Consider the following 72,089-nt stretch of genomic DNA (forward strand, 5'->3'; position numbering starts at 1 on the left):
CCCACATTTGCATGTGGATAAACCAGGAGGAACAACTGGGGAGCAAGACAGACCATGCAACCCAGGGTTCCAGTGTAAGGAAATAAAGCCTCGAAACCTCTGACTGAGAAAATCTGTGGGGTTTGCAGCAGTGGGAGAAGCTCCCAGCCTCACAGGAGAGTTCATTGGAGAGACCCACAGAACAGGAGGGTCCTAGAACATACACAAACCCACATACCCAGAAATCAGCACCAGAAGGGTTCAGTTCACTTGTGGGTAGCCAGGGAAGTGACTGAAAGCTGGCCAAGAGCTAGGCAAGCAGCACTGTTCCCTCTTGGACCCCTCCCCCACATACAGTGCCACAATGCAGCAATGCAGATTGCCCTACTCTAGCGAATACCTATGGCTCCACCCCTTACTACGTAACAGGTGCACTGAACAAAAACATATGGCCCAAATGAAAGAACATATCAAAGCTCCAGAAAAAATACAACTAAGTGATGAAGAGATAGCCAACCTATCACATGCAGAGTTCAAAACACTGGTAATCAGGATGCTCACAGAAATGATTCAGTATGGTCACAAAATGGAGGAAGAAGTGAAGGCTATGAAAAGTGAAATAAGGGAAAATGTAGGGGACCCAACAGTGACAGGAAGGAAACTGGGGCTCATATCAATGGTTTGGAGCAGAAGGAAGAGACAAACATTCAACCAGAACAGAGTGAAGAATTAAGAATTCAAAAAATTTAGGAGAGGCTTAGGAATCTCTAGGACAACTTTATATATTCCAACATCCAAATCACAGGGTGCTAGAAGGAGAAGAGGAACAGCAAGACATTGAAAAGTTATTTGAAAAAATAATAAAGGAGAACTTTCCTAATCTGGCAAAGGAAATAGACTTCCAGGAAGTCTAGGAAGCTCAGAGAATCCCAAAGAAGTTGGACTCAAGGAAGCACACACCAAGACACATCAGAATTACATTACCCAAGATTAAAGGTAAGGAGAGAATTTTAAAAAACAACAAGAGAAAAGGAGACAATTACCTACAAAGGATTTCCCAAAAGACTAGCAGCTGATTTCTCAGAAGAAATCTTATAAGCAAGAAGGGTCTGGAAAGTATTTGAAGTCATAAAAGGCAAGGACCTACATCCAAGATTACCCTATCTAGCAAAGCTTTCCTTTGGAATGGAAGGGCAGATATAATGCTTCCCAGATAAGGTCAAATTCAAGGAGTTCATCATCACCCAGCGCTTATTATATGAAATGTTAAAGGGACTTATCTAAGAAAAAGAAGATAAAAAATACGAACAGTAAAATGACAACAAATTCAATACTGTCAACAACCAAACCTAAAACAAAAACAAACTAATCGAACAACTAGAACAGGAACAGAATCACGGAAATTGAGATCACATGGAGGGTTATCAGAGGGGAGGGGGATGGGAGAAAGTGGGGGTAAAGGGAAAAGGTACAGGGAATAAGAAGCATAATTGGTAGGTACAAAATACACAGGGGGAGGTTAAGAATAGTATGGGGAAAGGAGAAGCCAAAGAACTTATAGGTATGACCCATGGACATGAACTAAGGTAGTGGAATGCTAGTGGGAGGTGGGTACAGGGTGGATGGGAATAAAGGGGAGAAAAAATGGGATAACTGTGATAGCATAATCAATAAAATATATTTAAAAAATAAAGAAAAAACAAAGGTGATTTTAGTTTTTGGGAAAAACCAGAAGTTGCAGGGCACCAAATCTGGGCTGTATGGGGGATTGAGTCACCTGGTTGATCTGATGTTTCACCAAAAATTTTTGTACAAGATGTGAAGCATGAACAGGCACAATTGTCATGATGAAGCTGCTGATTCCAGTTGCCCATAAGTGTGGCCGATTTTTGTCATATTATATCTTTCAACTGACGAAGAACATCGAGGTAGTACTCCTTATTAACTGTTTGGCCTGGAGGGGTGTGCTCATGATGGACAACCCCTTCCCAGTCAAACACAGTTAACATGGTCTTGATCTTGCTATGACTTTGCGGTACCTTCTTTGGGTGTGGAGAACCAGGTGACTTTCACTGGGGTGACTGGGCCTTCATTTCCAGATCATAGCCATGGACCCAGCATTCATCTCCAGTTATGACCTTCTTGAGGAAATCTGGTTCATTGGTAGCAGTTTGAATCAAGTCATTAGCAACTGCTCCATAATGTTCCTTCTGCTCTGGTAGCAGAAGCTGCAGAATGAATTTTGCCACAACACATTTCATGCCAAGATCCTGCATCAAAATCTCAGACATAGTAGTTTTTTGAATCCCCAGATTAGCTTCTAGTTCTCGCACTGTCAGTCACCCATCTTTGTGGATTGCAGTCTGTACATGTTCAATATTCTCAGGTGTTCTGCTTGTTTGCAGATCTTCCAGACCATGAATCACTTTCAACAGATTCTTGAAAAGAATGGTTGTGGCACAACCATCTTTGAAGTGTTTGTGCCACACTTTCATTTGCACTGCACTCTTATCATCCTGAAAGCCTTCTGAATCATCAGAATAGTTTCTGTAGAAAAATGTTCAAGCTTAATGCAAAATTCGATGCAAATTTTTTGCTCTACTTGCTCAGTCATTTTGAATGCAACAGCCACAGAGTACACATGCTTGTCTACCACCCTCACTAACTAGTACAGTGAAGTTGTCATTGTTCACACGTGCTCATTCCAGTCCTCTCTAATTTGACTGCCAGGTTACATTGATGTTGCATGAACCATTTTCATTATGTTAACAATGACCTGACTATTTCCGAACAGACCTCGTTGTATACAGGTACCACAAATTTAGTACTTGCAAGACCAGATTTTTGGCACATGGGGTCTGGGGTGTGAGTGGGGGGTCTATCATACACCACTCTGACATCTAACTTCATTTTGTGGTCACAGAGTGTGAGAGCTGGAAGAGATCATTTTGTCCAATCCCACAATTTAGATGAAGCAACTATATAATTCAGAGATTAAGTGGTTTGCTCATGGGTTTAGAAAAACAAAAGCAATTTGAGCAATTTACTCATTGACTATCCCTCTCCTGTTGATTCTATGTTACTCATATCCCCCTCCATGGTATCCTAGTATCAAATTCCAGTTACTTCACTTCTACTTCTCTTTCATCTCAAAGGTAAATTACCTGGGATCCTACATCCTTCCTGGGTCTTATCTTTACCAGTTCATTTAGGAATTTGTGGTGTTACAGAATCTTGTCTTTGATGTAAGAGAATTTTGCCATTTTCATGGCTATCGAGAAGCCTGACAAGTAATAGAGGAAACACACAGTTTTCAGAAGTAGTGGTTCAGATAAAACAGCCTCACAGAAAAATCAGTGCCATCAGTCAGGACTTTATTAATTTAAACCAAATGGTTATGTTTAGCTTACTAGGTTTTTGTTAAAGGCTTCACCATAGTTGTAGTACTAAGATCTGAAATTATTTAATACTTAAGATACATTATCCACAACATTAAAAATATTCTACAACTTTTATACTGGGTATTCATATAAGGAAAAAAATGAAGAAGAGCATTATTGTAGCACATTAACAATGAATCTATTCTAATTAATATACAGTCATTCAATTAGCCTGGAGTTTTCATTAAATTTTTGCATATAATCAAGTGAATAATTTCATACAATATCCACATTTTATATACTTTACCTATTTTTGAAACATAATAGCACAAGGTAGACAATCAAAATCACTTAGATGGGGAGTGAACACTTCATTTACAAATAAGGGTGCTGAAACGCAGCTTGAAGGACATTAGCCAAGTCACAGAGCTCACTAGCTTTTGTCTGCAGCTGGCACCAGCCCTAAGTCAGAGCTGGCTATTGTTTGTTGATCATGATTCCTCCCTAATTACCTCTGTAATACTAACCAGCTGTCTTAAGTGCCTGGGAGAACAATGTGCTATTCTAGAAAGAGCACAGGATTTGGGATTTGACAGAGGGGTTCGTGTCTTAGCCCCACTTCTTGAGAGCCCAGGGGTTGAGATGCTACTTACTCGCTCCCTCTGGAGCCAGTTTCCTAATTTGTGGAGTTAGGGCAAGTACCTGACATGTGGAGTTGTCGTAGAGAAAGTGCGACGTGCGTGAGATGCACAGCATCTAGGTGGTCTAGGTGGATCACCTGTGATCCATCCCCCTGCCAGGCTGAGACTGTGAAGCACAGGCTGCAATAGTGAGAGTAATGGGTTCAGGCCTTGACAGCTAAATTAGAAAAATGAGGGAGTATAGAAGGGGAATGATATTTATGTATTCAATTACAATGATGGGACCAGTTTTCTGTGTAAAAAGAAGAGATAGCATTACAGATCTTCAGAACAGATATCCAGATTTTAAGGAAGAGAGCGGCCATTTTCTCTTTATCTATATAGTTGTCTTTGGGAAGTTTTTTTTATAATGGAGGAGGAATTAGAATAATTTTCCCCCACAAGGCTGTCATGTTTTAGTATGAGTGATCAACTCTTTAGAAAAAGTAATTAAATCTACACTTACAGCAATTGTTCAGATTATACAATAATCACTATTTTAAAAAGACGTGTTTCAACATGGAAAGATAGTCATGAAATTCACTTGTAATTAAGTCAATATGTCCCATTCCCTGGTGGAATGGGGAGGCTGACAAAACCAAAATGAATGCTGGTACAATCCTTTTTGTTTTAACTGAAGTTTCTAAGTTAATCTAGCTTCTAGATTTGTACTCTCCAAAATGGCAGCTACTAGCCACATGTAGCTTCTGAGCACTGGAAATGTGGCTAATCCAAACTGAAATGTGACTTAAGGGTAAAATATACACACACTGGATTTTGAAGATTTAGTACAGAAAAAAATCTGTAATTAATATCATTAAATATCCTGAAAATTGATTATATGTTCATATAGTGTTTTTATATATGGGGTTTAATAAAATAAGTCATTGATAATTTGGGAGTTTAATAAAATAGATTATATGGCATTGTTTTCATCTGATATTTTCTTTGTATTTTAATTACTAGAACATTAAAATTACACAAGGACTTGCACTGGATTTCTGTTGGATACTGCTATTCTAGATACAACTACTGACACACAGGAAATACAGATGGCAGAGGATCATGTCAAAAGCTGTCAAAGTAACCTGTGATGTCAGTGAGAAACTCTGTAGAACAAACTTGGTTTCTTCCATAAACTGTGCACAGAAAGAAAAAAGAGAAAGACAGAAGAAAATGTAGATTAAATGAGACTTAAGAGAATTCTACTTCTGGAATGGCAGTATGAGTTCTGTGGGCATGTTCCTCATAACAACCATAATTAGTAAAACAATTTTTTTAAACAACCAACCATTTTAAGTCTCCAGAAATTGTTTTAAGGGTATATACACGACAAATGAAGAAACATGTAATAAAAAAATCAGATAAATTTCAGCAAGAACAATGAGAATCCGTAGCACTCAAGCCACAAGTTGTCCTCTTCTCTCTACCCAGCATGAGAGACGCTCCACTCTGAGCAGCTTTGGCCAACAAGATAGGCCTACCCCTCCCCTGCCCCTCAGCTCATGGAATAGGGAGTGTCAGCATTTCTCACCGCCCTGGCTCCGTGCTGAAGAGGTTAAATGCCAGGTGAGTGTAGCTGAGAGGCTGGGGTCTCTCTTCCTCCAAGCCCACATAGAATGAAGCCTCTTCTACTTCATGTTCAGTAGGCTGTGAATACTGGAATCTTGGTCACCCTTGCCTCATAGAGTAGAGGTTCTAGGCCAGGTGAAACAAGCAAAAGACCAGAGGCTATTGTCTCTGCCCAGTTTCTAAAGGGTGTCACTCCGTGAGAAGTGCCTGCCTCCAGAACTGCAGGCGGTTCTGCAGTGGCTGAGAGATTTTGCTCAGGGGCAACAGACAGTCCATAAGAATAGAGAGCTCTGGCGTTACCTGAAATAGACTGCAGTTCAAGCCTACAGATATTCTTGAAAACAATGGAGAGTTTGGTGGTAAAGTTAGTAGCTCCCTTGGAGCAATAAGCTAAACTACAAACCAGCTAGTTCACCAGAAAGAACCAGGAAAATAGACAGCTGAGAATCCTTCCTTAGTCAGCATAAATCTTAAAGACTGGCCTCAAAAACTAACTCTGTAAAGGTACTTACATTTAATAGATCAGACCATGGAATAATTTATGCCCCATATAATGAAAATACTGTGAAATTGCACAGCTGATTTGTAAAAGTCTTGTGGTACTTCAAAAGGTTAAACACAGAGTTACTTACCAAGTGACTCAGTGATCCTACTGGTAGGTAGAAAAGAAAACAATACTCAAGAGAAAAGGAAACAATAAAGTGGTTACATGCTACAGCATGGCCACTAAGTGAAGGGAACTAGTAGACAAAAGACCACGTACTGAATGATTCCGTTTACATGAAATGTCCAGGATAAGCACATCTATAGACAGATATTAGTGGCTGCCTGTGCCATGAGGTTGGGTAGGTTGGGAGAGATGGAGGGTGACTGTTGAGCTTTGGGATGATGAAAATGTTCTCAAGTTTGATTGTGGTGATGATGTACATACAACACTGCAAATATTCTTTTAAAATAACTATGGTATTGTACATTTTAAACAGGTGACTTGCATAGTTTTGAGTTACATCTCAATTTAGCTGTAAAGGCCTTACTTGGATGCTGACACAAAACACACTAAAAAGCCATTTGCAGCAATATTAGAACATTCATTGAGATGTGTTCTTGTGATTGGTATAACTTAGTTTTTATATTAACTTTTAAAAAATTAATTTTAAACTTAAAAATTGTATTTGGCATACAATGTCACATTACTGGTAGTATCCTGGTAGTATCAGGTATACAAAGTGTGTTAAGACGTTTACATACCTTACAATACCTTACAAAGTGATCATGGTAAGTCTAGACACCCATCTGGCATCACACTGTTAGTCCAATACGATTGACTATATTCCCTATGCTGTATTTTACATCCCCATGACTACATTTATAACGGACAGTTTTTACTTCTTAATTCCCTTCACCTTTTTTACCCATCCCCCTACCTCCCTTCCATGTGGCAATCATCAGTTTATTCTCTATTATCTATGAGTTTGTTTCAATTTTATTTTGTTTGTTCACTTATTTTAGATTCCACATATAAGTGACATCATATGGTATTTGTCCTTCTCTGACTTATTTCACTTAACATAGTACACTTTAGGTCCATTCAATGTTGCCATAAATGACAAGATTTTACTCCTTTTTATGGTTGAGCAATATCCCATTGTGTTATCCATTCATTATGGATGGACATCAAGGTTGCTTCCATAAGTTGGCTATTGTAAATAATGCTGCAAGAGTGTAGAAGTGTATATATCTTTTTGAATTAGTGTTTTTAATGTATTTGGATAAATATCTAGGAGTGCTGGGTCACATGGTAGTTTTATTTTTATTTTTTTTGAGGAATCTTCATACTATTTTCCATAGTGGTTGCACTAATTTACAATCACACCAACAATGCATGAGGATTCCTTTTTCTTCAGATTCTTGCCAGAACTTATTTTGTTGTTTTTTGGTAACATCTATTTTGACAGGTATGAGCTGATATTTCTTTGTGGCTTTGATTTGCATTTTCCCGATGATGTTAGTGATGTTGAGTGTCTTTTCCCAACTGGTAATTTATGTGTTCTCTTTGGAGAAATGTCTGTTGAAGTCCACTGCCCATTTTTTAATTGGAGGGTTTTTTTTTTTATGTTGTGTGAACTTTTTATATATTTTAGATGTTAACCCCTTATTAGATATATCATTTGAAAATATCTTCTCCCATTGAGTAGTTTGCCTTTTTGTTTTATTGATGGTTTCCTTTGAGATGCAAAAGGTTTTTAGTTTGATGTAGGCCCATTTGCCTATTTTTGCTTTTGAAGTCTTTGACCTAGGAAATATATCCAAAAAAATATTACTGAGACTGATGTCAAGAATTTATTGCCTACTTTTTCTTTTTGGAATTTTATGGTTTGGGGTCTTACATTTAAGTCTTTAATACATTTTGAGTTTATTTTTGTACATGGTACATAAAAGTGGTCTACTTTCACTTTTGGCATGTATCTTTCTTGTTTTCCAAGACCATTTATTGAAAAGACTGTCTTTACCTCAGCATATATTCTTGTATTCTTTGCCATAGATTAATTGATCATATAAACATGGGTTTTTTTTCTGGGCTCTTTATTCTGTTCCATTGATATATGTGGTTTTTGTGGTAGTACCATACTGTTTTGATTACTACAGCCTTGTGGTTTAGTTTGAAATCAGGTCATTTGTTCTCAGCATTGCTTCAGCTAAATGGGGTATTTTGTAGGATTTCTTGTTCTAGTTCTGTGAATAATGCCATTGGCATATTTTGATTGGATTGCATTGAATCTATATATTGCTTTGAGTAAAATAGACATTTTAACATGATTATGTCTTCTAATTCATGAGCATGGCATTTCTCTCAATTTTTGTCTTAAGTTTTTTTTTCATCGATGTCTCATAGTTTTCAGAGTACAGTTCTTATACCTCTTTGGTTAAATCTATTCCTAGGTATTTTATTCTTTTGATGCACTTGCAGATGGGATTTTCTTAATTTCTCTGATAGTTCATTATAAGAATACAACCAATTTCTGAATATTTGTGTCCTGCCATTTTAGTGAATTTATTTACTAGTTCTGATAAGTTTTGTGATTTAAATGCCTTTTCTTTTTAAAAGATTTTATTTATTTTTAGAGGGGAAGGGAGGAAAAGAGGGAGAGAAACATTAATGTGTGGTTGATCCTCACATGCCCCTTACTGGGGACCTGGCCTGCAACCCAGGCATGTGCCCTAGACTGGGAATCGAACTGGTGACCCTTCGATTTGCAGGCTGGCACTCAATCCACTGAGCCACACTAGCCAGGGGCCTTTTACTTCTTATTCTTGTCTGATTGCTGTGGCTATTCTTTCCAGTACTATGTTGAATAAAAATGGTGAGACTGGGCCTTCTTATTCCTGATCTTAGAGAAATATATAGCTTTCCATCACTATGATGTTAGTTGTTTGTCATATATAGCCTTTATTATGTTGAGGTATGTTCCCTCTATCCCCACTTTGCTGAGTTTAAAAAAATCATAAATTAATATTGAATTTTGTCAAACACTTTTTCTGTATTTGATAAAATCATATACCATATTTTGCTGTGTATAATGTGCACCCTATACATGGGATTATTATACCCATGGTATGTAATCATTATATCCACGTATAATTTGCATTCTTACATTTCCCTAAAAAATTTGGGCAAAGAAGTATGCATTATACACAGCAAATATAGTAATTTTCATCTTTCATTTTGTTAATGTGGCATATCATGTTGATTTGTGGATATTGAACCAAACTTGCATCCCTGGAATGAACCCCTCTTGTTCAGGCAGGTGTATGATCTTTTCAAGCTGTTGCTGAATAATTTGGTTTGCTAATATTTTGTTGAGGAACTTTACATTTATGTTCATCAGGGATATTAGTATGTGTGTGTGTATATATACACCCACACACATGTATTTTGCAGTGTCTTTGTCTGGTTTTGATTATCAGAAAAATTACAGCCTCATAGGATGAGTTTGGGAGATTTCTTTCTTCAATATTTTGGAATAGTTTGAGAAGTATAGGTATTAATTCTTTGTTAGAATTCACCTGTGAAGTTGTCTGGTTCAGAACTTTTGTTGCAAAGTTTTGTGGATTATTTATTTTATTTTGTTATTAGTAATCTGTTTTTTTCTGAATCAGTTTTGGAGAAATGTGTTTCTGTGTATTTATCCAGTTCTTCCAGGTTGTCCAAATCATTTGCAGTTATCTTCTTAAAATCCTTTATATTTCTGTGGTGGTGTTACTTTGCTTTCATTTCCAATTTTATTAATTTTACTTGATTCTGGAAATAGGTTTATTAATTTTATCTTTTCAAAGAACCAGGTATTAGTTTCATTGTTCTTTTCTATTTTTTGTCTTTATTTACTTCCATTCTGATCTTTATTTCATCCCTTCTGCTCAATTTGGGCTTTTTTTCTAGCTCCTTAGATGTACGGTTAGATTGTAAGCCTGTATTGCTATGAATTTCCTTCTTAGAACTGCTTTTGCTGTGTCCTGTAGATTTTGGTCATTGTGTTGTTTTCATTGTTATCTTTTGATTTCATTAACTCATTGATTACCACTATGTTGTTTAGCCTCCATGTGTTGGTATTTTTTAGTTTTGTTCTTGCAATTGATTTCTAGTTTCTGTCATGATTGAAGAAGATGCTTGGTATGATTTCATTCTAAAAAATATTGAGACTTATTTTGTGGCTAATGCACTGAGCTGTTGTACAGGTGGGGGAGGGTGACCCTATGGAATGAGTGGTTCGAAACAGGGCTCTGGTGCCAGCCAATGCTGCCTGTTGGGTGTATCAATTGTGGAACTGTGCGGGTAGTGCTCTGGTGTGGCCTGAGGCTGGTTTTTCGGGTTTGGGGCCGCTTGGTAGGAGCTGCAATGCAGTGAGAGAGATTGCAGTTTGTGCTGGGTTTGGGGCTGCTTGGCAGGAGATAAATTTCAAGCCAAGATGGGATGACACTTGTACCAGGCTTAGCGCCACTTGGTGGGAGCTACAGTGCAAGCTCATTCTGGCTGCTTGTGCTGGTTGCTCTTGGGGCTGCTTGGCAGGAGCCACAGGTTGGCCTTCACTGTGAGGTTATGGAAAGACTGCAGTGCACTCTGAGGCTGGATGACACTTGTGTGTAGGATCTGGAGGCAGTACAAGAGGCTCTGGCCAGGTGAGGCAGGACAAGCAGTTAGACAGGTTAATAAAGAACAGACTTTATGCTTGCCTGTATCAGGCCAGCTAGGTGGGAGGAGAGCTCAACAAAAGAATAGTGATGCTTGCCAGTGCTTCTGTCCTGAGAGCTTCCCTGTTCCCTACCCCTTGTCTTCACCCTCGAGTTAGTCGATTTAATTCTTCCGTGTATGACCCAGGTGCTTTTGGAGCTGTTGCCCGTGAGCTGGATCAAGTGAGTTTATCTAAGAATCTCCCTTTGTTTTTCTTGAATGTAATCACTGCTGGTTTTCAAGACCGGATGTTATGAGGAATTTTTTTCCAGACATAGGTGCCCCAGGCTGGGACCCCTAACACTTTCCAGGGGTAGTTCGGCAGCCAAGCTATCCCTCCTGTTTATTAATCACCACACTGTGGGTGTGGGACCTGCCTGGAGCATGTCTCCTCTGCTCCTCCTACCTGTCTCAATGCGACTTCTTTACACCCTTAATTACAGGAATTATGTGCAGCTAGTCATTCAGGTGGTTCTCAGTGATGGCTGTTCTATAATTTAGTTGTAATGCTGATGTGTTTATGGGAGGTGAGTTCAGAATTTACCCACTACACTTGTATATGTTAACCTTTTACTGTAATTTTTATAGAAGTGTTATCAGGGAACTGAAAAACTCCAAATGCTAAGGGTTAAAATGTAGCAATTTTAACACTTTTACATAATGTAGAGATGGAGTCTTTTCTATTAGCAATGGGATTTTGGTTAAATAGTAGTTGTTCTTGACTCAGTACAAGATAACTTGTTTTATTGTGCTTCACAGATACTGTGTTTTCTACAAATTGAAAGCAAAACCTTCCACCAGCAAAAAGATTACTACCTGCTTTACTGCAATACTCATTTTACTGTGGTGGTGGAACTGAACCGCAGTGTCTACGAAGGTATGCCTGTATTCACAGATGTAACGCTGACAGAGTAATACCACGAATTCTTACCTTTCAAGTTTGTCACGAAATTTGTTTTTAAAAGTATGGTGAATAATACCTTATCTGAAAGGCTTAAGGCCAGATGATTTGAATTCAGACTTTTTCAGATTTTAGACAACCCATATTACTATACAATTCCCTCAGTGGGGCCTGTGCAATGCCATATAATGAAATCACTTCTCTGAATCTCTCTAAAAAAATGAAAACACTAAGGGAGATGGATCAGCACTATAAAAACATCCTGTCAGTTTGGATCATACTGGGCCCACGCTTCATAAAACATCAACAAGAACAACAACAAAAGGAGATGTCTGCACTAATGAAGCCAGCAACTAGAAAGCATGATGCAAATACTACTTCATATCACCAGTTATTTAAAAAGTAAGGCCTGTCAACATTTATTTTAAAAACAGAAATAACATTAAAATAGATGTTTCTGGAGTATTAACATATAAAAAAAAGTGCAAGAACCCTCCCTCATTTCCAAGGTTTAAAGAGCAGTTATCCAGCTGTAATCTATTTTCCTGAATTTTCTCAGTTCCTTCTCTTCTGATTTTGACAACTGCTGTACAATGTCTTCTCCCAAATCTGCGTTATTTATATCCTCGACCTTTTCAGTGAAATCATTTTCTTCACCGGAACTGTGACTTTCTTTTTCTTCTTCCATATCTATATCATCAGGAATTTCTTCAGCACTTTAACAGAAACAATAAAATATAAACTTAATATTAAATATGTATTTCTAAATATAACTTTCTAATTTAAGATCTATGTAGAAATATAATCATATAGACAAAGTAAATGAATAATCTTATTAGAGTATGCACTTTAAAAATTATGGGGCTATTAATAAGAGCAGGTGGATTTACAAAAAATGTAACTTTGAATTAAATACCAAATCCTTAAAATCTACAGACAGAGGATCTCTTTTCTAACACTTATTTTCAATATATTTTATTTACTTGACTTAATAACCCTATGTCTTTTAACTACAGGTTAAGTCTAAAACAAAGAGAAATACAGTGGAAGAATATTCTAAAAAAGGGTAACAAAAGCCATCCTGTTTCCCAAAACAGGATGAACATATTTTAAGAACTACATTACCTCTTAGTCTCCTTGGAGAGCAGCAGCGAGCTCACAAACATGGAGCACAGGAAAGAGGCAGATGGCAGCACGTGGGCTGGAGTGTGAAGAAGCTGGAGTAGAAACAGAAAAACAGGGTTTTATCTAAAAGGATTAAATGCCAAAAGCCAAACACAATAAGCTTTCCCCACAGAAAAACCAAACCAAGAAAAATCTATTCCTACCTTTTCTACATTTATATAAACAACTTCCTCACCTAAAGTTTAATCTGAAATCCCCAAGTTTATGCTGTTTGGTTTGGGTATTAAGTTATACGGCATACAAATCATTCTTCAAAAGTTACTTGTTACAGATTGTATAAAAAGTCTAATTTATGGTACTTTAGTGCACTTAACCTGTTTCACATTGTTTGCGTTAGTAATTACTCACCTCACTAATGGCAGGTATGTTTTCTGTTAAGGGTAGCTGTACCAGCTCATTCTCCAAAGTTTCATTTGATTTTTCATCCTGCTGTTGCCTGTGCTTTCCCAGTATAAAATAAAATGGGGTTGTTGGAAGACTTTCTTCTGCTAGTAGCTGTAAGGATGTAAAACAAAGGGAGAGCGCTTCAATAAAGAGGAGGAACTGCCTTGACTCAGTAAGAAGTACTACAGAGTCATAACAGGTCAGGGAGGGAAGAACTTTAGAACTTTCTGGTATGTCTTCCATTTTATAGGTAAGCCCAATTTACTGTGAGAAACGCTAACAGTGGACACTTGGATAACAGAACAGAACACCCACTGATCACTGCTTTCCCCCCAGAGTTTACAAAGATGATAGCAAAGGGCTTTTCAAAAGGGCCCTGAGTCAGCGTGAATGGGTGAAATCTAACATATTGGAAGCAGGAAAGCAGGTTGAAGGGTGGTCGGTAATGTAAGAGACCTGTGAAAGGAGGACTCTACGCTGGCTGCGGGGTAAACCAAGTACCCCGATATATGGGGCAGAACCCTGTAGATGCTCAGGAAGCAATGCTGAGATATACAGCGTATCTGTAAAGGGATGAAAAACTCAGGTAGCCTGGCTGGAAGTCTACCGAGGGAGCACTCAGAATCAGGACTGGAGCATCTCTGAAGACTGAAACAAAGGTGTGTCTTTAGACTGTACCGCACGGTGGGCGTGCGGGCAGTGCATTCCCAGTTGAAGGCAGCTGTACTTCACAGGGGGTGCTTCCCAGAACACTGGCGGCCAGGCTGACTGCCATCCTTCAGGGAGGAATTTACAAGAATTTTATCTGGGCAATGTGACCAGCTTAAAGCAGAAGTGCTAAAAATAATGACATTGAAGATTCTCTCAAAATACCTCAGTAGAGGCCAGAGAATGTTTCACCTAAGGCAGAACTTCCAAAGGGCTGTTTTCCGCATGCTCACTTTCAAGTAAGAGCAGGCAGCTAAAGCTAGAGATCATGAGATTCTGAGAAAACCTCCCAAAACATAATCCAAAATAGACTGGGGACAAGTGAGAGAACAAACATCCAATGGAATGGACTATGTAAGAAAGAAAGAGGGGAAAAAAAAAACCCCATTAGGTTATAAAAATGAGAAAATCTCCCAGTAAACAGAAAAATAAGAATATATGAGCACCCAGTTTAGAGTCTGGTCCAACACTAAATAATATCATTCTGGAAAAAGAACAGAAAATGATGGCAAAGAAGTAATTCCTTTTTTCTTAGTTCTCTGATTAGAACCCTTGAAGAGACCACATTTCCTGGAAAAAAAAAAAAGCCAAACTCTTTTCATTAAGACTGACTTTCACCCCCTATTTAAAATGGCAAGCAGCACCCTATTTGTCCTACTTCTATTCCTCCCCTCTTAATTCTTACCACTTAAATACGACATGCTAACTGATTTTATCCTTTGTATTTACTGTCTATACCTCTTGTTAAACTGTAAACACCACGGGTCTACAGACCTGCTCACTGAAGTATCTCTAACATCTGGACATAGTGGATGCTCAACAAAAAGATGCTGAATGAATTCAATGAGCGAAGGATCAAGAATAAGAATGGTACTGGGCTTCTAGTAACACTGGAAACTTTAGCACAAGAAGAAAACACTTTCAAAGTTCTAAGAGAAAATGGTTTTCAACCTAGGACTCTGTACTCAACCAACCGATCAAGTGGGAGAAAATGAAAACATTTCCAAACATGGAAGGTCTCTACCTCCCTCGTCTCAAGAACATGTGCTTCACCAAGGCAAGGGAGTGACTGAAGAAAGAGGAAAACTATGGGTCCTATTACAGTAGAGGTGGAATGAAGCTCCTGAATGAGGATGAATGTAGATCTCAAGATGATTTCTGTGCATCAGATGCATAGAGCAATCAGTCCAGAAGACTCTTTTTAAAAATACTTCTTCAAGACTTAAAAGAGTACCTAATGTGTCTGAAAACACTAAGAAAAGTTGCACAACTAGAATAGTGTGGGGTGAATTAGGTGAGAAAAAATAGAAAACTAAGTAAACAAAGGAAGAATTCTAACTCCAGAGGAAAAAAACTGGTCAAAAGGAAAAAAAAAACCCAAACACCTATTACTATATAGCTTGCCTATCAATTGTATTTACTTGGTTAAAATGATGAATATTGACCTGACCAATTTTAAGATTTATCTACATTGCGGAACTGGGAGAAAGGAAGGGTGGGTGTGTATGTGCATGATATGTGTGGCGAGTGGTCATGTGAAAAAGAGCTGTAACTTCAACTTCAACAGATCAGAGCCAAAAGATAATACCTAAGTCTGAAAAATCCAGAATTAGCAATATATAGATGTTTCTCATATACATGGAGCTAATGTGGGTAACAGAAGCAGGAAAGCAGCTTAATGTTGAAAAGGTTTTTCTTGAAAAGTGTTGTATAACCACTTGACTCTTTAAATCACAAGCATATAATACTGATATTACAAACCAGAACTGTACTTTACAAAAACAATGTAACTTTAAGAGAGGCAAATAGTTTAAAAGTATGGCTTTTAATTCCATTTTAGGGCCAGGTAAAATACTTTTTCTCCTGAGTTCCAAAAGATAACCTCACCACCTCTGCAGGAAGGCAATGCACTCTGTGCCATGAGTGGCTAAACATACCTGTTTGCTTGTTGGTGTGAGTTTCTCTTCTGGAGACTTTGTGCTGAATGTCAATAAACTCTGAAAAAAGAGATCGATTAATGATGCAAAAGATAAGCTGTAGAGTATGAACTTCAGATGTTAAAGTTAGAAAATGAGGTCAGCTTTTTGTTTTGCTCTATAAACACCTACTTAAAGAGCCTTAAAGGTGTGGGTAATTAAAGCGGTGCTCAGACACACACACACTGGCTTGTATGCCAGTGCTGCTGCTGGCATGGAGCATGTCAGACAATTTCTTCTGAGAAGTGACCCCTCAATAAAACTACTGCAGCTTCCATAGGCTATTACTCTCAAATATCAAGGCAACGGACACTTATACATACAATACAAAGTGATGGCCTTATTTGAGGAAGGACAGTAAGTTACCTGTGATTTTGTTAGGAAGTAAAACTGTGATCTGTTCAGCCACTGGTAAGCTTCTGAGGTGAATGATTCAGGGACATCTCGTGGAACAAACACTCCCCACTGGACTTCCTCTCTACAGATATTCTTTTGAATATACAAAGGCCTTGGCTCACTAGGTTTAAATACAAACACTACAGGGAAAAACAAATAGACAATAACATTTTGCATGCAAAGGTTAGTTCTAACTTCAGATTAGCAAATCACACTAACACTGGGACTTACTCCATTGAGTAAATAACCCAGGTCATGATTATTTTAAGCTTTGATTCACCAAGTATCTACTGGGCACCTACTATGTGCCAAGCAGGTTAGGAACAAGGGCCATGAAGATAAAAAGAGAAAGGAATCCTAGCTCTAGAGACCAGAGCATAAAGCAGAAGACAGACACCAAAATATCAAAGCAATATTTTGTCTTACACACTAGAACAGAAATATGCAGCAAGCACTTCAAGAACACAGAGGAGGAATGATTAAAGCTTTATAGAGAAATGTGAAATACTTCAAAGAAGTTAAACTCTTGGATTTTGATGACTAAGCAGGAACTGGCATGTTGTAAAATGAGGAATGTACTGAAACTCTCCTAGAACTAAAAGCATGAATGCCTAAACAACAAAGTGCTGGATTAAGAACTCAAGAAAAAAGGGCAGTGCCTCAGGCGAAATGGCTTTAAACATCTGATTTGAAGGTAAATTTTTTTTTAAAGATTTTATTTATCTACCTTCAGAGAGGGAAGGGATGGAAAAAGAGATAGAGAGAGGGAAACATCAATGTGCAGTTGCTGGGGGCCATGGCCTGCAACCCAGGCATGTACCCTGACTGGGAATCAAACCTGTGACACTTTGGTTCACAGCCTGCGCTCAATCCACTGGGCTACGCCAGCCAGGGCTTGAAGGTAAATTTGACTCAAATTATATAACGTATTAAAAAAGAAAATTTAGGTAACAGATCTCTTACTATCCAAATATGATCTGTACTTACAGTCTGAACCCACTGAAGACTTGGAGACCGCAGCAACATTCTCTGAGTTGGGATCAGGTTCCATTACTCTAATATTTAATTTTGCACTCCACTCCACTGGGGAAGAAAGAAACAATGATTCACTTCTAAGAGGTTTACCAAAAGCTTTTCAAAGCTTGTTATTTAAAGTAGGTAATCTTAATCTTCATTGGAACAATGAGTACTATTGTCCTTAGGAAAAGGGATTTTACACTTCCAAATACACATGCAGACACTGAAATTATCTATGGAAGGCTGCAGTAGAGAGGACAGGAAGCAGAAGAACAATGTACTCCTACACACTATGAAATGGTTATCATTTCATGCAATTACTGTCAGGTGCTTTCCTGCTACTAAACATGGGCAACATATTGGCAACTGTCACTGTAAAGAACATAAAGAAATGTTATCACACACATTCATTACTAAGCAACCACTATGCCTCCCAAACACACATTCGAATGAGTAAAATGACACGAAGTCCACATCTATTAGGGGGGTTGTGGTGGGCTGTGTTTAAATTTAAAGCTGTCAGGGATACTGCAGGTTGATGTGCATTATGAATTAGCAGACACGGCCCTCAAATTGTTAGGAGGATGGAGAATATGGAGGACAGTAGAAAGTCGTACACACTGAAGACACTGGAAAAAGGTGAGATAATGAATTCTATTTACTGACCTAAGACCGCTTGTAAATAATGCAAGTCTACTACAGGCCTAGCACTGCAAATTTTAGTGGTATACCATTTAAAAAATCATATATTCTCTGGGTAAAAACATGAAGATATAATCCAGAAGTCCTAAAATGCCAAACTTTAATTCCAACTTGCTTTGCCAAGTCACTTTATGGTAAAAAACATCTTACATGCACAACTGAGCAGATTCCAACAGCAAAGAATTCCATTTTCAGTAGCACCAAGAAGATACTTTGAACAAGTCAGTCTCCCAAAGCAAAGGTGCCTAGATGAAAACACCACAGGGTAGTTAACGGCCAGTTCTATCACATTTCCTGCACAGTACTGACTTCATGCAAAGTAGATTTTTAGACAGGCACATGTGTTTTTGTTCATAGTTATCTTGCAGAAAAAGTAACTAAGTAGTATAAAAGAAAAGGCTTATTTAGATATATTGTTTCTTTAGAAAAACAGGTTTGATGACAAGTTCTTTTCCTAATAAGCTGTGTGGTATAATAGTTAAGACAAAAGTGTATGTAAAATGTACAGTCATTTAACAAAAAACCCCTTTTTATGCTCATGTACCTAAAGAGGACAGTTTGCAGTATGCATTCTGAAGGAAGTTTTACAAAGTAAATTCAGACTCAGACATGCTGGGAATTAGGAACACTTCTGTTAGCCGTTTGCCCTTCTGCCCTCAAATGCTGTCAAGTGAAGTAAAATGGAAGATACTGCTGAGATAAGCACTGTTTGGATCCCCAGAGGCTTACATACATACAGCTTCTGTTATTATGCAGCACAACCATGAAAAGTATTAGTACAAAGAAAAGGAATCTGTAGGCCAGGGATTAAATGTTAATCCTGATTTCAGAAATGGATAAATTTTGCACATGGTTCATACGTAAAAATTTTTTAGCTTTCCACACTTCAGTTAGCTGCTGGCCTGACTGACCCAAGGCTAACTTTGGAGAAAGCATAAATTATTACTAAAGTTTATATAGAAACACTTGTTTAAATTAAAAAAATAGTATTCCCCAAATTATTGACCTACCTTATATTCCCAGCTCGTTGACAAAATGTACATTTAAGTTCCCATGTCTCTGAATCCCATATTGTAACAATTTCCTCAAAACTAACTGCCAGTAAAGAGCCATCTTCAGAGAAACAACAGTTAGTTGCTTGGTATTTGTGATAACTACCCACAAAGTCACAGGTCCAGCCAACAGCTTTTTCTGTGGAAATGCAGAGCATAGAATTCAGAAATGGTATAAATGCTAGATAACATTTTAGGGAAGTTATAAGCAATAAAAAGAGAGAAACAAACACAACAGAAAGCCTGCTCCCGAAAACTGTAGTTAGAAGTGCTACAAAGCATTGACTGATTTGGAAATTATGCCCCTTCCTGGAGACCTTGAGCTCCCTCTAGTGGAACAGTGAAAAACTAAATGCAAAAGACACTTTTACTGTATCCTTACAAACTGGAATAGAATCATCAGTACATGAATAATTATGTCATAAAAAGTATAGATCTGGAGAAAAGGCATGTAATAAAATAATAACTTGCATTTTTTAAAATTAGGCAGTATCTTATAGAACTAAGCAAGGTAGAAAATGCCCTCCCGGTATGAATACAAATTCATGGGAGATAAATATATCACTTCTTAAAATTGTGTGCACTTTAGGCATACTATATTTAACTTACTGTATATATCAGAATCATCTGTTAATATCCACACTTTGAAGTGACCATCTCTACTAGCTGTAACCAAGGTGGGGTTTTCAGAATTTTCTGCATTGCAGAAACAGAGAGCTGTGATGTGGTCTTCATGTGGCATGTTAACCTTTGTATTAAGAATAAACCTAGTAGGAAGGAAACCACCAATTTACTCTTACACCAGGACAACATGATATACTGTCGTATAACAACTTGCATATTGTACCTTTTACAACAGCGTCTTTAAGAATAGACAACAGATACATTATCACCTATGACAAACAATTGAGTGCTCTCTCAACAGCTACATGTAGACCGCAGTCCTAACATATTATCTGTCTTTGTGTAACTTACACAACAGAGATGATTATGTACAATGTCAACTTAATGGTACAAAATGAGTATAAAATACAGGTCATCAAAAAATAATACTTAAAAGTCTACTGTACTGAACTCTACAGGAACACAGATGCCTCACTAGCTACTTTTGAAAATAAGTACAGCATAGAATGACTATGAAAGACCCCACTTGTGGCAAGAAAATACAGAAAGCAAACTACCTAATCAAACTTCCCTGGTCAATATTTAATGTTTATAATCACCCCAACTACTTTTCAAAGCTTGTTTCCGGCCATGGCTGTGAATGAAAGATAAAACTATGCTAGCACTGTGTTCTTTGAAGAACATCAGGGCAAAATAATGTGGTTTTTAAAAGTTCAGGTTACAAGAGGGGTGACTACAATCACTTCATCCCTCTGGGCCTGTTTCCTTACCTGTGAACACATGGACAACAGATTTATCTTACAGTGTTCTTGTGAAGATTAGTAACACAGTAGGTACAAAGGGCCCAAGCCTAGTTCTTGGCACAAAGCAAGGACTTGATAAATAGCTATTACAGCCATGGTATGAGATACTGGTGGGCTCGTGATCTGATCAAAACATACACACTACACTATATCCCGCTCGTCTACCACTGCCACTTTTCCAAAGAAGGGGGCATAATTTTTGGAGGGGAGTATGTTAAGAACTAAGACATTTAGATTCTAATCCTAAACCTGCCTGAAGTTAGGTATTATGTCCTTGGGGGTCCCACTTTCCCTTGTTTCCTCATTTATGCAACATTGTAACTTGGAGGACACCTGTGCTTTCTCAGAGTCAAAAGCTTAAAGGCTTTGGAATACCCCCTTTGTTTAATCTAAATCTAAAACTTATCACAATAAAACATCTAAAGATTAAGATCTCAAACCATGAAACAGAAAGGGAAATATTTTCTATTTTGAAATGATATAGCCATATAAGTAGCATTACCCTTGTGTTTTCTTACTATATGTCCACAGTTTCATTTGCAATTCAAGTTCAGTTTTCTTTTCTTGACGTTGTTCCACTGTTGCAAGCCAGTTACCATGACAGCCAAATGCAGCCTTTGTTAGCTCAATTTGGATCAGTCCATAATCATTGATATATTCTTGCTGCACAATATCTAACTGATGGGTTAAAAAATCCAAAATGCTTATTAATATAAATACATAAATGTTAAAGCATTCAAGAAATGGTAGTTAACTACCTGATACATAACTTCTAGAACCTATAATAACTGACTTTTAGATAAACAGAGAAATAAAGTAATAGTTAGTTATAGTCATCAAATTTGTCAATAAAAATAGAGTGCACTATACAGTACCAATTCAGTGGTGACAATTCTTCAATGTCCTCAAATATTAGTGATGACCCACTTATATGATACAACAGAACCTTTAGCTTATAATAAGTTTTTACTTGTTTCTAAGAACAGATAGCTTTACATAAAATCTCAAGGCTAGATTTCATATTACTGGAAACATGAGCAAAAATTAAATTGGTAATTGTTAAGAAAAGAAAAAAAGAAATAATGTAAGTAGGCCAGCATTTTATTTATGCTTGTTTCTTTTATTGCATCTTCTCGCCTATTCACTAAACGTGTTAAATGCCTACCACTTCCAGGCGCTGCAGTACAAATGTACAAAGATCAGGAAGTTTCCTTTCTCTGAGGGGTTTAAAGGTGGGGAGGAGGATGAGATCAAGTGTTACAGCTCCTATGACAGGAACCCGTACAGGAACCCGTCCTATGACAGGAACCGGGTACAGAGGGGGCAAAGGAAAAAGCATGAAGTCTGGGTTGCATTTATCAGATTAAAGGAAGCTATCCTCTTTAATTACATTGAAAATGTTATCTTCGGTATGCACATGACACTGTTTCACCGCAAAGCAGAGGCATATTTGATTGTCAAGCTACATACTCTCATGTCCTGCCTTTGTGACTCAAAGGCACAGATATGTGTGATGGTTAATTAGAGTGTAGTCTGAAACAAAATAAAATAGACGGAGAGGCTGCATGAGATTGTCAGCCGGCTCACATGTAGGCACTGTTGGCAACCGTGATAAAGCAAACAACTGGCTGGATTGACTGTACTGAAGTAAACACAGGCACAGGACATGCATTAACAGCTACTAAATAAGTTATAGGCCTTGGTGGTGCTGTAAAAGGTTTTCATTGGTTTTAAGGCTAGCTAATAGATTAAAATCTTACATTGTATAACTGCTTATCACTCTGGAGAGAATAAAACTGCAAGTGGCCAGGCTTTCCATTCAACACTAAAGCTTTAGTTCTTGGATCAATCATCAAACCAGTCAAGATACTGCTGTCTGTAAAAAAGTAACAAACAACAGTTGAAATCAGACAAATAATCACTTTTAAAATGTGCACAATCCCAAATCCACTGCGTTCAATACCTTTCACTAGGCCCTGAATTACTGCGGATGCCTCGAGGTTTCGGTGAATGACAATGATCTCTGTGGGTTAAAAAAATACCTCTTTAGAAAATTAATAATTAGAAAAAATTAATTTCTATTATTCTTCAATATATCAGAATACAAAACGATTGTGTTCAATTTAGTTAGTGTTACTAGAAAAATCAGGAATATACTTTGTGACTGACTTAGCTGGTGGGCAGCTTCATTAGAGACTCAGTTTTCTCGGTTGTGCCTATGGATACCTTTTAAGTGTTAATTCAGAAACTTAAATATCCTGAAAGAGACTAGTAATTTACTTTGAAATGAGTCACTGCACTAATGGATTGCTCACAGTTATGTTCTGTTTCAAGGAAAGGAGGCAATAAGCTAGGGGATCTACATGCAGGCTGAAGAGTAACAGGACAAGCAAAAGTTCTGGAGGATTACAAGACGGCCTCATTTCGGTCAGAATCTACAGAACTCCTACACCGATACAATGGCTATTTCAAAGGAGAATCTCAGTGTTCTTTCGAAAATGCCACTGTATCTATGAAAGCACAAACGCCTACTTCAAAACCCTTCTCTTATTCAACATCATTCCACATGAAAACGTTCTGAAATATAAGTGGTAAGACAAAACTCAAATACCCTTGGCCCTACACTTTCATAACAGTTCTGAAAATACTACATTCTGGTGGCATCTTGGGGCAGAAAGGGGCAATGCTAAGAGGAGGAATAGAAGAAAAAATGCTTATTAAATCCGAAGCTACTTTGAATTTGAGGTCTTTTATTTTCCATTTCTTATAGATGCTAAGTAACTGAGGCATTACACCAATTGTATTTCCTCCCAGTAACAAATCAGGCTCACTGTTATCGGAGTGAGAAGTACAGAATAAATCGCCGGCTGGGGAGACTGAGATGTGTTCGATAGTGGCCCCTAAACGGGGAAGGAACTCCTTGTTCTTCTCGGCTGCGTCTCGCCACTCCACGAGCACAGACTCACGGCCACCACTCAGCAGGCTGGTGCCTTCTCATCCAGCCGCAGAAAGGAGTGTTTCAGGAGAAGAAAAAAAAAAAAAGAAAAATAATCAGCATTTAAAATTTTCTGACCATGTTAGACAAATGAACTATTTTTAAAAATATGCAAAGAAGTATGTTCATATCTTTTAAGCTTCTCCAGACAAAAGACTTAAAAACATGATCACTTTACTCAAAGATTTTCCTTTCCAATAATAGCTGAATAGTTTGCTGGTAATCAACTCTTCCTCTGATAACAAGGAAAACCCAATGAGACAAACATCCTCTAGGCCCATATGGCTTTGCTGCTGAGTTTTCCCAAATATTTAAGGAACAAATAAACCCACTTTTATTCTTCCAGTTAAGAAAAGGGAATACTTCCCAATTTGTTTTATAAGGCCAGCATATCCTACAGCGAAACAGGTACATCATAAAAAAAATTCCAAGCCCATTTCATGACAGATGAAAATTCCCCAACAGTACAATTAGCAAGCTGAATCCAACTATATAATGTGAGGAATGTGAAATTGTATTAATATCTGATGGGACTTTTGTATTTTCATTAAGGATACACATCATTTTAAAGGATAAAATACTAAAAACTTCCCCCCAGTGGTTGGGAACACTATTACCACTTTAGTCAACATTATCTGAGGTCCTAAGAAAGGCTTAAGGATTAGAAAAAAGCAACAATCACTTAAGTGTTCACACATAGCATGACTGGGTTCAAAGCATAGTCGAGACAGTTTATACTGTTTCTATCTGCCTTACCTTAAAAGGTTCTCAAAACAACCATAATTTATAGTCTTTTTATACAGAGAGCTAATTTCTTTCTTCTTCTATTAACTCTCTTATACCTATAGGTCAATACTGACATCTCACTGACAACCATGTACTATATGCAACCACTACTTCTCATTTATAAATACTCACACAACTTAAATTATAAACCAAAGAATTCAACGGTCTAACAGCCAAGATTATCTGTAGCAGCTCCTATACCAAAGCCTTGGCTTAGGGTAGAAGCATTTTGTATTCATTCTTTTCCTTTCTTTAAGTGCCAAATAATCTGTTTATTTCTTCTTCTCTAATGCCACCTAAAAAGGCCAGTCCTGAATGTCTCAGGGCAGACCGCCACAGAAAGCTGTGACTGCCAACTGGTATGAGAGGAGATGGAGAAGAGTAACCTATGCAGGCCATGCACACACTCGCATGTACTTCTGGAGCGGCGGCAGGAGGGTGGGGAAGGTAAGAGCAGCCCTCATCTTTAATTGTACAGTTAATATCCTTTCCATTCTCCTTTTGTTCTAAGTTCTCACACATCACAACTGTACTCCTAATGTACTATTCTAGGTGTTAGGTTGGGCCCTGCCTCCATAGCAGTCACTGCTCCCCAAAGCAAAAGCACAGATAGGCTGAAGATACCTCCCTACTTCCTGAAGGTCCAGAGTTAAACCCAAGTAACCCTCTAAGAATCTAGGGCACATGGAGAAGACTTGTCCTGGTATTATTTAGGAAGACTTGCAGAAAGAAAAATCACTTTGTCTAGATATATAATCTACTGTAGCATCTAGCTCTCTTTTTATTCTATTTTATTTTTTATTGTTGTTCTATTACAGTTCTTTTTAGAGGACCAGTAAAAAAAATGCTGACCTAACTTTCACCACATAGACCCAAGGATGCTAAAAGTAACCAAAGACACAGCACACTTCTCCAAACTTCTGTTGAATTTCATCCTATTTTCAAGGAGGTCTTTTTACTGCTCTCATGCAGCTTAAATGGACAAACGTTTGAATTAATTTAAAATAGTGAATGTGAATGAGTCAATCTAACAGTTTAAACAAGCCCTTGAATTAGACCTACGTCCAAATCCAACTACTAGCCACGTGACCTTAGGCAAGTTAGTTCTCAAGTACAAATTTTTCCTTTCATTTGTGAAATGAGGATGATGATAACCTGTTTCATAGGGTCAAGGATGAGACTTTACCACAGCTGTACACTCTGATACTCCGAAGGGCTTTGAAAGTTGAAGTATATGGTATTGTGTCATACAATTCCCAAAACACAGGGGTGACATACAGATATTTACGAGTCATTTGGCTCATGCAATTCTAGACATTTCAAATTAAAAATAAGCTGAGTTAAGATACTTGCTTCAAAAGTCCATTTTAATTATTAAACTTATACTTACCCGTCACTGAAAAAGCCAGATCCATAACCATATCATGGTGCCAATGTAGACATGTGTATGTGTATTTCTTATCATCATCAAAATTTCTCCTGTTAGAGCAAACCAAAAATTTTAATTTCATCAAAGGCAGCAGTCAGAAAAATAATGGCATGCCAAGTATAATGAATATCTGAGGGGGGTTCCTCCCTGAAAACTGGGATTATCTTTTGGAGGGCGGACCCCTTGTAGTCCAGTGTTCCTCTGCTAGGTGAGTGTTCTAGGAACCCATCTTGTTTCAGTGTATCAGCTGGTGTGAGAGGCTGCATTCGGTTTCAGTGAATTGTTTTTTGAAGACAGTTTCAACGCGTTTGCCCATTTCATGAAGACTGATTTATGAGCGTACCTGCCTGAGCCACACAGAGTGTTCAGCAGTTTTTGACCTTTTAAAAATGGCATGACCTCTGTGCCCACCCTCCCAATTCACCTAATCTCACTCTAAGCAACTTTTTTTTTACCCCCTGGGTGAAAAAGTCCTCAAAGGGAAACATTTTGCCGTTGTGGAAGAAGTGAAACAGAAAATGGCAGGAGCACTAAAAGGCATCAAAACCAACAAGTTCAAAAATTGTGTTGAACAGTGGAAAATAACATCTCAGTAGGTGTATTTCATCAAATGGTGAGTTCTTTGAAGGTGACTGATGTTTAAACATGTTAAGAATACATACATAATTTTGTATAAACAAATTCCAGTTTTTTGGATCTGCCCTCATATATACCCCAAATAATAAATCGTAATAGCAAGCTTATGGGTCTTAATATGCAAAGACTACATTTTCTATTTCTAACTGAAGTCACTTCTATTGGGTTGGCCAAAAAGTCCAGTTAGTTTTTTCTGTAAAATAAGACACGTTTTTCATTTTCACTGATAACTTTATTGATTTGGATATTTTGAGTATGTTGGCTATCTCCCATGTAGTACACCGCTGATTATTCTCAATTAATGTCTTGATTTGATCGTTTTCTATTTCAACTGGTCTACCTGACCATGGAGCACTGTCCAGTGAGAAATCTTCACCATGAAACTTCACAAACTACTTTTGACACATTTGATCAATCACAGCACCTCCTCCATATATTGCATAAATCTTTTTTTTTTGGCATTTTAATTGCATTTTTCCCTTTCTTGAATTAATAAAGCATTATATGCCAAAAATGCTGCATAGGTTCTTCCATCTTCAGTATTAAGATAGTGATGCAAAAACTCACCCATTTCGATAATTTTTTTTAATGACATTGATATGACAGCTGTCACAATACAATCTAATGAAACTGTTTCAAATGAAGTAAAGACAACTAAGTGCTACTATAGCCATCTCACCGAAAAAAAAAAAAAACAAATGAACTTTTTGGCCAACCTGATATAAACAACAGGCCACCTTTGTGTCCTGTTATGTAGATATTCCCTATTGTTACTCTTTCCTTTTTTACTTAAATGCTGACAAGAAAAGTTCTCGTTAATAAAACAACTATAGGCAAAATAGAAATTTCTACTACCCCTGAAATAGTAAGCCTATGCAATGAAGAACACTGTAATACAAGAAAGGGAGGATGTTAGTAAGGCCTAATCTCTATCGCCAGCAGTGGCTTTTCAGTGCCATCCTTCATCCTGGACCCAGAGACAGCTCCCTGTTCTGCAGCGCTAATATAACACAGTACAGAAAGCACCATGCTCCTCCTGAGTTAACTGACCAAAGACGGATCTTGCCATCCTCGTGACCGGTTGCTATGCAATCTTCCTTTGGGTGACATGCCACACATGTGAAATTGTTCTTCGCATGTTTCCTATTTCTTGATGATGACAAGGTAAACCTAAAAGAAAATTAAATTTTCTTGACTATTAAAGACTTGGTAAGTGGTGACGTAGTTAAGTAAAAGGAATTTCTTACCCTTAATGAAAACAGGAGACCTCTCGGACTTCACTGAATATAAATGCATAATTTGGAAAATTGTGATCAAGAATAAGTTTTGTTTTGTAAACATTTATTAATACACAGTGTATACTTCATGTGACTAACGCTGTACCATTATAACTTATATAGAGAGGCCACTGACATTGAACTAAAGAAAAGATGGTCCTTTTAGTGGCTTTTTGCCTGGACAAAGTTTGTTCAATTTCTTGAAGTTTTAGCATCAGATATGCACAGGCCTAAGAAATTATACCTGAGGTAAGTGGCTAATATGTCTAAAGAGGTCAGGATCCTCATTATACTGCAAAGAAAGCCAAATGCTAATACTGACATGGTAAAAGGGAAGAGGGTACAGTGTCATCTGAAGGGTGACTCATGCTTAGCATTAGTCTGTTAAAGTATGTTGTCTCATTTGTCTTTACAATTCTATTAAGATATTATCCCTACTTAAAATGTTAATTTGAGGTACAGTGAAATTCATATGGATAATTTTGACTCACTTTAAACCCAGGTATCCCAAAGCTGCTATTCATTCCTATATCTATAATATGGCAGTGAGGACTGTCTGCAGAAGCCTTTTCAAACCAAATCCAATTCTGATACAAATACACACACCAGACTCTTGGCATACAAGGATTTTTGGCTAGAAAAGCTCCCAAGGTTTTTGAGACTAATGATCTCTCAATCCCATCTACCGTGGGTTAAAAACTGGAATCCAAAAAACAATATAAATGAACAAACAAAACAAAAACAAACTTATATAGAGAAACAACCTGATGGTTTCCAGGTGGATGGGTGGGGGTGAGAAGGCTGGGTGACAGAGCTGAAGGGATCAGAAGGAACAACTGGTGGCTATAAAACAGTCACGGGGACGTGAATACAACACAGAGACTAGTTGATGATACTGTAGTAACTACGCACGGCATCAGGTGGGTACTAGACTTTGTAAGTTACATAAATGTCTAACCACTTTACTGAACACCTGACACTAATGTATGTCAACTGTAATTGAAAAATAAAATTTAAAAAGAAGTGGCAAACTAGTAACATCTGTCTTATGGGGCCATGTGACAGATTAAATAAAAAAATGTATGTCAAGGCCTACCATAACCCATAAAGTTAAATATAAAATATAGTATTGTAATTAATAGTTGTATTTATTAAATATTACTAGGTATCAGGCCCCAAAACCAAACCAAACCAAAACTCCCCCACAAAACCAACCCAACACCCCCCCCAGAATTCTCCACACCCTAAAAAGTACCTCTATATCTTATGATTTCACAATCATTTGTAACATGAAACTTGTAACAGCTTTGGATCATAGGTGTGAGAATGATATAAAGAAACTCTCAGGTAAACAAAGCTTTCAAAAAGGAATTCTTACCTTGAGGTTTTTTTCTTTTTGAAAAAATACACAGACAAGTAAAAGTCCCGTACTGCAGCTACATATTCTCCCTGGTATTTCAAAATAGATAACATCCACAAAAACAGTCAACCCTCTTTAAGAAGAAATATTCCTGCCACAAAAGTTAATACAGTAAAAATAGTATTTTGTAGATTATGTTAATATAAAACAATGTATTATAGTTTAGCTATGGATAGAATAATTGAACTTTAAAAATAATCACAGAAAATTAAAAGAACAACTTAGGTCCTAAATCCTAAAACTAGGCTGTCTAGCTTCAGATGTAAAAGACAAGTACCATGATTTCACTTATACATGAAATCTAATGAAAATAAAGAAACTAGAAACAGACTCATAGATACAAAGAACAGACTGACAGCTGTCAGAGGGGATGGGGTTGGGAGTTGAATGAAAAAGGTGAAGGGATTGAGCAAAGAAAACCCCTCAGAGACAAAGACAACAGTATGATGGGTGGGTGGGGGGGGTAAGAGAGAGTAATGAGGGGATACATGGTGAAGGCAGGAGACTTGACTTGGGGTGGTGAACATACTATATACAAATGATATAGATATGCAAGACCTGACACCTGAAACCTATATACTTTCATTAACCAATGTCACCCCAGTAAATTCAATAAAAATCAAAACAGATGATTTAGTTTTTTCCCATTAAGGTATAATTTACATACAATAAAATGCAATTTTTCACATATGGCTATATCCATGATCCAATCAAGATTTAGAAGTTTCTTCACCTCTGGAATGTTCCCTGTTCCTCTTTCCAGTTACTGCTCAGTGACCCGACCCTTGCCAGCAACCAGAGATTTCTACAACCATTCACTTCTCTGCCTGTTCTAGAACGCCACACAAACAGAATGGTATAATAGTTTGTCTGAGCTCTTTAACTCAATAGCACTTTTCTGAGATTCACCCATAGCCTTATGTGTGTCATTAGTTCCTTTTTATTGTGAAGCAGCATTCCACGGAGTGGATATATTGTATGTATTCTCTTCTTGATGAACATTTGGTTATTTCCCTTTTGGGGCTATTAATACTAATCATTGTTACACATGCCATTTTGTGGCCCTGTTGTCATTTCTCTACCAAGGAGGGGAACTGCTGGGTCACTGTCAAGATGTCTGTTTATCTTTGCTCCATATCTTGTCAACACTCAGTGGTGTCATTATTTTAATTTTATCTATTCTAATGAACACAAAATGGTATCTCACTGTGATTTTAACTTGTACTTTATAATGTTAAAGTCTTCTCTACTCTAAGAAATGAACTCTTTTCAGAACAAAGCCAAAATAATGCTATAAAATGTAAGACTAAAGAAACATGCCATTGCAATAACATCACTAGGGCCTTTTGGTGGTACCTGATTTTAATAAAGTGATTATTTACAGGTGACAGATAAATAAATCATAGTATGAACACCACACAGTCATCATTTCTGGTGAACATTTAAGCACCACTAATGCTGCAATGTTAAGTAAAAAAAAAAAAAAAAAAAAGATAGATACTAATTCCATTTGGGAAAAGTTGTATGTATGTTTAGGCAAAAGTTCAGAAAAAGACGTGTCGTATATTATCACTGGTGAGATTTAATTTCATTATATTTTCCAAATTTTCCCCAATGGGCATATTATTGTCAGGGAGCTCATATTTTCTAAAGACTCATAGTCTAAAATGAAAGATTCAAGTGGCTTTTATGTGGGATACACTAAGAAATCAATGCAAGTGCCAAAAACACTGATTGTATTTTGGAGAGAGTTCACAAGAGCAGTAAAACAGACTATACAAAATTAGGATAGTCTTAAAAATCATTACCATGAACACATGCTAAAGCAAAGAAACAAACCTTTCAGTTACTAACAAAAATACTGTAACTCAAGGGAATATTAAACCTCTGTAACAAAAAATGTTCAGAGGAAAGACTGCAGGAAAGAGATTTTATGTACAAAACACAAAACCAACAAAATTAATTTTACCTCATTTCCAAAGGCAATGCACTTGGGTGACTGGTTTATGTAATCCAAAACAAGGGAGAGCTCCTCAGCTTCTATTTCCTGGCTTGTTGATTTGGGCAGTTTCACTGAAACCAGCTGAAATGCATCTAGCCAAAGGAAGCTATATTAATGTAAAGTTCTTTGGATAAAGTGAAGATGTGCATTCATTTCATATGAAATCAGTACTTTAGAATCCATTTGATGCCAAGATAATAATTCTACGCCACCTTGAACTAAATGTACCTTAAAGCTAGGCTCTTCCTTTGAATATACAAATTTTAAATGAAAGTCTAGTTCCACAACTCATATGCATACAGGCTCCATATATGTAGAAATAGAAAATAATTTGTTCTACTGGTACATTCTATGTTCCAAAGTACTAAGATGAACTCTAAAGTGGAGGTGGAATGCTATGTGATTGGTGAACTTAACAGCCACAAGCAACACACCATCTGAGTTTTTAGAAATGCTGTGGGCTTGTCAAACATTCATAGAATAAACCTCCTTTTCTGTAATGTTGACATGCTCCTTTTTACATCCCCTTTAAAAAAATTTCTCCCTGCTGGGCAACAGCTGTATCCTCCTATACTTCATAATGAACGTGAAATTCGGCAATACACTGATATACCACTTTCCTGTTCCCCAGCCTTATTCTATGCTCTGAACTCTGATTCTTCTAGCCTTCTCAAACTTGACACACCCCAACCGTGAACTCTTGATTTCTCCTTTCTAAAATTCATCTTTCCTTAACAGTGCCCACTGCAGAAAACCATTTACCTAGTTGCTTAGACTAACTAAACCCTGAATCATCTTTGACTTCTCTCATACCCCACATTAAACCCTGTTTGGTTGTATCTTCAAAAGATACCCAGAATACAATCGTATCTCACCACCTCTGCCACTATTGCCTAACCTAAAGCCATGATCATGTTTCACATTTTAAGTGTTTGAAGAAATGACAGTTCTCCCTACTTCTATTTTTTGTTCTCCTTTAGTATTCTCAATGCAGAAGTCAATGACTTTATTACTGCTAGGTCAGAGCATGTCCTTCTGCTCAAAACCCTTTAATGGCTTTCTGTCTGCTCAGAGTAAAAGCCAGTCCTTCCAGTGGCCTACAAGGCTCTATATTACTCCTTCTCCCTTGGCTCACTCCAATCCAGCCTCCCTGCTATTCCTCAAACGTGCCAGGAATACCCTTTCAATTGAGAATCGTGGGCTGAGTATGAAGAGTGGTTACCAAATAGGAGTGATAAGCAGAATCACCTGGGGAGATACTAAATCTCAGACCTAGTGCATCAATTAACTCACAGAGACTAGGAATCTGAATTTTTAGTAAGTATGTGGATAGACATTAAGAATCCATGTATTTATATACAAAATAGAACCTAAATATTGAAGAGTGTTATTTTTAAAGTAGCCATTTGGGAAGGCAACTTAATTATTTAGAATGCTGCCATTTCCAGAACATTTTTTGGAAAATCCTTTATAGATGGTTTAAAGGCTACATAAGAAAAACTGAACTTACTATTTAATTGTTCCTTAATGTGAAATTTTGATAAAGTACACGATATATAACTATTTGTGAATTTGTTCTAGCCACTCCCTGTCACCAAAAACACCCCAAACAAGCCAGCCGCCCCCCACTATACATACAGAATCATGGAAAGAACTCACTTAGCTAATGAGCTGTGAGCCAACCTAGCTGCTGGCCCAGCAACCGTGTCAAAGCTGCTTTGTACTTTGAATTCTGAGTACAGCATTACTTCATGAAGGACAACACGGGGTGCAGTGGCGTTCTGGAATGTGAGAAACTATAAAATGTAAACAGCCACTCAATGCTATACAAAACAAAATAAATTAATTACACTATACCTGGTTTTTCTTTTTTTATTATAACAAAGACAGAATCCTCAGCATGGGCATGAGCAAAGAAGGCATGAAGTTTATGTCCAACTATGAAAGTCTGAAAGATGAAAAGCACCAAATTGTTAATGGTCTGTCTTCCTCATATACCTACCCCCTTATCTCAAAACATAAGTTCCATAAAGGGCAGGATTTTTTATCCATTTGCTCACTGGTATACCCCTAGTTATCAGAAGGGTACCTAGCATATGGAAGATACTCACTATGTATTTGTTAAGTTAAATAACCTTTTAAGTTAATACATATAGACCCAGCTGTTTCTTTTTAATAGCTGTACAGTATTCTATTGAATAAATATCACATTTTAACTGATATCGAAGTTATAATCAATTTTTTTTCACACCATAAATAATGCTTTAAGAACTATACCTATAGACATTATTTCATCAAGAGCTTAAAGGCGAGACTTCTTAAAAGCACTTATCCTTGCTCTCCTTGGAGCAAGGGCATTCACCTGCAGTTTTATTCTCACTGATTGTGTTCAAAAGTATGTTTCTCCATCAGTAGATTTTTTTTCAATTTGCAATAAAAAAATGCTGGGTCATCTATTTTAATTTACATTTCTTTAGTTATTGATTAATGAGGTTAAGTATCGCCTCATGTTTATTGGTAAAGTTTCTTCCAGTTTTATTGCTCATTTTTTGTTACAGGTTTAAAATCTTTAAATTTGTCTTTTATGGTATGTGAATTTCCTAACTGGTTTAGGAGTGCTCTCAGGATTAGGCTGTATAGAAAGGAGCAATATTATCTGTCATTAAAAAAAAATATGTTGCCATTCCTTTTCACATACTAAAAACGGAAGATTAAGCCACGTACCTTTATCAAAATGCCATCAATATAGTCCCACAGTTTAATCGTGCCATCAAAGGAACAAGAATACAGCTGCAAGGGTAAAAATAGTACAAAACTGATTAAAAAATAGAACTTACTACGATATCAAATGAATTAAGTGCTGATACAGAAGGTATTTTGTTCACTAATTCATTATTCGCCTTAGTGAGATTGAGTCATTTATTTATATTATTTTTGCAAAATTTGTATTGTTTATGACAATCTTATCACAGTTCCTTGGAGAAAGCAGATCCACTGATTTAGAGTTTAAATGAAAGTCCTGGCCTGGTAGCTTGGTTGGTTGGAGCATCATCCCAATATGCCAAGGTTGAGGATTCAATCCCTAGTCAGGGCACATAACTGATGTTTCTCTCTCCCTCTTTCCTTTCTTTTCTCTAAAAATCAGTAAATTAAAAAGAATTAAAGATTAAAATGAGGGGGGAAAAAGCCAACCCTCTGTCTTCAAGATGGAGATGGTAAGGTATTCATATAAAAAGCACTAAGAGTTTGTTGCTATTTTCCTTTTTTATGAGGCAGAACTGCTTTTACCTTACATGGGCATTAAAGGAGTGCTTCTCAAATGGTCTCAAAATGTCTGGTTCTATTCTTTTTTTTTTTTAAATTTCCAACCCATCAAGGGCCAATACTTTTGTAAAATACAATAGAAGTTATTATGTACTTGGATGCTCTAAAGTTTTGGGACACTCAATTTCGCTACTCGTCCCATTACAGACTGGTCAAGAGCCATCTGTGGCACTGGTCTGTGAACTATACTTTGGTAGCACCAGAAGGCCTTAGTAGCACATTTTTATCCCAGTGGGCACTGCTTATTTTTGTTACTGGTATCGTGAAAACACTTTGCTTATGTTTATAAAGAATTTTAATTTTTTTTTGAATGAAAGTGACAATTAAGGTTTCTACCAATGAGGACAGGAAATTATAGAAATAAAAAATGGAGAAAATATTATGTATTCAAGTAAATGATTTATACTGAGTTAAAAACATATCATAATTCATACATATAACCAGTAAAATATAAGGCAAATACATAATCACTGTCAAAACAAATACTGTGACACCAAAGTCCACAAAATCTCTGGTACCCACCCCCTCATCTCAAACAAACCCGTTGTTAAGCTGTCCTCTAATTTTATTAAATTTTCAGTTCCATGAAATAGATCTTTTATGCAATGTGTATATAGTTTTTCATTTTGCTATGAAGATTAGTTATATATACTTCACAAATTCCAATTTTAATGAAAGGGTATTCCTGCTACAAAAACAAACAAACATTCAAATGGTATATATAACCATAAACTGTTTTCTTAGACTCTCAGAGGACAGAAAGGATAAAATGTGCTTGAACCCTGCAGAAAAGCTACTTAACCAATCTTCAAGATGAAAGAGTAGCTCATTTAGTTTTGAAAAGAACGTTACTTTATGTCCCCCTTCCCCTGTGATAATGCAGTAAATGACAAAGCAAATACATTTTTAAATCAAGCAATAACTTCCAAGTTGGCTGTGACTAACCTAGAAAAGTAGAACTTGATCAAAAACTACAGCAAGAGTATAAAGTACTTTTGAGAAAACTCTTTAGTAGCTTTGCTGGAAGTTATGAACAGAGTTAAAATGACCATTTCTTATTCTTGAATTCTGAAAAGCAAGAGCTGATTTGTGGAGGGAGCGGGAGATCCAAGCATATCCCAAAATTAACTGGTTGATCCATGGACTAAAGAAGCCCTTCTTTTTGTCCAGATGTTGGCCTTAAGATTAGGTGACACCTGCATTAACACTAAGAAACCTCATCTTTAAAGGAACAGATCTACAAAATCAGTATCTCCTGGTCAACATTTAAAAAAAAGTGTTCCATAAACAAGAGTTCAGACGTCACAGAAGTTTGAGGAACAACAAACACTATATTCCCTTTTTAGATAGTCACAATGCATACAAAGGAAGAGAAGACTTACGATAAAAACATCCACTTATATGTCAAACCCAGAATTTCAGAAACTCATACAACCAAAAACCCCTTCAGTCAAATAACAGCTATTATCATTCTGTGTAACAACTGATTTATAGATTACACCACAGACAATGTAGTTGTGGGCTGTGACCCTAGTTTAATAATTAAAAGGAAGTGAAAAATATGCTGATTCAGAAAATCAACATAGTTCTTTCCCTAATCATTACCTGGAAGGCTTTCCAGTCAAATTCTATTCAAATTTTTCTGGCAACAATAAAACCAGTATTAAAATATGCAATTATAAATCACTTAACACCTGTAGATGGTTGTTGGGGTTGAGCTGGATTCCTGTCACCAGATTTCTATGTCCTTGCAATATGTGTACACATTCTTCTGTAGCTGTGCTATAAACTTTAACAAAGTCTCCAGAGACACAGAAGATATACCTGGAAACAAGAGAGAAAAATAAGTTTCACCTATTTATAGATAGTAAAATCTCTTATTATCCATGAAAAATACAACATGCAACAAAGGTTTCTTCCAAAACAATAGTTTAAAAACTGTACATTTAAATTCGTGTGCTGTTTAAGTCTATGGGGACATCTAAGATTGATCAGTTCATTAACTTGGAAAAGTGTATCAATGAGGACACGGATTTACCTATCACAAGTTCCATGGGCAGAGGCTCTATGGAACCACCCAGTAAAAACAGCTGACTTAACTGAGCTATCTGCTCACTAATGAATGCAGACACTCAACTATGCATTCACTTACTATCAGTGCTTACTTTTTAGTGGTTCTGCTAACAGCAGCATATTCCCTTGTCCCCCAATTTTCCATTGTCCACTGGGGACACCAGCTTACAAACACTAACTCAAAGGTTCTCTCTCATCAGTGAGATCTATTGTACAGCAAAGTACAAGACATTATGATGGTTCTTTTCTTGTTAAAATGCTAGTTTTGCTATTGTTTTTCTGGATGTGTGGCTTTCTTTCATGTAACAGAGGCTACTAAATTATTAAGAGTGAAAAAGTTGGGATAATACTTGTTTGACTGTTTTCCTGATATAACCATAGGACAAAGCTCAGAAATGAAAATCTTCTAGTATCTTTCAAAGAAAAAAATGTCTGCTTTGTGACAATCATATTTAACACTGTACATGTCAGACACTGTTTTACCATATGCTGTAGAAGGTACAAATCACAGAACCCTTAGGCTGGATCTCTCCTCTGTGATCCCAAAGTATCCTGTGCATGACTCGATCCTGGAATTTTCATACTGTGTTGAAATTACTTGTTTACATATCTATCTCCCTTACCTGCTTACAGGATCTTACAGGCCAGAGGTATTACTTTGATTCCCAATGCTCAATCCAGTTTGTTGAACAGTACTGGCCTGAACCTCAAAGGTTTTTATTAATTAACTGGATAAAATGAACCAATAAACAGTTATTATAAAATTAGAGTAAATATTCTGATGTCAAATGGTGTAACTACTATTTTTCAGTTCTAAGACACTTGATTTTTTACATGTTCATCTCTCTGAAATCAGGTTGCATTTTGTAAGTGCTGTGGCCAGGAGTCAGTCACAACATGGTTGTGTGCAACTGTCGAATAAGATCAAGAAAATATGAGAACCAAAACATCTGGGATACTCAGTCTCCCCACCGGCTAGAGCCTCCTCTCCATTTCCCTGAGTACCTTAGTTCAGAGTCTTAGCATCACCAGCCTGGACCTCTCTTAAGGACTTTCTACCGTCTCCAGGTGTGGCCCTTCAATTCATCTTTCTTACCTGTTATGACCACGTCACTTACTCACTGCCCTCGGGATGTGATCCAAACTCCTAAGGCCTTTGGTGGTTTGATCCTGGTCTGACTGGATCTACTTTTTCATTTAACAGTGTGCCAAGTGGTTCACAACTCCAACCACCTTCTCCCCTCCCAAGACATATTCTGTTAGTATCAACAAATAAGTCCTTTAGACAGCGCTTCCTGGATATGGTAGTGGAGACTGTTTGCCACGAAAACATGCCGTAATCGATTCTGATATGATTCCCCAAAGGAAGGGAATTTCCTCTCCATGATCTTCACTAGAGAATAATGGCTTTAACTATGTGAATGCAAGCCCCCAAATGAAACGCTCCATGCCTTTGAATATTCTGCTATGTACCTACAACACTCTATTCCTTCTGACTATTCCTTAAGATTCAGCTCAGGGGTTCCACTACAATCCTTCCCTTGTCTTCTCATTCCAGATCAACACCAGTCCCAATGTGCTTCTACGGATGGCAGGCTTAGCTCTATTGCAATATTCACCATGTGGCATTATGAAAGACTTTTCCTAACAGACATTCCTGAGGGGAGGAATTATGTGCTCACTTATAAATAATAACAGAAGTATGGCAAGGTACAAAAGATGCATTTTTAAGAAGTCAAACACAAATGGATCTGAATGACAGCTTTACCACGTACTGGCTGAGTGATATTGGAGAGTTTACTTAATTTCTCTAAACCTCACCATTACTCACTGTATAATGCAAAAAACACTTTTTCTGTAGTGTTATTATGAGGATTAAATGAAACAATGCATGCAAATGCAAGCTTAGCCCACAGAGTAAACACTTAATGTTTCTGTAAAATAAGGATAATACCCTAAACCTTGCAGACAGAAATGTGTGCAAAGCACCCATCACAGTGCCCATCACACAGGACTCAATCATCTTTGATGATGAAGCAGAGAAGTAAGAAGTTAGGGATGTTCTTAAGCAGGAATCTGGATTTAAATGAAGCCCTGAAGGTTGTGTAATTTAAGGGCTGGGAAAGAAAAAGAACAGCAATGTAAGGAAAAGCAGGGAAATAATTAACATGGTATGAGAGAGAGAGAGAGAGAGAGAGAGAGAGAGAGAGAGAGAGAGAGAGAGGGAGAGAGAGAGAGAACACACATACCTATGAAATAAGCAACATGTGCACAAAGGGTAGTATCAGGAAACACCACTGGATAAGCTGAGTTGAGCTAACTGACCCTGAAAGCCAGATAGAAGAGCTATAGTTAAGACAACGGAAGACTGTTACAGGGCTCTGAGCTAAGACTAGAAATAAGGCCTAGGTAATGTTATCACAGCAACACTCTAGAAAAATTATCACTGCAGCAGTATCCAGAATGATCTTCAAGTTAAATCTATTTAGAGTAAGGAACACAGCTTTGTGATAATTTACGAATTAAAAACGCAAGAATAAGAAACTTGCAAAAGTCACACAATGGAAAAACAGGTTTTTGAACCCAGGTCAGGACCGGGACTTTGTATGCTTTTATTCCGAAGACTCTAATACCACTTTTCACGCAAAGCTCCAAAAGGTTGCCAAAATGTCTTTTGGGGTGGGGTGGTGGGGTAGGTAAGTGTGGAGAAAGAGAAATCATTAATAGTTCTGTAATTCCGAGTCACGGTTCCCGTTCCCCTTTTCAGTGCCGGGACCATTTCTAACCGCCCAACGCAAAGCCGATTCTGACATGTGGGCCCGCCCCCCTGGGCCCCTCAGTCCACTTGCGCAGGTGAAACGTTGGAGAAGAGGGAATCGCGTCCCAGTCTGCATAGACACGGAACTAAAGGGTTTCTCACTTACGTCTGCACACAGGCACCTGCTCCCGCCCGCGTGCCCCCCGGGGTCTCCCGCACGCGCGCCCCTTCGTGGAGACCAGGTTTGCCTAGACACCTGACAGTTCTTACCCCGCCCCCCGGCACTCGCTCACGCCCCTCCGCCCGCACACAGAGCGCAGTGGCCCCGTACTTTGAATCCGCAGAGAACACCGCTCTTCTAAAATTCAACTCGCTGCCGCCGCAACGAACCACGCGGACACTCTCCTCCTCCACCATCTTCACGCAGATGCCGGAACTCGTGATAATAGCCCCGCCCCGGACTTCCTTTTTGGGGCCAGGTGATAGGACGAAAGTCCGGGAGAGCCACGCAGGGCTCCTCTAGGTCTGTGTCTCTATGGTAGATGCCAGTGCTTGTGCTGCCATCTTTTGTTTGGGCAACGCCAAATTAGAATTCAAGTATAAGCGACAAGTAGAGACAATGAATTTATATTGGTACCTCGAAACTCTTCCTTAGAACAGAGAAATTTCCTTCCCGCCTCGTCAACCTGACTCTGAAGCTTTTTCCGTTGGAAGGGATAGGTGGGCCATAACGCATCACGTGACCTCCAGTTCTTCTACTCCACCTCCTCATTTCTTCCCTCCCCTTCACTACAAGGCAGGCGCTAAGAAATGACGCCAACGTCTCGCGCATATTTGTTTCTTGAAGGCGCAGTTGAGTTCGGGGTTTGAACTAAACTATTTCTATTTTTTTGCACAGTAGTTTGTTTCTCCCTTTATCCGTCATTTGTTCCGTTCCTCTGAGCACAGTATACTTTCCTATTCGAATGCACCTGCTACTCTTCGTGTGTTGAAGTTTACCACACCCCTTCAGTTCTTCTGGAGACCATTGGTTTATTGGGAGACCTTATATGTGAGACAACGCAAGGTTCCCTATCCTGTTTCTTTGCATGGAAGAGAGACGGTAAAAAAGGTTAACAAAATAATCACAGATTGTGTGATGAAAAAATGAAACAGTAAACAGTAATAGGGACAATAGTTTTTTTCTGAGGAGGTTTACTTTTAAACTGATGAATATGTTTTAAAGCTGTGTGGGTAAAAATTTTTCAAAATAGCTCAACATTCATGCAGATTTGAGGTAAAATAAACACATACAGAAATTAGAATGGCCCCAATCCAGTCTATTCTACAACCCATGAATATTTCTCCACCATTAAAAGTTCGGTTTGTATGCTTCCTGATACCTTTTTAGGTATAGAAAAACACTCTTCATTAGCACTACAGATGTTTTTCTCTCGAATGTGAAATCTTATATATATATATATATATATATATACACACACACACACAGAGAGATCTTTTTAATGACTGCATAATATTTCATAGAGTAAATAGACCATAATCAAATCATTTCCTCAAATGTGGCCATTCATTTCCATTTTTTAAAAAGTGGCAAAGAGTGCTATAGGACACATAAGTTTGCTACAGTATTGCCAGAGGAGAGATTCCTAGAATAGGTATTGTGGGGGCTGAAGGATATCTGCACTTTTTTTATTTTATAGTACAAAAAAGGGGAATGTTTAGTTTCTTAATCTAAAATTTGGGAAAAATCCATAAGGAGAGGGAGTATTATAAGAGAATATGATTTCTTAACAAATCAGGAGGGAAGAGGACTAAGAAATGATGTAAGACAAACAAAATTGCTTATAAATACTGCTTCAAGGAGTAACAGTTGAAAGGTAGCAAGGGGGGAGTGCATTGTTTAAAATGTAAATTGTAACGTGGAGCGTCACTTTGTCAAGAATTAAGTGTGATGACTTTGCTTCTTAAGTCTGTTATCTCCTTTTATATACTGGCATTTGATACCATGAATCAGTTTTTGTTGATTGGCCCTCAAACACTAAAATACAAGCAAAATTTTCTAAAGTGTTTGGAGGATTGGAAATAATATTGAAGATAATAGAAGGTGGCTAGACACTCTCTACATGTGTTAAAGTATCAGATACTTTCCTAGGCTTTTGATAGAGAAGAGCAAGGAATGTTTGGCTTGTTTGTTGAGAAGGGCAGCTGAGCATCTTTGACAGGTCCCATATTTTCTCTAGCTTACTGCTTTTCTTTCTGAGTCTTAACCAGAATCATTAGCTTTAAAAGTTCCTTGATGGCAATATTGACTTTTTCTGGCACACACTTAAAGTCTTCTAGCTTCTACCCTTACCTAGTTCCAAAACCACTTCCATATTTTTAAGTATTTGTTAGTACAGCAGCATACTGTTCTTGGTAGCAAAATCTTTGTTAATAGGGATCTCCAGAAAAACAGCCAGCAGGATTAATTAATTAATTAAAAGGATTAGGCACACTCAATTATGGAGGCTGAAAAGACCCACAATCTGTAATATGCAAGTTGGACACTCTGGAAAGCAGATGCAGTATAATTCAGCCTGAGCCTGAGAACCACAGGAGCTGATGGTGGAAATCCAGTCTAAGTGCAGAAAAAGACCAAAGTGCCAACTCAGCAGTCAAGTAGAGAGGGAATGAATTCCCCATTTCTCCCCCTTCTGTTCTATTCAGGTCCTGAATGATGCCCACTCACACTGGGGAGGGCAGTCTGTTTTACTGAGAGTCCACAGATTAAAATGTGAATCTCATCCAGAAATACCCTTATTGACAACCTAGAAGTAATCTTTATCCAAATATCTTGGCACTCCATGACCCATTTGAGCTGATACATAAAGTTAACCATCATGGCAGGCAACCACTCTGTATTTCTATAGTTTTGCCTTAGCTAGAAAGCCATATAAAACACAGATATAGTAAAGTCACATATAGTAAAAATCACATATATAGTATGTGACCTTTTGAGTCTAGCTTCTTTCATTTAACATAATGCATTTGAAATTCATCTAGTTGTGTAGATCAATGGTTTCCTCCTTTTTTTCTTTTTAATTGCTGAGTGCTATTCTGTTGTATGGATAATCCACTGTTCATTTATTCATTCTTTTGTTGAGAGATGTTTGTTTTTTCCTCTCAGTTTTGGAAATTATGACTGTTATTGCTCTAGACATTTGTAGGTTTTTGTGTGAGCATAAGTTTTATTTCTTTGGGATTGCTGGGTCAAATGATATGTTTAAATCTTTAAAAAACCACCAGACTATTTTCCCAGAGTTCTCTACCATTTTGCATTGTAATCTGTAATGTAAGAAAGTTTTAGTGCTTCACATCCTTGTCAGTATTTGGTGTTGTAAGCATTTATATTTTAGCCATTGTGACAAGTTTGTAGTGAGACTTCACTGTTTTAATTTTCATTTTACTAGTGATTGATGATGTTGGTCATCTTTTCATATGTTAATCCCCCCACCTACCCCAAACAACTCAATAGAAAAATAGACAAAGAATATTAGCGAAAGAGCAAACCCAAATAGCCTACAAACATGTTTTCAAAAGACATAACCAAGAACAAGATACAGAAAGTTTGAAAATAAGGGCAGGAAAAAATATGATAGAAAAATGATATAAATGAAATGTAGAATTAGCAATATATGTCTGTATAATTTAGAGAAAAGTCCTTTAAAGGATCAAAAAATACATTTATATTTTAAAAGATACAATCCATTAAGAAGATATGAATCCTGAACATTTTATAATTTACCAGCATAGCTTCAAACTACATAAAAAAGACTGGTAGAAATTACAGGTGAAATTGGCGATCACAAACCAACTGATCAAGTGGTCAGAAAGTAAAGATGTAGAATGTGTCAATAACACCATTAGCCAGATGGATCTAATTTACATACATAGCCAACAGACAACATACTTTCCTCCCCAAACAACCACCATAATATACACAAAACAGACATCATTTAGATCATAAAGACTATTTAAATAAATTCCCAAAGTATGGGACAACATGCAGGTCATATTTATTGACTATAGTTCAACAGGATTAGAAATTTAAAGCAAAATAATTGCCAAGAGGACGAGGAAGAAAACAAAATCAAATTATCCCTTTGGAAATAAAAATTTTCCCTAAATGACTGAAGTTAAAAAATAATCAAAATAGAGCATAGCACTAATAAAATAAATGAGAAAACACTACTTAAACTGCAAAGAAGCAATTTCAGAGGAAAATTTGTATCTTTAAATGGCATTTATTAAAGCACTAAATGATTGAAAGTTAATTACTAAGTTTTATCTTAAGAGGCTAGTACAGGAGTAATAAGCTAAATCTACTTTAGAGTTCTCTCTACTGTATTCCACTGATGCTTCTATTTAATGGAAGAATATTATTCCTTTTTTGGGGGGTTGATACCTAATTTTTAATTGTAATATTTGAATAGATCCTCATATTGCTTTTTTATCATACAAAGGAAACCTTGCCTATTGATTTTACTTGTATACAAAATATACAAATTAAAGAAAATATTTTAATAACTAATGTTGCTGTGTCTTATTGCCAAGGAGTCTGGATGGAACATTTTTTCGGCATCATTAGGTCCCAGGAATCAGCTTGAGAGTTGGAGGAGATTAAAGGCAAACCATTGCTACTTTGCATGGTAATACAAAGAGCTACTTTTTAGTGAGCAGAAACAACTGTGTATGTTATGTTAAATTAAGAGACTGTTTTCATTAACAAGATGAATTGTCTTTGTATTTCTCTGAGAATTACCGTGTTTCCTTAGGAGGGCTGTGTATAAGCCCTCGTGATTTTGCACATGCAAAGACTGAGGAACTGTTATTTGAACCTCACTCTGGAGAGCCTTAATTCTTCATTATGCACTGTAAATTCATTTTTATGAACAAATTAGTATAGCATCCAATTATATGTGACCCACAATAATCTTTCTATCTTTCTTAAAATTTTTACATCACCATTTAAAGCAAATAGATTCAATGCTGGATTTACTTTTCCCTGGACATCCAATGTCCCACTTTGCTGTTGTCCCGGCCTGTCATTCCTTTGCCTGGTGCTACCCCTCCCCCAACACACTCTTCATTACACTCTACTGTGAAAGTGGCCTCGATTTCTTCGTCTTTCTTTGTTAGAATTCTTCTCCTTCCATACAATTGACACCCATCCTCTCAGAACAGAAAATCTCAGTAAGATACTAGGAAGAAGGTTGCACATCTCCTTAGGTTCAGTCATCATCCTTTTAAATGTTTATTTGCTTATTTTTACCTCGAGATTTGGCAGTCATTTGCTGGTTGATTTTAATTTCAGGGCTGTTACCTTAAATTACTCAGGGTGAGGAAGTGGAAGATCTAAGCTGCCAGACTATTCTCAGTTTGGGAAATAAATTATTTCATACAAACTCATAGACATTTATGTGTCAGAGGGTTTGTATCTAAAATGGGGTAAAAATGCAGGATACATTGGATCAATGGTTCCCCATGACCTGTAGGCTAAAATCCAGGCTTCTTGACCTGGCAATAAAGGACTGCCACAGATTGTCCTGATTTACCTTTCTAATCTACTTTTTCTCACTTCTATGAACCTCACTGTGGGTATGGTCTCCCTAACATTCCATCACAATTTTAGATCCATATTTTTATTTAATGTTACTTGTATCTAAAATGCCCTCTTGTTTTTATTCTAGATAGCTAAATCCTTTCCCAGAGCCTTAAAACTTCTCAACTCTCTTACATGAACATTTTCATATATCTTCCAGCTTTTCGGATTTGTCTTGTTTTATGTTAACAGATGTATGCTCTTTGTAGGCAAGATGACATATTTTTCTTCTGGTGATCATCATGCAGTGAATGCTTCCTGCATATTATGGGAAAAGACCATATATTCCTAGAGTCTTTAATAGTATTTGTATACCAGAGATTGGAGTTTATGATGGTGACTTCAAAACTAAGTATGAATTTTAGCATTCAAAAACTTAAAGTACAACTGCAAAAATACTGGCATACCACAGGGTGGCAGCAAAGGTACACCATTATTTTTGTAGGTTTTGTATACACTTCAATCTGCCAGAAATTGTAATTATCCTGTTAGTGCATTGAAAAAATATTTTAAATGTATAAATAATAAGTAAGCTTAGTGGAATGTTATGGAATGTGAATTTTTTAATAAAAGAAAATTCAAAAAGATCTTTGGAATTTTGATTGTTTTTATTTACAAAGAAAGCCTCTCTTTAAATTCTAGAACTCCTCTATATTGTTTTGGAATCAGATTCCTCTTCCCTCCCTGTTTTACCCCTCTCTACTCGGAAAGTTTCACCAGCATTTGGAGCTGATCTTTGACATTTGGGTTTTGAGACTGGGGTCACTGGTGACTCACAGGCTGTGTAGAATGTGGACCTATACAAATTCCAGCTGTTGATGGTACACGTAGTTCTTTTGCAGACAGGCTTCTTAGGCATGTTGCCGAAGTTTAATTTCCATGTGTAAAGTCATACTTAAAGTATGTAAACTGAAACAGATGTTAGTACTCTGAGAATGCATTTGGTGCACGAAAGAACAGTTCCTTAGCCTCAGCTTCCACCCCCACTTTATTTTGAAAGCCCTTTTGAATAGAAAAAGGCCTCTGGAGAATCAGAGAATCTAGTGTCTTTGACCCCTAAATTAGTATGTAGCAATTCATTCCTGGGAAACAGTTGCCCCAAATAAGTGTTAAATTCTGCCTTAAACTTCCTTATTAACTGTATCATTTTTTTCCTTCCCTATAAGCTTTGTTCTTTAATTAGGAAGGTATTCACTTGAATAATGCACATTTTTAAAACTAAACTATATCCTACTTATATTATTTAAATAATAACTTTGAACTTTCATTTATATAAAGATTAGCAGTCAAAGCCAATGTTCGTGCTATACCTATGCACCTTCTCACTACTGTGGTGGCAGTTGTTAAGCACTATATTTGAAAGTCTTCCAATTTCTGAATTATGTTGGTTGTAGTTAATAAATGGAGTACAAATTATCATTTGTGCTCCCAATAATTTTCCAAAGAAAAAAAAGGTAGAGTTATTAGAAACAACATCTAATTACTTTCTTTGTATCTTCTTCCTCTGTCCTTTTCTCTTTTCAAAGATACTTGTTAAAGGCTTATACCTCAGGTACTATGCTAGGCTCAAAAAAGGGAATTTTTTTTGACAGATACAGGTCTTAAGGAATGGTCAATATAACTTAGAAAAGAAGCACATATTTAAAAAACTCTGACAGCACAGAAGAGCCAACCCCAAATTGTGGAGAAGTTAAGAAGGCTTTGTAGAGGAGATGACATTGGAGCTAAGCATCGATGATGGAGGGGAGTTTCTCTAGGCAATGGGTGGGGCAGATTTTCTAGGCAGCAGAGTGGAATGAGCGCTGGGTTTGTGGGACGTTCATAACTCTGGTAGGCGTTCTTAATAGATACATGATGGGTGGGGGATTGGGTGATGAGAACAGAAAGAAGGGCCAGATTTAGTTATGCTTGAAGGTTTGGAGATACACATGCAAAATCTTTCTTTAAACATTTGTGATTATAGTTTAAAGTTTTGATGCATGTTTTGATGTATGATAAAGTTTTAATTTATGTTACTTCAAGGTGAAATATATGACCTTTTTTCTGCATAGTAAAAATTAAGATAGATATCACAATAGCTGATGTTCTTAAAGTTAGTGAGTTACTGTCTACATGTATCAGTAAAATGCATCAATTGACTAAAATTTATGCAACTCCATGTATATTAACATAATTTTGGCTTTGTTATATAAGCATAAAAAGTCTCCTTGAATTTGTCTTTATATTTAATCATTCAAGTCCATAGATATTTAGCTTCTACATTAAGAAACAGAGCTTTTAGCCCTGGCTGGGTAGGTCAGTTGGTTAGAACATCGTTCCAATACACCAAAGTTGTGAGTTTGATCTCTGGTCAGGGCACATATAAGGAGCAACCAATGAATGCATAAATACATGGAACAACAAAATAATGTTTCTCTCTTTTCCTCTCCTTTCCTCTCTCTCTCTCTAAGAATCAATAATTAAGAAAAAGAAGCAGAGCTTTAGTGAAAAATGTATATTGTGCATTTGTATAATTGTAGTATAGGTGTATAATATAATGTATTGTAATTAATTCATAATTTGACCTTTATTAATTGCCAACTTGGCTAAATGATAGGTCTAATATATATTAAATGCAACAGAAATGATTTAATTGTCAATATAGTATTTTCCTCAAAAAGTGAAACCAAATTCAAAGTGTTTCTGGAGAAACTTATGTTTAAAAAATAAATTTCATGTTACCTTTTCTAGCTTTTAGAATCACTGATGGAAGTTTTTCAGTAGCTGTTTTTTTAGATACATAATACTGTTTTACTCTTTTATAAAAATAGGTTAAATCTTCTACTTCCGGTTTTAATATTTGCTTTATTCTCAAATCATACATCTTTTGATCTTGGCATTACAGTCTTAGTTATGTCGAAATAAGTGAAGGTATTTGTTGGGACATATGTGGATGTCTTTAAAAATATTATTGGAAATTTGGCCTGAGCATATTTTATGTATCTTATGTTTTCTATTGGATCAGAAGAAAATATACTTCTAAATTAAGAGGGAAACATTCATATTGCTGTCTTCCATTTAATTCCTCATATTGAACTCCCTCTTTATTTTTTTAGTCTGAATTATAATTTTAAAACAAATGAATTCTAAATGCTCTACTTTCCATTTTAAAGTTTCCATCAAACTGTGGTCATGGAGTGGAGAGAAAACTATTATGACATTCTTTAGGTTTTTTAGTCTGCTTGAGTGATTTCATAAATAAACAGTAAAGCTTCAGTAATTTCATTTATGAAAGCCACTTGAAAAAATAATTGGCAAATACTACTGTCAGAAATAAATTCAATCTTATAAAGGGGTGTTACAAAGACTGTCTTTTTATTTTTTACATTAAAATAATTCTACTTTTGGGATGAAGTGAATAGTTTTTAAAGAATTAATTGGTGGTTTTATAGTGAATCTTGCAATTACTTAAGGATTCCTCGCCTCCCAATTAGAAGTAGGATCTGTCTCTCTAGGACTTCTCAGAGACAGTGTTAAGGAGAAACCAAAGATAATTCCCTTGTTTTATTAACCTCTTACACCACAGGTGGCAAACACAGGCCTGTGGGCTGAATCCGGCCCTCCATCTTGTTTTATCGGTCCGGCACCTTGTTTCTACCCTGTGGCAGCACTGAGCTCCTTGCCCCTAGTTAAGGAGTAGTTACATTTATACAGTCCTAAAATTACATTCAGCCATTTGAAGGCAACTGTGAGGCTGATGTGGCCCCCCAGTGAAAATGAGTTTGACACCCCTGTTTTACACAATAATGTGTAACAATGCTGACTGAGCAATTATCTGATTTACTAGGGCAGTGATTTTCAACGGGTGTGCTGCAATAATTTTCAAAACGTGCAATACCTGGCTATTTAGTCAGGGATGCTGACCTCTTTTCCCTTAGATTGTAAAATAAAAAATGACAATAGCCAATATAACAATAGTTGTCTGGTGTGCGGGTGTGAATGAATCAAAATTATATCTTTTTTTCCAGGTCAGAAAAAAATATATTTTTTGGTGTGCTGCAGAATTTTAGTAGTTTATGTGTGCCATGAGATGAAAAAGGCTGATAATCACTGTACTAGGACATATGTCCTATCATTTTGAGTGGATTTATAAAAATCAATAAAATGTAAGGGTGTTTCTATAATTCTGAGTAGAGTCTATCCCATGTCACTTTGTGAGTGTAATTTTATGTTGAAAAAAAAAAGGAAATAACAGTGACTTTCAGAGGTAAATATATCACTAAACAAGAATAAATACCATGAGGTGAACGTTTTACACAACCTCAAATACGGGAATGTATTCATGGTGATTTTCAGGTAAGTGACTTGTCACCATAAAATTAAACTTGCAAAGCACTGAGATCATGGACACCCTCAGTTCACTTTCCTTTGATTCTGTCCAGGCTGGGCTTCTACAGCCAAAGCCAAGAGCGTCAGTTGAATGATTAATTCATTAAAACAAGGGAATTGTTTAATTATATTAAAACACCTGATAGATGGACTGATATTCCTGGATAATTCAGGATGATGTGGGTAAGTGATTTGTCAGTACTTACATGGAATGCCTTTCATCACAGCACACCACTGTGGTTCAGGCCTACGTGCGGTCAGTGAAGTAGTGGGGTGGTGATTGTATCTTGTGTGGCTTCTGTCCAGTGTTTAGAAAGGTGGTTTAAAGTAAGGCTGGTGGTAAGAAGATAAAATAGTATATTTGAATCATGGTATTTTAATTTTTATTATAATCCAATATTTTTTAAAAAAACCCTCATTTATTTTTGAGATATAATCGACATATAACACTGTGTAAGTTTAATACATACAATGTATTGATTTGATACATTTATATTATATTTGAATTTAAAGGATGATTATTAAAGGTCACTGTGGTCACCGAGGTTTATTCTTTGAGTTGCCTTCCTTTTTTATGATTTTATATCCTCTGGTCTTCAGACCTATAATAAGAATTGATAGTCGTAGAATTTTTTAAAAAACAGCTTTATTGAGGTATAATTTAAAAATAAAAATTCTATACCTTTAAAGTACACAACCTGATATTTTGATTGTCATTCATGTTTTAAGAGTGTAAATGTAATTTGCCAATTGCAGTTACACAGGAATGTTACCTATGCACTTTCAACATCGCACCAATGAGAGGCAAGAAGGAAAACTGTGCATGTATCCAGACACTACACTCTATGGTACAATGACTGCGATATTACTGTCTGTAGATGTAATTAACTTGCCTTTAACCTCAGCTTCAGCTATAGCCTCTCATTTCAGATAACTTAGCATTATTTTTACCCAGATTTATCTTCACTTACTTTTGTTCCTCACTTAGAAACAACAATGGCTTTTTGACTTGAAATGGGTCCCTTGTGCTAAATAATTGGCTAAATAAATAAAATTGTAAACAATTTTTTCTACCCCTCCCCAAGTTAGAGTGAATTACATCTTGGTATTTAAATCAAGCACAGGAATCTGCATCAAAGGGGGCCAGGTGAACAGTCAGTCAATCCAGTCGGAGTTGAACAGCCTTAGGTAATGCACTCGACTTCCACTGTCAAAATTATTGCATTCATCCTTAGTGGAGGGTCTTGTAACCTTAATATTTTTCCTCCAGAAAATGAAAATCAGAGGAACCCTCATTTCTCGACTATATGCCAACTGTGAGAGATATCTTAAAGCAAGGAAAATGGAGCCTTGGGTTTTCAGTCTAACAGTGCTAGCAAAGAAGTGCTGTCCTGCTCTGGTATTCCTGCAAGTTAATTTACTTGTTGCTTTAGAAAGAAATTTTGTTTCCATTAAAACTATGTTCTGGGTAGGTGATTCATAAACAGAGGACCTGGAAATGGAATCAGTCCCTTGAGCCTATTTACATTCTTAATCATACACAGCTGGTGTGTTAATGGAGGACTGGATTTTTCAAAGGCAGAAAGAGTCTTATCTTTTGCGATTAAAATGTTAGTGTGGTCACATTAAAACAATGCCAAGTAACATACTCGCTTAGAAAGCTGAGTTTTGAAGGAGGTGGATATCCCTTTCAATGTGTGGTGAACCTCTTTTTAGTTATTTTGAACTCAGCTTTTAGCACATTTTAAAAACTTTTCCTGTGATGCAAAACAGCTGTAGCTATGTTTTGAGTGATATAAACATTTCCCTCCTCCTTACACTTTCCAGGCTCAAGGCAAAGGGTTTAAAAACTTTGCTGTTTCTTCTTATCATGCACTTCCTACAGCTGTTTACCTTTTTAACTAAATAACACTGTATAAGAAAACTTTTACAGAGATGGAGTTTGAACAGTTATTTGAAACTAATGACCTAAAAATGGTTGCAAACACAATCGTGTTTTAGAAATTTAGTATAAAACCTTAAAACACCTTCTTAACAAATTTCACTGCATTTCCTCCTTGGGAAGACCGTGGCCAGCACAGATGGTACAAATTAATACACGTTCAATAGATATCTGGGTTTAAATGGGCAAGTCAATTACAATTCTTTTCTCTTTGAGCTTATATGAAGTGATCCTTTCAGTGTCTTCAACCCCCTATCAATTATAATTCCCTCTTTCTTGATTTTGTGATGACTTGTCTATGGGTTCTTTGTCTGAACAACATTATGATTTTGTGTCATCACTGGTGAATTTCCCACATCTTAGAAACTGTAGTAACAGATTAATAGCTGTTTATTGGCATCTTGTATTTGAATAATATCATACACAAATGGCTTTTCATATATAAGTAATCCAACCTAAACCAATTTTCTTAATAAGTTTTGTTTATTTAGTTTTAAAGAGAGGGGAAAGGAGGGAGAGAGGGAGAGAAATATCAATGTATGGTTGCCTGTCAAGTGTCCTCCACTGAGGCCCTGGCCAGCAACCCAGGCATGTGCCCTGACTGGGAATCGAACTGGCAGCCCTTTGGTTCGCAGCCTGTGCTCAATCTACGGAGCCAAACCAGCCAGGGTCAGCCTAAACCAATTTTCAATCTTCCTAGTCACATGGCTGGAAGGCAGAGCTGGGTCAAATGTGTTAATTTAGAGAAGTTTTTCCATGTAGAAATTTTCTTGTAAGATCTCAGGGAGTGCTTTTTCTGCTGGAGCTTAGCTGAGAGGAAGAGCTTGATTTTAGACCAAAGATAAGTACAAGGATAAGATTTTAATTCATGGCAGGAAATATAGACTAAAACTAATTTTTTACATTTTAACAATAAAAGCTTTTTGATGATGGTCTTGGAAATGTCTGAACATAGTCAAATTTTAGTAGTGTTTGAGTTGTTATTATCTCAGAGGTGGAATTTACCACCTCTTCGTTTTACTTGGGAAATATGTTGTTACACCAAAATACAATACAGTAGAAGAAATATATCTTTAAAAGCATTAATTCCATGTTTTTAAAAGTATAGCATAAAAGTCAAAGTGAGATTGAAATTAAAATTCATAATTTCCAACATATTTTTGATAATGATTTTTTTCTGTTACTTTGAACTTATTTTATTTAGTTGTTCCTTTGTTAGAAGAGTTAATATTAGCATTTGGAAATGTGAAAATCAGTTGTTTTGTGTTTTGATTTTAGCTGAAATATGCTAGTTACATATTTTCCTTTAATCAGTATGTAGTAGTTGCAAGTATTCTAGGAAGAACTAAGCTACTCGGATTCATTGATTTGAAAAGAAATTAAGAATTTCAAATGATGCAATAGATTATTTTATTTGGCCAAAAATTTCCTAAAGGCTCACAAATGTTGACTAAGTTTTGACAGTAGTTTTAAAAGTTGTCAGAAGAACCCTGGGGCAACAGAGCTTTTTGACTGAAATGTGCTATACATCTATATTGGGTTCATGCTTATAGATACCCATCTAGTCTTACATGCATTTTGCACTAAGAGCATAAAATAAATTCTGTGCAAGAGTTTTTGTGTTTTGATTTTGCACTGTATTATGTTGCATGCCTCTGCTTTCTATTTGTAGCCTAGTTCTTTTGGGTCTATTTCCTGCATACCTCCCCAGTGTCCAATGTGTAGCATATAATATAGAACACAATAATTTTAAGTTCTATGACACTAAACTTGTTAAAAGGAAATTTAATTGCAAATGCATATCCTGTGTCATCGTGTGCTTTTTAGTGTTTCTTTTTATTTATTTTCTTTCAATTAGTTCCAATATCTTCCCATTAGTAATACTTATATTGATAATAATGGCTAATACTTACAGAGAATCTCCTATATGCCTAAAAAGTATTTTTATTGGATTATCTGATTTATTTTTCACAGCTACCCTGTAAACTACATATAGGTATTATCATTTTTTAAAGCCATCACATGAGGACATTTTTTCATTGCTTTGAGAGGGAGTGAGAGAGGCAGAAGTAGAGACAGAGACATCGATTGGATGCCTTTTTGTTATGCCCCAACTGGGGATGGAACCCACAATGGGGGTATGTGTCCCGACCAGGAATCAGACCCGCAGCCATTTGGTCTATGGGATGATACTCCAACCAACTGAGCCACATGGGCCATGGCCAGTTTTTGTCATCTATAAATGAGAAAACTGAGTCACACAGATATTAGATAATCCATCCCATATCATGTAACTAGCAAATGGCTGAACCAGTACTTGTATACAAACTGTCTCCAGAACCTGTGCTCAGCCTCTTTTAGCAGGAAAAAATTGGATGAATGTAAATATTTGAAAATGGAATTAGTGTGAACTACCTAAATCTTCTTATGCATGAAACATAAACAAGAAAAGCAAGTATAATTGTCTTTAAATAAATTAAAATATTTTGTAAAAAATAAAGTGCCCAAGTTCCACATTTGTTTTAGAATTTCTTTTGAATAGAAAAGGCAGTACAAGCTCACAAATGAAATGAAAAATCAGACATTTAACAAAATAAAAGTGTAAAAAATGACACACTATTCACTATGAACACTAATATGCCTCTTTAGATACTATATATAAATATATACTTATTGAAATATTTTCTCTAACAATTTATTACATCTAAACACCTGACAGACTCATACATGTACTTGGATAACAGGAAAATAAAATTAATTTACTGTTAAGATTTCTCTGGAGTGCCTTGCATCACTGTGGTTCTATTCTGCATGAGGTCAATGGAATAGTAGATGGTGATTGTATGTTAAGTGGCAGGTAATTAGACAGATTTCTATTTCTACTATACCTCTATTGACTAATTAGTTGTTTCAGCTTTACACTATTATAGTGAAAAGCAGGAATAATTTAGCAAAAATTATATATGTAAATATATGTAAAGTATATATAATTATATATAATAAAATTTATATAGTTTTAGGGATTAGGATTTTCAACACACAGTTTTTTTGAGAGGGACACTAACATTTAGTCCATAGTATAACCATTTCAAGAGTATTCATTTTTTAAAAGGGAACATTTGTATGAAGAACCTTAAAGGAATGTTTTTCCCCCCAAAAAATCTCCCTGATATTCCTACTGCAACAAGATTAATATTAACATTATCCAGGAATAACTTAACTCTTCTGCTAGAGGTATAAACCTTAAAAGAAAACACAGTGATGACTAGTAAGCAATTATAAAGGATTGGTTGCTATGGGAACTTGTGATTGGAAGATGTGCTCAAGGGAAGGTCTGCTTTAATTTCTGACTAATACAGTTAAATACAGAGCAATGGCCTACTAAGGATGGGAAGCATTAAAAATTTGGCTGAGAAGGAGTGAAACTTTAAAGTAGACAGATTGCTTTTTAAGGCATTAATGGCAGGCAGGCAGCTGGGAGCTAGTGTTGTGGTGAAGGCCCTGTATGCCGTGAAAAGTCAGGCATTAATAGGTCTTGCCATATGTCTTGCTACTGTAACTGAGAAATGTTGAGGGAATTTTGGCATAAAGTAAAGGCACACATTCATTTCTTTTGCCATTCTAGGGGTTACGAATGGAGGGTTAAGAACTAGTTATTGAAAGCTCCAGTTATCACTTCATGACTAATATTTTTTCTTGATTAGAAAACAGTTTGTTTGCACTGCTGCTGTCCACAGGAATCCAACTTTAAATCTTCTTGCTGTAAATAGCATTTCTCAAACCCATCCCAGCAACCACCAGACAATATACTGTTAAAGCAGTATCTGTATTTGGGTGGAAGTGAGAGTCTCATAAAACTGAAGTAGAGATGTTAGACTGTAGAAAGAGGTCTCTGTAGCTCTAGCCAGTATTTAAGCTAATAAAAATATTAAAAAGTGAGTTAATGAGTATGTATATAAACTTTTAAAATGTGAACATTTCCAGTTACTATAAAATGTGACATGGTCTAATCCTATTTAGTTACGAGGTTTCTTTCATTTTACAGTTAATTTTAAGAAAACGTTGGACTAAAGAATATATATATACATATTGCCATACCCAAGACTAGAAAATCATAGTTCCTTTATACATATGGAATAAAGTTATAACTGGAGCCAACTTCTTTTTATGTGTTTCTGTAAAATGTATTTGAAGACTTCAAAAAAGTGTCAAAAACCAAAAGAGTATGAATTCCAGGGGCACATATATGATGTTAAATTGGCATAGCTAATTAGAAGCAAGTTGGCAAAGGAATTATTTAAATCTATTTGTTCTTAAACTTTTTCATTTGTGGGTAGAGTTCTGTGCAGTAAAATAAGTAATGTAAGGACAATGTAGATATAACTAGTATACAGACTTTTTCTTTTACAGACAGATGTGACATCTCTTACATTAATTCCCCTTGCCTGGTGACAGTACTCTCAGGGTAGGTATTTTAGCTGCCCAGGTGATAGGATGATTTATCATTACACTAAATCCAGAGAGATTACTAAACCAGCCTTCCAAGTGGAGTTAGAGAGTAGTGTGTTAAATCGTTGCTTGCACCTGGGGCCATGTGGTGAGCGTGAGGTACTGTGCCAGTGAATTCTTACCCTGTTATACTGCGTTCCTTCTTTCACTCTGCTGCAAGGCTGGGTCCAAGCTGTTTGCAGTCTGGGAGCCATGGGATGGAGGGAAGCCACTCCTGGTGATCAGGTGGGATGATTTGCTTCTTTAGATCAGGGGATGTGGAAGCACATTTGTTCTTTAAAGTTGGAGGATGAAGGGAGGCACACCTTGCTAGAGGTGAAAATATAAACTCTGATTTTGTTTTAAGAGTTAAGAAAAAGGGACAGGTAATCATTTGAAATGATTGTGAATGTTTGGGACAACCAGGAACACAGGAGGATAATGGCTCCCCTAGTATAATAGATAAGGTCAAAGTCAGTGTGCCATTTTTTGAGAAAGTGTTCCCTGAATGTTGTACTCGTCCTCCTAGTTCTGGTTGAATCCATGCTCTACCGAAGGCTGTGGAGATACCGGTGGTTAGGACTGCACTGGCAGCTTTTCACGTCCCTCAATTTCTCCTTCCAGGTTTATATGGAAGTTTGAATGGCTGAATTAAGCTCAATATCTACACATTTCATATATTTGATAACTTGATACATAAAAGTAAAAATATTCAAATGTATTCTAATATTAAATTTCCTTAAATTATTTTACTTTTAAAGTAGTGGGGATAAACGAATATCATGTGTTAATATGGCAAAGAAATATATTAATAAAGGATAAACTAATATGTTAGGTAAACATTGATAACTTATATAAACTAGTTACCTAATGAGAACACCACTTCAATATGATGTCAAACTAGTAATATTGAGATGCACAAGTAACATAAGGAAAACGTATTCATTTAAATGGGAAGAACTAGTGGCCAATTAGCAACAGCATCAACAACAACCAATTAAATAATTTTATCATGTAGAGTGAGATAACATGATATAAATCATTTTTAAAGCAAGTTTTAATATTTTTCTTTTTATATTTCAGAAATGAGAGAAAAGACTTAATGAGTAGTTTGTAAGAAGGCCTTTTAAATCCATCTTCTCAGTAGGAACAACCCTGTTCCTTTCACTAGTGGAAGAAATCTGGTGGATGGTCTCTGAGAAAACTTAATGTATCAGATAATTAGTTTCTCTTCTTAAAAGGGAATCTAGAGTAAATCGCACTTAGCACCTTGCCTCTTCTGAGATGCTAAGATTGCTATTTGTTCATATACCACCTTGTTCACCCTGGTTCTGTTCTTTGTGATCCCTGTCAATCAGCATTTGTCTAAGGAACTAGCAAATTAATATTCTTTATTTAATAGGAGCATTGGATTCTCCTTTTAAATTTGTGTCAGTGGGACCATACTCACCAGCCAGAGATGTCCTCCATAGTTCTCAGTGCTCTGCAGCCCAGGAACCTGTAAATCTCCAACATCAAACTGAGTTTCCCATATAGCATGCGTGTCGGATGTTGTGCACGGAAGACAGGAGTAGGGTGTCCGAGCATCCTGCCTCCATTTCAGATCTACACCTCAATGCCATCTTAAAAGATCCAGCTGAATTTAACTCTTAGGCAGGGGTGTCCAACCTGCGGCCTGCGGGCCACATGCAATCCAGGATGGCTGTGAATGTGGCCCAACACAAAATTGTAAATTTACTTAAAACATTATGAGATTTTTGTGTGCGTGTGTGATTATGTGTCCCAGTGTATTTAATGTGTGGCCCAAGACAACTCTTCTTCTTTCAGAGTGGCCCACAGACTCCAAAAGTTTGAGCACCCCCCTGTTAGAGCATTTGTTGCTTTCAAAGTAGTGCTGTTGCTTTGGATACATTTAAAAAACTAAGTACTTTTAAAAAACCTTTGAAAATAGCAGCCACCAATTTCCATGACTAATGACTTACCTTTTAAGCCAACTTTAATAAATGCACATTTAAACTGAACAAAACTTGACCAAAAGGAAAACTTTATTATTTTAAGAAAGTAGCATCTCACTCCAAGATGACAGTTTCAGAACATGAAAATAGTTCAATTTTAATGAATTTCAAAAATAAATAGTTATAAATTTGCTAAATAAATCAGAGAAATGGCTTCTAAGTACTGACTACCTATTCTTACCTTTGATCTTTTATTTTTTTGTATTCAGTTAGACTGTAAAGCGAAGGCTGCCTTTGGAAACTGATGGTTAAGATCACTAACCTTGGGATGGATATAGGTGAGCATAGCCTATGCTACATTTTCTTGTGACTTTTGAGAGCAGGGCAGTAACTATGTTTGGATAGTTCCTCCCTTCCTCCCTCCCTCCCTTCCTTCCTTCCTTCCTTTCTTCCTTCCTTCCTTCCTTCCTTCCTTCCTTCCTTCCTTCCTTCCTTCCTTCCTTCCTTCCTTCCTTCCTCCCCTTCTCTTTCTTTCTTTTTAAATTACAGTTTACATTCAGTGTTATTTTGTATTAGTTTCAGGTGCATAGCATAGTAACTGGACAATCACATACCAGTACCTTACAAAGTGTTCACTTTGGTATTTCCAATACTGAACTGGCACTATACGTAGTTATTGCAATATTATTGACTATATTTTCTATGCTGTACTTTACATCTCCATGACTATTTTATAACTACCATCTGTACTTCTTATTTCCATTATGTTTTTACCCAGTCCCTCGACCCTCATCCGCTTTGGCAATCACCAGTCTGTTGGAATAGCTTCTTATCCCAAGTTTTAATGCTTGGCTTGTTTCTGTCTATATAGCCTTTATCTCATAACCTTATTTCCCTCCTTTCTGCATCCCAACTGTATGGCCCTGCCTTGCTAGGCAATAGCAGCTGGATTTGACTTGATTTATACTAATTCTAAGTTGTCTTCTGTCCTATTTTTCTGGGGCCTTTCTTTCATTAGGATGTGTGGGCAATCAGGTTTATAGTTATTTACTCTTAGACTCTGAAAAAAATGTTGCTAAAATTTAGTAGTTTCAATCACTTTGGCTTTATTTATTAAAAACAAATATATTATTTATTAGACCTGTTTTTGTCTTTACCAACGTCTTTGGTGACTCTCAAATCATATCACATAGGTGGTATGTGGTACCACCAATCTGCTGTGGCTATTCGTGTCTTGGCTTGAAGGATCAAACCATCTTGGCGTACATTCTTGAGGTTTGTGCCGATGAGCCCCATGGCCTGGTGTTGCTAAGGTGGTGAGTCTGTACTTAAACACAGAGTCATCCTCTGGGCATTCATTTTACAACATTACACTCTATTTAGGCAGTGTTTTGGCCTTGGCTTGCCAGATTTTGGGCAGGCCTTAGAGATCGCGGAAGCCCATAAGAACTTGCTTCTGTTCCAGGACTCAGTCATCTTGCTCATCAGAATGACAGACTAGTGTGCCTCCACTGACTAATGTGTTTTCACAACTCAAAAGTACTTCACAACATTTCCAGGTTTTAGGAAATTTAATGAGAGACAAAATGTGTTGATGGAATCTAGCTTCTTGATGCAATAATATCTTTCTTCCAGACTTCAGGTATACTTAGTGCTGACAGGTCATTAGAAGTTAACATTTCCCATTGCGGTGATCTTCAGTTTAGACTGGAATAGCATTTGTTTTCATTAATGACCCAATTAGTGACCTCAGTATGTATGTGGTTGAGGTGTGGGGATTAGGAGCTCTAGCTCGTTGTATTTTCTTCTGAGAATACAACAGGAATAAGCAATAATGAAATGGGCCCTATACAGATTTCAAACACATCATACAGATGGTTATAAGGCCAAACTTCTTTTTTCCAACTTAAAATTTAAGTGATTTTATCCCAAAGATTGGACTGACACTATAGATTTGGGCATTTTAAATGTACCAGGTCAGATAAACTCTCTGAAGGAGAAGGTAAAAATGATGTTGGAAAAGTATTTCTGGAATTTTTGCCATTTTTTCATGATGATTTTATTAAAAAGTGGTTTTTTTAAGTATGATGAATACAATGTGTTTCCATATTTGTGTCTATATTTTCTCTCTGCATATCATTTCCCAAAAGTAATTTTTAAAAAACTCCCCCAAATAATATAGGCCTATCATAGAATCATAGACTATTAGAACCATAAGGTATCTAATTTACAATATTAGATCACAGCTGTTTGATATAACTTGAGATAGGATGTTTGGAATTTTTCAGTGGTTCTTCCATTAGTATTTCCTAGCATCCAAACTGCCTAAAGCACTGGGGATAATCTTATGCCCTGTTGATTAGCATTAGCACCTAAAACATAAAAGGTGCATAGAGAATGTCTGCAGAATGAGTGAATGAATGGAAGGGAGAAAATATGCTGGATGGACTTGAGCGCTATTCTCTGCTCAGCATTACTATTGCCTAGTGTTATGAAAGCAAAGGTAGCATAATTCCTTTAGTTGGTGAATGTAGTAGGTTCCTAGTTCTTAATTTTATTTTCTTCTTTTTTAAAGCCTATATGTCTACAATTTAATTTTTACACAATGACAAATTTTTAAAAATACAAACCTACTCGGCTATAAAAAAGAAAAATATTTTACCCTTTGCGGTAGTATGGATGGACCTGGAGAACATTATGCTAAGTGAAATAATCCAGTCAGAGAAATACAAATACCGTATGATTTCACTCATATGTGGAACCTAATGAACAAACTGAACTAACAAGGAAAATGGAGGCAGACTCATAGATGGAAAGCAGGGTGACGTCTGGGGGGTAAGTTTAGGGGGTGGAAGGATTGAGCAAAAAGAAAAAAGGGCTCATGGACATGGACAACAGTGTGGTGATTGCTTAGGGAAGGAGGTATAAGGGGACTAAATGGTAAAGGGAAAAGTACAATAATGATTGAATAAAAAATAAAAATGTCATATAATGTCACCCATCTACTTTAAGACTTTCTAATGACTTCTCATTGTAGTTGGTACAAAATCCAACCATTTATCATGGCCTGTAAGTTCATGTTTAGTCTGATCCTTGCCTGCTTATAGAATCTCATCCCCCAAAGCTCTTTTCCTCTCACACTGCACACAGTCACAATGGCCCTCTTTATGTTCATAGCTGGTTTTCACTTCAAGACCTTTGCACTGACTGTTCTTCTTGTCTGGAAGGCAGATCTTCACATACCTGCTTCTCCTCATTTGTTCTTCTCAAAAGTCACCTTCTTAAAGATGCCTTCTTTGACCACCCTGCCCATTTCATGATGCTCCCTCCATCACTTCCTCCCAAGTCAGTCTCTATCTGTATACAGCAGTGATTTATGATATCTCTCAGGAGAACCATCTTACTGCTGTGTCTTCAGTGTCTAAAACAGCACAGGTTGAATGAGTAAATGCTGTAATTTTTTAATTGAGGTATAATTGATGTATAACATTATGTCATTTTATGAACGCTTTTTTACTACATTTTTAAACACTCTATATTCATATATATATGTCAGGAATGAACTTTAAAGATCAATTTTTTTCCTTGCTGAGCTCCCTTGGGGCCTTATCCATATATGTATAATTACCATGTTTTTAAAACATATAAAGAATTTGATAAAAAGGCAACTGAAGTAGCCTGGAGGCCTCATCTTCTTAGGTCTTATGCTGGGCAAACTATGGTAGATATAGTGTATTTGTGATGGAATAATTATATCAGTTTTTCATTACTGATAGTGACTCTAGAAATAGATAAAGAGAAGCAGAATTTAAAATGTATTAGAAGGTGATTAAATACCAGTACTAATCAACATGCAAAATGCAAAGATGATAAGCATAAAAAATTCAAGTAATTGATAAGGAGAATCAAAGAATATAATAAAGTATAATATTTTATTGAAGTCTTAAGGGCAGCATTGCTTACACACATTGCAGAAAAAGCCAGGTTCATGCAGTCACCCTGTGGCCAGAAAAATAGAAAACAGCAATGAGGTCGCATTCTCCCAGCAGAGGACCAAAGGAGTGGGAGCCAAGTGCCAGTCTGGGCTGAGTTTAACCCTTCCCAAGGAAGGGCTGCCATTTTCCCATTGTTCTGACCTCTCTCCTTGGGACTTTGTTAACATGCTTGTAGAAAGGGTCATGCAGAAGAAAACTTTCCTTTTTATTAAATTTCTGAGTTCCAGATGTCTAAGTAATTATTTTCAAATATCACATTTTTTAAATTAAATTGTGTTGTTTATTAACTACTTTGGCCCTATCTTGAGGTTAGATCTTGGACTGAATTAGGTATAAGATCTTTTCCAGAACTGTAAGACCTGTCATAATTGATAATTCTGTACTGGGCAAAGCTCGACTAATTTGAAAAATTAACATTCTCTGTAGAAATTTAAACATTAATAAATTATGTACAACTTACAGTATAAACAAATACCAGACATCATTGTTAGTTGACAGAAGAAGCCATTGCTTCCATTTTGGAGATAAGAAAACAATCATAAAATTAATAAAATAGTTATAATCTATATGTAATTGTTCAATAAATGAAAATGGAAATTCCAAGCTATCTAGAAACATATAGTTATAAAGTAATGCTATTTGATAAAGTAGATTGGCATAGAAATAAAAAGGTTCATTCAATAACTTGATTTTATAGTTCATTTAAATTATCTCAGTAATTACATTTTATACTTCAATATATATCTGTAGATCATTCTTAAATAAATATGGACCTTCTCATACTGTTTCTTACTTTCATTGATGTGAGATTTGAATTTCCTCTAATTCATGTACTTCATATATGTGAATACAAATGTATATATTTATAAATATATTTGGATACCCCTATACCTTGGTATATAATATTTTATTTACATTTTGTTCAGATTTTTATTCTCAGAGCATATATTTAACAATTGAATCTTCTAAGTGGTCGTATTTCTTTTCTTTTTTTTTTAACAGATCTTATTTATTTATTTTTAGAGAGAGAGGAAGGGAGGAAGAAAGAGGGTGAATGAAACATTAATGCGTGGTTGCCTCACGGCCCCTATTGGGGACATAGCCTGTAATGCAGGCATGGGCCCTGACTGGGAATTGAACCAGCAATGCTTTGGTTTGCAGGCCTGTGCTCAATCCACTGAGCTACATCAGCCAGGACTAAGTGGTTGTATTTCTTATTAACTTTATTTAAGATTAAGGTGCGTCTTCCTCTTTTGCTTAGAAAGCATTTTTAAAGAGGCACATAGTGTAAAAAGACAGTTTGTGAACTACTATACACTGTTGATTTATATCTGTATATGTTTATTCATTCATACCTTGTTTAGCTCACATCTCCCTTAACCTGAATGCACAATTTTAATTTGGAGAATGCATGTTACAGTAAGTACTGAATATTCAACTTGATAACTTGCAAGTGGAAAAGACCTTACTGTAAATCATGACACAAAAACTTGTTTGAAAAATTTCTTTAGGACTACAGCTTTGCTTTGATTTTGTAACTTCCATATAATACAGAGGAAAAAGTGAAACTTTGATAATTTTTTGAATTATCAAATTAGCAATGTGCTCATTAACAATACATGTTCTAGAGATATGACTTCCCAATTATTCCATAAAATTGGTTCTCTAGGAGTTTTTCTGTAAATATGATAGGAAAATTCATTAAAGGTCATTTTGAGGCAATGGCTAATTTCTTTCTTAGAGTGATCTTAAAACTACAAAAGGGATAAAATTGGACCACAGAGACTTGAGTAATTGTAAAAATCTGAATCTTACGCCCAAAACATCTAAAGTTTGAGATTGCTGTTAGAAAAGAAAAGGATATGTGAGAAATAATGATTTAATTATTTCAATATCTAGTGAAATTTGAGCCTACTCCATGTTTTGTCATTCGTGTACTGTGTCATGAATATGAATATAATATGAAAAATATTTCATATTATAGTTTCCTTATAGTAAAAATATTCTTTTTCAATTCATACCTGTGCTTTGTCCTTATAACTTCTTTTATGTCTGCTTTCTCAGGGTTGCTTCCTATTACTTCATAGGGCATTTTCTTGAACAAAATGAAATCGATTTCAAGGATAAAGTCTTTTCACTTGTGTGCTCACAGCAAAAGTCAACACATTGTTCCATTGCTTTAAAAAAGTTCAAAATAGGTATTTGGAAACCATACCCTGGCCTTAGTCACATAGGGGATTAATGGCATTTCCTGAGCTGGAGATGCATTTGCTTATAGGGTAGAGAAATTAGAGAACTGATTAATTTAAAATGTTTTTCATATTATTTCTCTTATTCCTTTCCTTTTCCTTTTTTTCGGTCAACAGCATTTTTTTCTGTGCCCTTAGTATTTAAGTTTCTCATATTGAATTTGGTTTCACAGGATTCTGACACCCTCAGCATGTGTCCCTGCCATGTGTCTCCCAGACACTTTTCGTTATTGTCATTCACAAGGAATGTTAGTAGAGACTTATTGTTTGTAGTTATCTAGAAAGCCTGGCCCAAAGAAATGTATAAAAGAATTTTACCCAGTAGGAACTTATAAGAGAGAAATATCAATTTGAAAGGAAGAATGTATGCTTATTTTGAAAAGTAGAAACTAGAGAGGTTCCTGCCTTTTGTGGATCCATAGAATGTGAAATTCTCTTTCCATATGTTTATCCCCTTTTAGTTGATGACTGCTTGGATAACAGAGAATACTTAGTTATCTTTGTAACCCTTACATGTAAGCCAGTTTGTGGCATGTAAGATGACCAATAAATGTTGAATGACACTGAATTGGAAAGAACCTTTTGTACTTACTGAGCAGTAACTATAACCAACATTGTAATGGTTGGGACTGAAAAGGCTATTGTAAAAATTAAGAGTCATAATTTCCCTGCTGAGAATTGAATGTCTGCTTTAACTTTAACAGAAAAAAAATCATCCTCTGGGGGAGAAAGTGAGGTAATACAGAAATTAGGCTTGCCATGAAATGATTCAGAACAATCTAGGGCATTCTGAAGTTAGTGACAAGCGTGGTGTATGAAAACCTGTTTTTAAAAATATGTCAATTTTCCCAAAATGTGAAGTCACTACACTTGGTACTAACTGATTGGCTTGCAAAACTCACCCTCTGGAACAGTCTTAACTTCAAATGTGACGGGTGTGAATTCATGAAAGTATCCAAGAAATAGAGCTTATTTGTATAAATGTAATAAAAGTCTACAAACAGAAGATGAAGTAATGACTTAAGTCAACATGTCTTGTCCTTTGAAATGTAAATTTCAATATGCCTACTTATGAGAAAATGCTTCAAAAAAAGGGATAAATTCCATTTTATAAAGACTGTTTTTGGAAAAATCTGTATTTACTGTTTTTACTGATTATATGAGCAATATATGCTCTTGTGAAAACCTTAAATAAAACAGAAGGGTTTAAAATTCCAACAGAAAAATCCTCCTGCTAATGCACTTGCAGAAATATCATACTTTCTTATGTATAATTACAGAACTTTGTCATATAGTAACAAATAGTAAAAGGTAGACTTTTATCAATTTTCAGTGTTTTATATATATCAAGTATGCAAATTTGGAATGATATTAAATGGTTTGAAAAAACTTGACATACATGAGCTTGAAATATGTGCATGAGTTTTATACTACTTATAGTAATGCAGATTTTAGTTAATCCTGAAGTCAATTTTAAATATTTTACTGAATTGAAAGTAACTACTCTGAGTGGGTAAAGTTAATATCATACTGACCATCTTAGAATTGTCAAAATTGTCGTCTCATGAGTGTATATTGAGCACTTAGTTCTGTTTGAGGTGTTATTCTATGTTTTCTACCAATTAATTTAATTATCACACCACCTCTGTGGAGTAAGATTATGATTCTCCATTTTACAAGTTGAAAAACTGAGGTTCAGAAGATAAATAATTTGCCCAGTGACTAAACTCTAACAAAGAAAGGAGCCAGTGTCCATTATTAAAAGTACAACAAGTTTTATTCAATGTTGTAGTTTAAGTTGAGTGAGCATATAATTTAATTTTCTAAAAATGTAAATACTAGAACCTATTAGAATGTAAGTATCAAGAGGAAAGAAACATTTTCTCTCCCATCTTACTGTCCCTTGACTTTTGGGCCCAAAGTAATTCACTTAAAAAAAATAAATGAATGAATCATTTGTCATCCTGTCAGACTTAGCTTTTTTCCCAGGAACTACAGCTGGGCCACTTTCCCTTTCCATTAGTGCTTACATTCTAGTGAACACAGGTTTTCAGTAAGTAGGACAACCAATTGCAGACACTAAATAATTTCAGATACTAAGCAAATACTATGGAGAAAATAATGTATGGTTTAGGTATATTGATTTATGTGTTTGGCTGTGTGTGTTTGTGTAAGTAACTTGTTAATGATGTATGTTATGTATTGTGTGTATGTTGTGTGTTGAACCATCATATATTTTGTGTTGTATGATACATGCATGTGCATTGAATATGGTTGTGTGTGTATATGTTGTGTGTGTCTTTTGTTTCAGATAAGATGATGGTCAGAGAAGACATTTCTGAAAATGCTTTGTTGAAATTACAGATCAAAAGTGTATGTTGTTTTCTATGTTGTTGTTAAGGTAGATTTGGTGTCTGATGAGCCCTTACTGGTTCATAGACAACTGTCTTCTTGCTATGTCTTCATATGATGGAAGGAGCAAGAGAAAGCATTCTTGGGTCTCTATTAGAAAGGTACTAATACCATTCATAAAGGCTTCATGACCTAATCTCCACCCAAGGACTCCACCTCCTAAGACCATGACATTGGGGGTTAGGATTTCAGCATATGAATTTGGAGGGAACACAGACATTCAGGTCATAACACTGCCTATCCCTAAAACTAGAAGAAAAACCATAGAGAGAGAAGGAGGGATGAAAGTACAGTTAGAGGTAGAGAGTGGAGAATTCATAATTTCTGTGATGGGAAGAATTTAAAATAATAGAGAATCATCTGATATATATTATGGCAAGATAATTGACTTACTGCATTAAATGAGCTAAAATATACAAAGTAAAGAAAGCAATGCCTGGTATATAGTATATGCTATGTATGTTAACTTTTATTTTTATTGCTGTTCTGGTAAATTTATAGGTGGAGCTAATACAAGTTATTGACACATGTGGCTTATGTCTTTAATAAATGAATTAAGAATAGTTGGCTGCATACTGTATGTAGTTGAGCTGTGTACTGAAATGTTAGTTCTCACCACGCAAGCAAAAAACAATAGAAAAATAACCCAAGTCAAACAAACATTGCTGAATAACACGGTCAAAGCAAACATCATATTTTGCCCATGGAACTGTTACAAATATATTTGGAATGTTTTGTTTTGGAATTGTGTAATTTCCTTAAAAATGACCAAGAGTTCATTTAATCACATTATCAGAGAACAGTGGTTCTTTATCAGTGCCAATGTCCTGTCATTATAACAAATGAAATTTGTAGTTGATACATGATTAAAAAATAAACAACATAAAAATCAGGATGTATACATGTTTAAAAATCCTTCAGAAAGAAGCTTGACTAATCAAAACAAATGTACCCATTTCCTCCAGTTAAAAGACAAAGATGACCAGATTGGAAAACAAAATACAATTGTCATTTGGCATTTGTCTTTCATTTGGCTATATGCTATATATAAAATACACATGTAAGGCATAGGGACACAGAAGTTTGAAAGTAAAAGCATAGGAAAAATAACAAGCAAATCCCAACTAAAAGAAACCTGGCATAGTTGTATTAATGTCCACCAATATATTTTAAGATTGTTCGAGGGTATTAATAATTATCAAAAGAACTTCACCGTTTTCAGAGTCAAATTAGCCTGGGCCAGTTCAAAACATACAGGCATAATTTTCTGAGCACCAGTGATACACATTTCTAACTTAAGTCTTTGGTAGATCACAGTAACTTTTTTCTTCCAGATGAACCTGGACTTTTAGTATGTTGTTTAAATTCTGGGCTTTAGTATGCTGTCTAGACAAAATAAATATTTAGTGTTATTATTTTGTTGTTAGCAACAACAAAAACATGTACTTGTGGTACAAAAATCACTTCTGTTTACTACTTTGTAGTGGTTGAATGACCTATATTCATTCGTGAGAAAGTAACTTTAGAAGGATAGAATTCCTCAAGTAATGGTACTTTCCTTTTTTCTTTGTGATTGCCTGAATAGGCCAACTTAATTATGGTTATGGGATAACTAATTTCTAATGCCTCCATGAAAGAATGGTGGGGCAGATTACAATTTCCCATTACAATTTTCCACTGTTACAATCTGAAGAGCTTGATATTGGGAATATAAATCAGACAGATGGGTTTGATTACTAGCATCTGTGACAAAGCTAAATGGTTACAACTACAGATATTTTTTCTTTTTCTTTTTCATATGGACTTCCAGTCCTCTTTTCTTTTTTTAGATTTTATTTATTTATTTTTTAACGCAGTAGTAAATTTCATTCATTCATTCATTCATTTATTTATATTGTTGTTCAGTTACTGTTGTCCTGCCTTCCTCATTGCTCTTCCCTGTCCCACCCCCTCCCCCAACTCCCATAGGCAATCCCCCTCTATTGTCCTTGCCCCTGAGTCCTCTCTTCAGATTCCTTGACTTGCCCCTTTCCCCTTCTTTCCCTTGTTACCCGTTTCCTCCCTCCCCTCTGGTCACTGTCAGCTTGTTATTTCCATGTCTCTTGGTCTCTTTTGCTCATTTGTTTGTTTTGCTGATTAGGTTCCGTTTATAGGTGAGATCATTTGGCATTTGTCTTTCATTGCCTGGCTTATTTCACTTTCTTGAAAAGACTATTCTTTCCCCATTGAATTACTCTTGTTCTTTGTTAAAGGTTAGTTGAATATATGTGTGTGTATTTATTTCTGGGTTCTCTATTTTGTTTCATTGATCTTTGTATTTATTCTTTAACCGATACCCTACTCTCTTCATTACTATATCTTTGTTCAGTGCTTTGAACCTTGAACTGAAGAACTTTGTTCTTTAGCATTGTGTTGGCTATTCTGGGTCTTTTGACTTTTCATTCAAACTTTAGAATTAATTTGTCAATACCTATAAAATAGATTCCAGGTATTTTGATTGGGATTGTGTTGATTCTATAGATCGAACTGAGAAAAATTGACATCTTAACAATAATTAGTCTTCTACCTCATGAGCATGAAACATACAACCCATTTGTTCCTGCATTTTGTCTTTTTCCTTTAGAGTTCTTATATTATTCAGATTACATTTCCTATCTGATATTCCAAAGTCTGTGTCATATCTGAGTGTGCTTTGATATTTGCTTTGTGTCTTCAGCCTGTGTTTTTGTTCTGTTTTTTTTCCAGTTTCCTCATATTTATTTAGTTTTTAAATATATTTTATTGATTATGCTATTACAATTGTCCCCTTTCTTCCCACCATGTACATGCCCTCCCACCTGCATTTTCCCACCTTAGTTCATGTCCATGTGTCATACACATAAGTTCTTTGGCTTCTCCATTTCCCATACTATTCTTAACCTCCCCCTGCCTATTTTGTACCTACCATTTATGCTTCTTATTCCCTGTACCTTTTCCCCATTTCCCCCCATCCTTGCTGATAACCCTCCATATGATCCCCATTTCTGTGAATCTGTTCCTAGTTTAGTTGTTTGATTGGTTTGTTTTTGTTTTTGTTTTTGTTTTTAGGTTCGGTTGTTGATAGTTGTGGGTTTGTTGTCATTTTACTGTTCATATTTTTTATCTTTTTCTTAGACAAGTCCTTTTAACATTTCATATAATAAGGGCTGGGTGATGATGAACTTCTTTAACTTGGCCTTATCTGTGAAGCACTTTATCTGCCCTTCCATTCTAAATGATAGCTTTGCTGGATAGAGTCATCTTGGATGTAGGTTCTTGCCTTCCATGACTTCAAATATTTTTTTCCAGTTCCTTCTTGCCTGAAAGGTTTCTTTTGAGAAATCAGCTGCTAGTTTTATGGGAACTCCTTTGTAGGTAAGTGTCTCCTTTCCTCTTGCTGCTTTTAAGATTCTCTCCTTATCTTTAATCTTGGGTAATATAATTATGATGTGCCTTTGTGTGTGCTTCCTTGGATCCAACTTCTTTGGGATTCCCTGAGCTTCCTGGACTTCCTGGAAGTCCATTTCCTTTGTCATATTAGTGAAGTTCTTCATTAGTGAAATAACTTCATTATTTTTTCAAATAAGTTTTCAATTTCTTGCTCTTCCTCCTCTCCTTCTGTCACCCTTATGATTCAGATATTGGAATATTTAGAGTTGTCCTGGAGGTTCCTAAGCCTCTCTTCAATTTTTTAAAATTCTTATTTCTTCATTCCATTCTGGTTGAATGTTTATTTCTTCCTTCTGCTGCAAACTATTGATTTGGGTCCCAGTTTCCTTCCTGCCACATCACTGTTGGTTCCCCGTACATTTTCCTTTATTTCACTTTGCATAGCCTTCATGTCTTCCTCTATTTTGCGACCATACTCAACCATTTCTGTGACCATCCTGATTACCAGTGTTTTGAACTCTGCATTTGATACGTTGGCTATCTCTTCATCACTTAATTGTATTTTTTCTGGAGCTTTGATCTGTTCTTTCATTTGAGCCACATTTTTTGCTCTGTGCTCTTGTTATGTGGTAAGGGGAGGAGCATTAGGTATTCATGGAGTTGGGGGACACCCATGTCACTATGTTGTGGTGCTACATGTTGAGGGGGAGTGTGAGAGGAAACAATGCCACATGTTTGGCTCTCTGACAGCTTTCAGTCCCTTCCTCTACTACCCACAAACAAATTGGGCCCTTCTGGTGCTGATTCCCAGATGTGTGGTTTTGTGTACATTCTAGGACCCTGCGGGTCTCTCCAATGAACTCTCCTGTGAGATTGGGAGTTTCTCCTGTTACTGCAGCCCCCACAAGTTTTTTCAGTCAGAGAGTTTAAGGCTTTATTTCCCTGGCTGGAATCCTGGGTTGTGTGGTCTGTCTCACATGCCAGTTGTTCCTCCTGGTTTATCTGCACACAAATGTGGGACTGCCCCATCCTCCAGCCACTACCTTGCTGTGAGTCCTCTCCGCCCTGGCTTTCCATCTCTACACCTCCTACCAGTCTGGATGAATGTTTCTTCTTTAACTCCTTGGTTGTTGGACTTCCATGCAGTTTGATTTTCTGGCAGTTCCGGTTATTTTTTGTTTTTAAATTTGTTGTTGTCCTTCTTTTGCTTGTGCGAGGAGGCACAGTGTATCTACCTATGCCTCCATCTTAGCTGAAAGTCTCCTTTTTTCTGTTTTTAAATATGGTTAAAAGCTTTATGGTTTGTTGTTGTTGTTGTTGTTGTTGAAAGCTGGAGATTACCTGGTAATAGGAACTGAGATAAATAGGACCTTATTGTGAAGTTCTCTGTTATTCTGGCTAGGAGTTACCCAAATTTAATGGTTTTTATACCTTTAGTTGCAGGGACTTCAGATTTCTCTAGTGTTTTTGTTTTGTCTCTGTTGTTGTCTTTAGGTTTCCCCAAGAAGTCCTTCTTGAATTAGAGTCTTTGCCTAACAGCTCTTTAAGCTTTAATCACTGATATTATATTCAGTCCTTTTGATATGGTACTAAGGAGTGGAGGAAGGGAAGTATTCTATAAACTTATGATTAAATCTAAATATTTTAGTGGGCCCATGTCCCTGGGCTATGAACTTTACAAGTTGGATAATGGCCTTCTGCTTATAAATCTATAGTAAAGTCTTTTTAATCAGAGAGTAGTTTTTTTGTTATGGTGAATGCAATAAGGATATTTCATAATGGTTACTTTTCTCCTCTTATTGTCAAAGACAGGTGATTTTTTTCTTGGCTTTTCATGAGACCTGGTAGGGTTCCCAGAGGTGGGAACCTCTAAAACTGTGGCTCCTAGGAGTTTCTTACTCTCAAGCTAGGACACACTCAGCCTCCAGAAATTTGTCAAAATTACCTTGAAAAATTTCCTAACAGTTTATGATTGTAGCACCTTCTCTGGGTAAAGTGATCTCAGTTGTCTTCCTCTCTATTCTCCTCTCTCTCCAGCCATTGGAGTGGCATTTTGCCTTGCAACCTCAGTTCTCTGATGGGCCAAAGAAGTCACAAATTTTCAGTTTGTTGCATTTTTTTTCTTATTGTAAGGATGCAAGTGATGTTTTCAAGGCCTTTACATGTCAGAGCTGAAACTAGAAGTTGGTACATATTTTTAATGACATCTTCAAGTGTAGACAATTTTGTAATATATTCCATATATAGGGAGAATCAAAAGGTAATTGCATCTCTTGCATGAATAGTCAAAAATTGTTATTGATAATTGGAATGCAAGGAAGCTCATACACAGATAAACTCAAAGT

The 72,089-nt window shown here is 36.4% G+C and overlaps 1 protein-coding gene and 1 long non-coding RNA gene across 3 annotated transcripts; one reads left to right on the forward strand and one right to left on the reverse strand.

The window, feature by feature from the left end:
* Nucleotides 1-12,128: 12,128 nt before the first annotated feature.
* Nucleotides 12,129-39,762, reverse strand: WDR75 (WD repeat domain 75). Its single transcript, XM_028509773.2, has 21 exons — nt 39,618-39,762; nt 36,150-36,279; nt 33,856-33,921; nt 32,989-33,079; nt 31,099-31,223; nt 29,088-29,158; nt 27,483-27,602; nt 25,758-25,846; nt 23,418-23,576; nt 22,550-22,609; nt 22,347-22,462; nt 21,089-21,264; nt 19,769-19,926; nt 19,118-19,298; nt 18,258-18,352; nt 17,376-17,471; nt 16,359-16,528; nt 15,954-16,013; nt 13,273-13,419; nt 12,865-12,956; nt 12,129-12,455 (listed from the first exon to the last, which is right to left on the reverse strand). Exons 1-21 carry the CDS (start codon nt 39,701-39,703, stop codon nt 12,251-12,253), a joined length of 2,493 nt encoding a protein of 830 aa, XP_028365574.1. The 5' UTR covers nt 39,704-39,762; the 3' UTR covers nt 12,129-12,250.
* LOC118500050 lies at nt 16,528-24,932 on the forward strand. Of its 2 annotated transcripts, XR_004902575.1 has the most exons (3): nt 16,528-17,082; nt 17,290-17,542; nt 24,672-24,932. It is a non-coding gene; the product is annotated as an uncharacterized LOC118500050 (long non-coding RNA). The 2 variants fall into 2 exon arrangements; XR_004902574.1 differs by lacking the exon at nt 24,672-24,932 and having other exon boundaries at nt 17,290-17,656.
* Nucleotides 39,763-72,089: the final 32,327 nt, after the last annotated feature.

The sequence above is a fragment of the Phyllostomus discolor genome, chromosome 4, assembly GCF_004126475.2.
Source record: "Phyllostomus discolor isolate MPI-MPIP mPhyDis1 chromosome 4, mPhyDis1.pri.v3, whole genome shotgun sequence".
NCBI lineage: Eukaryota > Metazoa > Chordata > Mammalia > Chiroptera > Phyllostomidae > Phyllostomus > Phyllostomus discolor.

Excerpts from the sequence above, each read along its gene's own strand:
- WDR75 (XM_028509773.2), bottom strand. The coding sequence starts at position 39,703 with ATGGTGGAGGAGGAGAGTGTCCGCGTGGTTCGTTGCGGCGGCAGCGAG. Across the intron at positions 29,159-31,098 it reads GCATTGCCTTTGGAAATGAG|GGAGAATATGTAGCTGCAGT; the intron begins GTAAAATTAATT and ends TTGAAATACCAG. Across the intron at positions 21,265-22,346 it reads GTGATAAGCAGTTATACAAT|TTAGATATTGTGCAGCAAGA; the intron begins GTAAGATTTTAA and ends TTAACCCATCAG.